Here is a 72,089-nt window from a genome sequence, read left to right as displayed (position 1 = left end):
TCAGAGTTGAGGTAAGAATCTTAGGTGCCCCTAACATCAAGTCAAGTTTGTAAAAATGCTCTCCTTCATGTACGGAATAATAACATTTTTGTACTAAATATTAGAGATTTAGTAAATAAGTTCCTAAAAACTTTTACATCAAACGCAGCAACAATTTCATATTTTTTCCAGAGGCGACAGGAATATTTTAAATGCGATAAAAAATTGATATTCATAAATCTTTTCCTTATCTACACAAAATTTCAACATTAGAAGCAATTCATCATCAGTATTGCCCTTTAAAAAATACGAATCAATTGAAAATTCAAATAAATTACTCTCCCTCATTATACGAGGGTCATCCGGAAAGTAGTACCCGTTCGTGCCGCATGAAGTGCTGACGACGCGAGTAGCCGCTGGACGAGGTCAGATAGCTTCAGTGGCTTGTCTGCCTTCTCTGAGCCAAGTTGCGTGACGCTAGCATTGCCTGTGTTGTTTCTGTGATTGTTTACAATGTTTAAAAAAATTGAGAACGCCGCCAGTTGTGAAGTGAGGGCAGTGATTAAATTCCTCAATGCAAGAAACGTTCGCCCATGTGATATTCATCGCCAATTAAAGGAGGTGTATGGAGACAATGTAATGGACGAGTCGTCTGTTCGGCGGTGGTGTCGCAACTTCAATATGGGGAGGGGGAACACACACGACGATGAGCGTTCGGGGAGACCGTCTGTCATTACAGACCAACTGGTGAGCTCAGTTGACGAATTCGTGAGGAACGATCGGCGCGTCACAATTGATGACATCTGTGAGCATTTTCCCAATGTTTCTCGAACAATTGTTCATGAAATTGTTAAACACCATCTGCATTATGCAAAAATTTGTGCAAGATGGGTCCCTCGCGTATCTCAATGAGCTGGCGGCGAAGGACTATGCAGCAGGAATACAGAAACTTGTCACACGTTATGACAAATTCCTTAATTTGCTTGGAGATTATGTTGAGAAGTAGTTTAAAGTATCCTCTTTCAAATAAAATTTTTTATGTTTGTTAATATTTACTTTTGTGTCTTTATTTCACGAACGGGTACTACTTTCCGGATGACCCTCATATTAACTTCAAATGTCAGCGACTGATCCACTTTCCAAGCGTCAGGGGTTCTAATTATGTTGAACGATGAAATTTTGAAAAAGAATATCATTTATCTTTAATTTATGATACACACTTTAAATGAAAAATATATTTTAGGGCATTTTTTTATCGACCCAAATGGGTTGAAATTTCACCCTGTTTCGACCACACGCCGAAAATTTTGATGCTTGAATTGTGAAATTTCGCCGTTTATTGTGTTACAATGGCAACATTGACGATTTGTTATCCTATTCTTACCGAATGAAAGCACCATCTCAATTTGAACTATTTGAAATGGATCATAAAAAAAGCGTATTCTTTTACTCATTTCATGCCGTTTTCTAATCATATTCAATCTACATCTACATCTACATAATACCCCGCAAGCTGACCCAAGGGCGTGTGGCGGGGGGGGGGGTGTTAGGTCACCAACCGTAAAAAGGAACATTATCACATTCAATGATCTCTTTCGTTTATATCTCAGTCCAATTCACATACGATATGAGCCGTTTATTCCACAATGCATGTTTAAAACATATTCGATGGAGTCATAAGATAGTGATTTGACAAATGTCCAAGCAATTATAATTAATGTTGCAAATTGATCCTTTTTGATTCTAAAATTTCAATAATAAGGTACCTAATTTTGGGAAGGGGGAACACCAATGAATTATAAAAACTATAACACGTATATTTTATGATAAACCTTTTAATTCAAAACCACATTCTAAAACTGTTGCCACCGAGTTCTTTAAAAATTGTTGATACACTCCTTTGCGTCATTTAGTCGTTTCCCCGATTGATACTTACAGGTGCATGGCCCAAACGTTGCAATATTTTAGCTATTACGTGTAGTTTGAAGAAAGTTTTTCAAAATAAATAAATAAAAAAAATTACAACTTCTTCATATACATATGTTCGTATTCCAACGCAGTAACATCAAAATTCATTGCAAATTTCATATAGTGAAAAAGTAAAACCCTTAGTTGTTTATTTATAATCAATAGCCACAAATTAGAGCCAGCCACTTTATCCGAGAAGTTATATTAGAATCATTTGTTTTGACGATTGTTGTGCCAAGTTATACATGCATACTCTACAACATGTCTACATTTGTTCAAACTAGTACACGCTTTCCTGATGACAATTTTTCCACAAGACTAAAATTTATACGTATATTTTGCATAATTCCTTCGTAATTTGGTGCCATCATAATTCACCCCGGGTTGCAAGAAAACTCAGGAGTCATGTATCTCTCTAGTGTCCTGTACTTCCCTTCTATGTCTTGACCACTCTTTTCGTGAATCAAGAGAACCCTAACCTAATTCCGCCAATATACCCATTACACTGTCTCTTCTCGTAGCGATTTATAATATACACGTATAAGTGGATTTTCTCTGAATCTTCTACCACGTACTCCAAAGGTGGCATGAATAAAGCGTAGTAGTACCTCTCCTTCAATTATTTAATACATTTTCCTAAAACCCGTCTCATGAAGACCAGCTTCTTTACGGCTGACTGTCATGTGCTTCGGATATGAGTACACCACGAAACACAAACGAAGGTGTCCTTATTTCTCGGTATTTCACTCAGTCGTCCGCAAATAACCTAAAAATGCTCCTAACTACTTATGGAGCTTCGAATCAAAAAGAGTAGGAGCCATATAACACACCTGTGGTATTCCCTTCGTTATGTCTGCCTCTAGTGATCTCAGCCCATCGACGACATTTTGTTTACGGTTGGATATGAAGTTCCTGATTCGGTTGGTCACTTTCTTTCTTATTAATGGCATAACACCCATCTTCGAACTTAGCACCCTAACACATTCACTCCATTTCAATGCTTACCCAAAAGCTCTTTCGTTATTTTCCGTAAAGTAATCATTTCATATTTTCACCTTCTACTCCACGTACTATCTCGTACTCCACTCCCTTTTTTGTATTGCTATCTTTCGAGCAATTGGGATTTGGTTCAGCAGAGGTTTTCAAATGTTGTTTAGAGGCTAAAGTAATTCTAGCACACAGCATAAATTACATTCAATGTACACAGTGTAGTTGGTAGACCCACCGTATACAGCAATTTTGTCTGTCATAACGTTGGTATTTTTTACTAGTGGTTAACATGCATAATCCGAAGAAAGAATAGACGTAACTTATACTCTGATCTTGAAGTCATCTTCGTCAGTGCACTATCTATAGTATTAAATGAGTTAATTTGAAAAACTGTCGTAAATGAACTGAGAGAATTTAGTATGAAGCTAGTATAGAATAATATTCATAGTATTCACATTCATTCTATTATAAAAATATGGTCATATTTTTTCACGAATAAATATACTATTTCAAAAGAGAATAGATGAAATTAGCGTTGGCTCTCTAAACTAATACTAGATGACGGTAAATTAAACGAATCGTTCCAAACAGGATAAAATGTTTCAAATCTTGTGTATCAACACAAGTAATTCGATGTTCTAATTCACCTGTCAACAAGTTGTAATTCGATGTCAATACAAGTGTTTCGATGAAGTAATTCATCGAAAATGATAGACGCGAACCCATCAAAATACATTCGCACGTAATGACTAAAACCTATTTTATAATAACCAGAAATATGCAGACACATTTCATTATACCTCCTCCTAATAACTTTGGACATTAATCATTTGTATAATAATTTTCTCGTGAATTACCGCTGTTCTTACAATTTTTATGCTAAATTCTTTCGACAAAATGGGGGTAAAAGCCTTAATAAATTCACAAGCTAGCCATACCACGAATGTAGTACCATAGCCCTAAGATATTTCAGAACACCCATCAGAGGTGCGAGTATTCAGTAGTGTTGGACAGCTCATTCAGACAGTCTCTCATTCAGAGTCTACGGCCTTGCTACTACTAAAGCATACAACTATGAAAATTATCAGAACAGCTTACCTTATTACATTGACAACAATTGGCTACTAGATATTGGTAAAAAATGCCAAGGGCAACTGATCAATCATAGTACAGGCACGAGTTAACTCATCAAGAAATGTACACTCGAGGTTTTCACAAACGCAAACCACATTGATGATCTATGGAATCTTACAAACGCTGACTACAAACTTCAACTGCGGTCCCTCGAGACCCTGAAGAGGCATATTGCTTATAACAAAGCTTCCTCTTCAGTTGTATTGTTATCTTAAAAAAATTGCAATTTTTATACTTGTTACTGTTAAACTCTGTACAACTACTCGGATAAATAAACACCTTTCAGACTGAGAGGGAGATATAAATCAGTAATATCAGTTCTTTTAATGGAAATTTCAGCAGAACATTAAATACCAGGCAAATTCTAGATTAATACATAATACACAAGTAAGTAAGACGTTTAAGAAATTTGAAGAAATAATGGTACTAAAAATAAAAACGAATAAGGTATCTTTTGTAAAATAATGTCTAATGATTACGATTCACAATATCACATGAAAATCGTAGTCTCATTGTAATTTATATTATTTTATTTCCTTTACTTTAACCTGCATATTTTTATTATTATTATTATTAGGCAATCTACCGGTTAAGGTAGGTTTTTGGATGGACATAATTACTAATTAAATAATTTGTGGCCGCTAGAAAATCACAACCTCCTCCTCTACATCAGGTCCCTCTTCAGCTCTGAGTACTTTCTTCCTCCCTTCATCCCGTCCAACATCCCTATCCTGTTCCTTCCCTTTCCTCGTTTGCCTAACATTCTCCCTTCAATTACAGTCTTCAACATCCCGCTGCCGGTCAATACCCCCTTCATCCACTTTTCCTGCCTCCTGCGAACCTAACTGATTTTACGAATTTTCCGCCCACTTTCATTCCTACCTACAGTTCTTCCCATGCCTCTTTGATCATTTCCTCTGCATACAGGTTGAACAGCAACGGTGATAATAAGCAACCCTGCCTTAAACCTCTTCCTAACACTGCCCAACCACTCCCTCCAATCTATTCCTATTTTCTGCAGAATACTCATTAGTTTTTCCCAATTCATTCTATCAAACGCTTTTTCGAAATCTACGATACAGGCAAATACCTCCTGGTTGTGTTCTATATTCCTCTCGATTAATAATCTCATTACTGCAATGGCATCACGCGTACCTCTCCCCTTCCTAAACCCAAACTGATCATCCCCTAAGTAATCATTTGCCCTACTCTCTATCCTTTTGTTTATGATCCTGAGAACAACTTTAGCTGCGCGGGATACCAAAGTCTATTTTTATACAGATGGTTGTTGCAATATTTGAGTTAAAGGCCTTAAAAAAGTTTGAAATATACCTTCAAAGTTCGGGGTAAATATGCTCGTGGAAAAAGAAGTGGAAAATCATTGCTATGACTTTAATTTTCACATAATGGCATCCAAATGTTTAAACCTCAATTTAGGATTCCTTTGAAAATCAACTTACCAAGCATGGAGGACGCAACAAAAACATATAGCAGACAATATTAACGAATTCTAAATACCAAGTTAAATGAAAAATAATTAAGTCAGTTAAGAGAAGTATTCTCTTAACTAACCATTGACTAAGTTTAACTATTCACAAACAATAAAATGTTCAGCGATGAACAGTATATTTCTGTATTACAGAGAAGTTATACGCATTAATGCCAAAGTAGGGGGTTTAAAATTATACCTCCACAAGAAACACATAAGGAATAACTTAATATACTTATTCATTCACTAAAAAAGGATCAGCAACCGAAAATTCTTATGAAAAGTGCCTAACATTACAATAAAGATTTGAAAATATTGGACGTTATTATTAGTTAAGCCTTAGGGCTGATTGAAAGTAGAGGTATATGCTTCTCTAATCAATTAAATTGTACAACAAAAGTTATCAACGGTGGTTTTGTTATACCCCTGTTATATTTTCAACACCACTGCATCTGTTTTTCCCTCCCAATGGACTATGACCTTACCGTGACGAAAGGGGCTACGCGTACCGATGACCCTTGAGCCATACTGGCAGGGGAAATGGTAATTGCTCCTCCTAGGGCCACCCATGTCAGATAAGTCGAACACCTAATAGCGATCGTGGAATGGAACGCGGTTGTAGGCGAAGGGAGAAACGGGAGGGGAGAGAACACAGTTTTGTAATTGGGAATGGCAGCGGAACCAAAGCAATCAGGTTTTGTAGGTGAAAAAGTTTAATATTAACTAACAATTTCTTCAAACAATATAACAGACACCTGGTACAAATGGAAAATGGCGAGCGGAGAGAAAGAGTGCAGTTAGAATACGTCACGGATATGGAGAACAAGACCGTATTTTTGGCTGTTATGAAATGAAATTTCAAATTCAAAAGGGTATGAAAGGAGAGTTGAAGGCGAAAGTGGAAATTTGAAGTTTTAGCAGGAAGCTCACAAGCAAGGAATACTCTGTGGCCCTGAGCAACACTAGGGGCTGCAATTGAAAAAACCATCATGATATTAAAGAACCCTCATAAAAATCTAATCGAGTAAAAGAAGAGGGAAACTGTTGAGGAAGTACAAAACCATATTCCATGTCAAATTTTTGAAGAGCCTTTTCCTATTATCCTTACTCAACATCCCTGTCATCAATTCCCCCTTCCTCATGAAAGTTTCCTTGCTTGAAGGAATTCCACGTTTTAGGTTTGGACTATTTTGACCATTTTGGTCTAGAATATTTCCGAACTAGTTAAACTGTTCCGATGGCTCTAGTTGATGACCTCCCATTATAATATTTAATTCGGTCATTATCATTCTCGAAAACCACATAAGATTTGTTTTGCTTACATTTACATGCAACAGCACAGCAAGCCCTCTTCATCTGCGAATAATTCCTCCCTTCCTTCATCACGTCCACCATCCCTATCCTGTTCCTGCCCTTTTCTGGTTTGCCTAACATTCTCCCCTCTCTTAAAGTCTTCAACATCTCACTACCGATCAATACACCCTTCATCCATTTTACCTGCCTCCATAGGATTTCTCCCAACAAACCCGTCTCTTCGCCCACCATACCAAGTACTTCCTCATTTGTTTTCTTCTCTGTCCATTTCACCTTCTCCATTCTTCTCCACACCCACATTTCAAAAGCCTCCAATCTACGTCTATCCTCCTGCTTCAATGCCCACGTTTCCGCGCCGTACAAAGCTACGCTCCATATCAAATTTTTACGAGTCTTTTCTTAATATCCTTACTCAACGTCCCTGTCATCAACTCCCTTTTCCTTGTGAAAGCCTCTTTGCCTAGCGCAATTCTTCTCCTTACGTCCCTACTACTTTGACCGTGTGGGTCCAAAACACTTCCGAGATACGTAAATTGTTCTACCTACTCTAGTTTTTGCCTTCCTATTTTAATGTTTAGCTTAGCCTTTTTATTTCTGGAAAATTACATAACCTTAGTTTTATTAATATTGATTCTCATCCCACATCTATTGCACTGAGTTTCCAGTTCACTCAGCAATCTTGCAACCCCTTGGCTGACTGACAAACTAGAGCTTGGTCATCAGCAAACCTAACTGATTTTACGAATTCCCCTCCTACTTTCATTCCCACCTCCAGTTCTACCCATGCTTCTTTAATCATTTTCTCCTCATATACGCTGAACAGCACGGGTGATAATGGGCAACCCTGCCTCACACCTCTTGCTAACACTGCCCATTCATACTCTCCGTTCCCCTTCAAGGAGAGAAATAAATATGACAATTATGTTGTAATACTTCTTGTCGAATCTAAATTTTTCGTGACAGTGCTCATCGCATTGTAATACGAATGTTGCACACACATTAAATATTTGAAAGTTTCGGCGATAGCTTCGAGAGTTATTTTCTCCGCAGGGTTTTGTTTCGAAAATGTCCCCAATGTAAGGGAAGACCAATAGAAATATCTAAGAAAGGATTTATCCTAGTGTGTCATAACTCATAGTGGTGGGAAGGGGCTTGGGAAACAGTAAACTGGCTGTCAAGGCAGTCGTTTTGGAAGGGATACTAGACTGTCAAGGATAGTGAAAGCTATCCTTCTAAATCTACATCTACTTAATACCCCGGAAGCCGCCGCAAGGGCATGTGGCGGGGGGTGTTAGGATACCACCCGTAATTTAGAAAAGAAGAAAAGAAAAATCGCATGCAAAAGCCACAAATTCATACAGCCACAAAAAAAACATGGCATACATTCACGCAAGAACACTTACACCCTCCACACACGCAAACACAAACTACCAACTAACATACACCTGCACCTGAAAGTATATCTAACATCTTTGCAATGTTTAATTTTGTTCCGAGTCGTAAATTCAATGTTTTTAATATTTATAAAGTGACTTTGGTTTCTTACTATTATAATTTCTGATTCTTTGGGGGAAAAAAATGAGTATTTGTACCTATCTCTACTGGAATCTATCTCCCTTATTTTATCTTTGTGGTCTGATCTACCTAAGTAGTGTGGGGCCATTATAATTCCTTCAGTGTCATAGTTAAACTCGTTTGTTCTGAGCCTTTCTAAAAGTGTAAGCCTGGCTTGTTCTCTCCGCACTTCAAGTGGTTCCTAACCTAAATCCCCTAAGAGACCCGTCACACTTGTGTTCTAATCATAACAATTTTTAACGAATCTAGTGGATTTTCTCTGGACTTTATCGAATTCCTTTTGTCAAAATTTCTCCCAAGGATCCCAAATACTTGCGGCATATTCCAAATGAGGTCTAACTAGAGCAAAATAACACCTCTCTTTAACTTTGTCATTACATTTCCCCCCCACCCGTTTTATGAAGCCAAGTTTCTTTAAAGCTGATGCGCATATTGTCCTGAACCTTACTAGGGTTCACTTTCGTTGAAAGCATACTGGCATACATAATGTGGACCTTGTATGGAACCTGACTGGTAGAGTAGCCTAATCGTTTACAGGCAAAGTTGTTCGTACTTAAGATAAGTAATTCAAAGGATCGTACCTTTTAATTAACATTTAACGGAATGTTATACCATACTTTTTAATTCACATTAAAAGTCAAAACGCCTCGAACGACCGAAGTCAACAGTCGTGTAAGTCGTTTGCAATATACAGACTGGTCCGTCGAGAAACTGAAATGGTGTGATAACAAACTACTATTTTTTGAATTTCAATAAATTTTGAAAATATAAGAAGTACCTGACAAGTATTTCCATCCACCAAAAAGCTTTAAGACACTTTCTTGCAGTAAATATAATACTATTCATCATCTTTCACCATTCCATTATCTTTCAGTTCCTCTACTCCTATTTACTTAGAAATAAATCGTGTTCATCGAATTCATATTTCTCTATTTCTTACTAATTTCATCATTTTTCTCTAAACCCATCCATACTACTCGCCACCATTCCCATGTGGTGAGTTAAAAGTAACGGGCATTTTTTCTTACTATTTTCTTCGATTTCAATGGCGTAGTGCACCATGAGTTCTTGTCGGAAAGTCAAACGATGAATAAAGAATACTACTAACAAGTTCAACGCCGTTTGCGGGATGCAATATGAAAAAAAACGCCCGTATTTAAGGCGATAAAATTCGGGCTTTCGAGCCATGATAATGTACCTCATCACATTTCACTGTTTGTTCGTGAATTTTTGGCCAAAAAAGCACTGTAATGGCATCCCAGCCTTCATATTCGCCAGAAATGGTCCGATATGACTTTTTTCTGTTCCCAAAAACAAAGATATACTTAAAAGGCCGTCGTTTTACAAGCGTTAATTTAATTATTTAGATTATATTGCAATTAAAAACGCATCGCTGGAAGAACTCTAAGCTATACCAAAGATCGGGTTCCAGAAGTGTTTCAAGGATTGGACAAAGCGCTGGCATAAGTGTATAAAATCGAATTGAGACTATTTTGTAGGAGATAAGATTGATACTGACGAATAAATACATTTAAAAAAATCTACTTTCCGTTATTTATTGAACACACCTCGTATCTCAAAAACCTCTAAAAAGTAACTAGTATGAGGATTAACGAAATTTACCGTTTTAGAGGATAATCGAGTTAAACTATATGGAAGAATTATGAAAAACAATATTTATAGTATACGTATAGTGAGGGAGAAAGATGCTCAGAGAATGAGCAGCCATGAGTTACAAAAAGGAAGAGATATAACAAGAGAGTCCACGGAAGTATGATGGAATGTAGTTACCAGGTAATGCACCTTCCGTACAAGAATCCCAATGATAAAATTTGGGATTCTTGAGTCTTTCTCCGCGTTCTCCTACATTCAATGAAATATTAAAATATTCCTCTGTAATAAGTTCACGAAAATAACTTATAAAATAGCAGGTTCAACATCCCAGAAATGAGTTGGGCAGAAAAATCGACGACAAATAAGGTTTCAGAAGAAAGAAGCTGCAGAGGAAATTTTCGGACCAGAGCTCTTCGGAATAATATAAAAAATACCATTCCATTCTACCGCATAACCCTAGCTTCTCTATCCCTCTCGACATACAACACACTCCCGAAACAAGTACAATTTGCGGAGCGTGTGACCAACTTCGCATTACACGTTTAAACACTTCAGTGTTCATTCTCTGACCTTATTAGACTATATTTTATGTATTTTCAGCAATATGTTTGAACTATATGGACATAAACTGGATTTCTCATGAGAAAGGAGTATGTATGGTCAATAGAAAGTATAATAATGATAATTGAGTCAATGTATGATCAATAGAAATGAAGGGCTACGTGTGCTGTCATAGGTGTAATGAAATCAATGATAGAAAGAGCAAATTATAACCAGGATATATTTATTGGTGTCATAAATTACGAGTAGGCATTCAGCAAAGTAAATTGAGGATAATTAGTGAACATATATAAAGACTGCAGGTATAAACTGAAGGAAAAAGCCTGATTCAAAATCTGAACGGACAGTGCATAGAAAATGCAGAATCAGGATGGGCAGGAACGTAGGACAGGATTTTCCTTATTACCTGAGCTTTTCAACATATGCACACAGGAAATGGTTAGATAGGTATGTGAAGAACTGGAGAGAGAAATTGAATTAAGTAGGGAACTCATCAAGTCAATTACAATTGCCGATGATCAAGCTTTAAATTATCTAGTCAGCCAAGGGAATGCAATAATTACTGAGCGTGTAAAATAACCTGGGCGATTTAGGTAGGAGAAAATTCATTCAAATACTCGAGAAATATTAAGGCCAATTCAATCATTAAATTCATAGGACATGCAAAACTTAGGGCATATTTGTAAAACAGATCACATATGGAATAATTCACCAATATAGGAAACGTTTTAGATGAATATAAGCAAGGTAATATAACATCAGAAGAAGGATCGGTTAGGTTTCGAAATTTTTGACAAAGAGGAGGCAGTTCATGATAAAGACCCCAAGAAAAAATACAGAGACAAAAATCAGTGACAACTTTGATATGGAGCGTAATATTGTAAGTTGAGAAGTCTAGGTTGAAATAGCAGATTGGAACATTTTGAGCTGTCTGGATTAAGGCGTGAAAACGATTGAAAAGGCTTAAATTGACAGAAAGAAAAACAAACGAAGAAGTTGCAGGCGTGGCGGTGGAAGTGTGAATATAGTTATAGTGGGGAATATATCGCGTTCGAGATGTAAGGGAGAAATATATTGCAAATATGGGACGGAGATGAGGAAGGCAGAGTGTATGTGGAATTAGTGAATGGTTTATTGTAGTGTATGGTGTTGGCGCTCAGTGTCGTGTATGTCGGGACTTATACGTTTCATAAAAAACCAACTTTGACTGGCAGACCACTCATAACATTAAAAAAGTGGAATCTATAGGTATTCAAGTATTGAATGCCATGATGCTCGAAATTCGTGTAAAAATTTATTGTTGTAATATTCTTTCCTCTCTTAGCCTTTGTCAATTTAAATATAATTTAACATCACCTATAAGCTCATTTTAAGAGACGCGTTCATAGATTTAAAAACTTAGTACCTAATTGCTTATCAAGGTACCACGTTATGGAACGAAATACCAAACTTTGAGAAGATTGAAAGCTAAATTACCTAAATTTGGAGATTCATCAGGTTAATGTGTACCGTGCCATACCACATCTTTTCGTTTTATTTAGACCAATGCTAAAATATATCACCAGTGACGGTCGTCTATTTCGAAATGGCTCTACGGAACTGTCTACTTAGATCTCTAATTAACTAGCTTTTTCGTCTTCAACTATCTCTGTTTTACTGCTAGAAATCAATATCTTAGATACCCTACTTCTACAGCCTCATTTTAAATGCATTTTGAGGGCAGGTACAGCCGCAGGCACTGAGAGTAGAAATACTATATATTAAATTACATAACCACATCAATATCTTAAAATGCTGTATAAATAAAAAATGAGCATTTATTCTACCTTATTACTTTCAATCGTTCCAGAGGCATTCATGGTGACATTGTGAAAGATCTGATGCAGGGAGTAAGGTGTTTATGCAATGTGCGAAAATTATTCCCAAACTTGAAATCATATCTCCGGGTTGACGGACATCGATTGCATTCGCTGAACTGATAAAAGAAAAGAGTACAAGTGCAAATTATTCTCATGGCATATTTGTACATTCTCAAACTCATTGTTACAAATTTCTAAAATTAGGCTCATGAGAACCAAAATTAAGTCCGGATGTACGAGCTGTCTTATTCTTGTCAAAATATGTTGAATTTGTTCAAAGGATGGCAAATGTCACTCATTTCTTAGTCGAATTTGACAAATTAACGGTTAGAATTATTATTGTTATTATTAGGATTATATTATTATTAGGATTATATTATTATTAGGATTATATTATTTTTGGATTATATTATTATTAAGATTATATTATTATTAGGATTGTATTATTATCATGATTACATTATTATTAGGATTATATTATTATTAGGATTGTATTATTATTAGGGTTACATTGTTATTTTGATTATATTATCATTAGGATTATATTATTTTTTCTATGAATTCAACGGCATGATACTGAAATACCTATGGTTATTTGCTACATAAGAGTCATGGAAAATTTAGAAAAGTACAATGAAATATATGCTATCACTAATATTCACATGAAATTTTATGCAGGCACCTGAGTTTTGCGGATTCGGTTATTAGATTACAGCTGCCAATCATTTTATTCCAAACGAAATAGGCTCCATCGTTTACGAAAGCGATTTAAATGGTAATTCACGCGAAGAAAACAAAAAATTCTTTGACTAACTTTTCGCGCAAGAATTATCAAGTTAGAAATCATTCAACAAACACAACAATCTTTTACTGCTTTATGTGTTTCCGACCAAAATGCCTCTACGAGTACACCACTCCGAATGACGCTTTCCAACTACGAATCTCACTGCAACCAAAGAGCTCGTTAATAAAACTCTTGGAGAGATATATTAATCCTAGGAAAAATACCATGGATTACCAAAAATATTAAACATTAAATATTACTCGATTAACAATTAACAAAAAACGCTGGTAAATGCATTTCTAACCGTTACAGCCAGTAACTGAATTCATCTACTCTGTTATATCATGTAGACGTTATACGTATATACGTAGCGATAACATTTATACGTTACTTTATAATGGCCTCCATTATTACTTTCATTTTAAGAAAAACAGTTTCTCACTTCTATCATAGATATTTTAAAATTACGTTGTCGCAAAAATTTTTATCGTTATTATTGTATTCTTGATTCTAATAGTAATTTGTTTTTCCTACTCTAAAAACTCCTACATTCGTTTAGCTAAAATATATCATAAATTCTTATTTTTTAACAATGTTGTTTCCACCTTTCGGCCCAAATTACTGGTTTCATGAAAGGTTAAGATAATTGTGTATTTTCCCCTTAAGCAAAGGTTTACTCCGATTTCGATTCTTTAGCAGATATTCGTAAAAATCGTTTTTTGATTCTTGACATGGTGTAGTAAGTCGAATGGTACTATAAGTAACATTTGCTATTGGCAATTTTAAAAGAGATTGATTTTTCTTTGGGACCAGAAGCTTCATATTACTTCACTTTATTTTAAACGAAACACGTCCTTTATGTAGGATATATATGGCGTGAATAAATATTATTGAGGATATCATTTATTAATATGCATGATCACTGAAAAATTAAATAGAATTTAGGTATAAAAAGGGCGTGACTTGAAACGACGGTAGAAACAAATCCTATTGCTTTGTGTTGGTTTTCGTAAAAGTCTACGGGAGGATTCTCTCTTCTCCCGTAAACTACTAACGAGCAGTTATTGGTAATTATTACATTAATAATAAAGCCCCTCCGGTCATATGGCTGGACTGAGGCCTTCCTATTTCATGTTTTTAATTCACATCAGGATGTTCACTGAAACCCGCCAAACGTACATGTATATCCTTTGGTCTCCAATGTGAGTCGAATTTCAGCCACGTGTCCTCAGCGAGCGCTCAAACGACAATTGTCACTTTCAATTCCTTTCACCAAATGCAGTGACGCGATGGCAGGTAAGACGTACCCATTAAGGTATTCAAGATCGATTAATGCGATTGAATACATTTGCCACAGGGGAGACAAGTGCGGACAAGATCACGGTGCCGGGTGAATGCCAAGGGAGGAGGAGGCACTGAATAAATGGGACACTTTGCAGGGGACGATCGCTCACTTGCAGGTGAAGCGCAGCGGCTGCATTCATTTGTCCGGCCCCATTACCATCTTCCCAGACGATAATTAAATCGACCGCGTAGACGTCGCTCATTTTCAAGGTTGCCCACTGAGGGTGTGAACATGGAGATGGGGGTGGGGGGGGGGCTGCGGCGGGAGAAGAACATGAAAAAAGAGGGAATGATTAATAAATGAAAAGACAAATCCTGTAAGTGCAAGACTCTTCTTCACCATTACACTAAACCTCCCTTTTGGAAATAAGGATTCCCCCCACAATTACGACTTCTTCACCTACACATAATGACAAGGATTTCTCATCCCTTGGTCTTCCACTGAATCAAAATTTACAACAAAGACAAACGAACTTTTGAAGCGTCCAAAAAAATATTTAATGGGTGTCATGAAATGTTTCCATTCTAACAAAGGCTTTAACACCCTAGTTCAATATAACTACAGACCAATGCCATAAAATACTATATAACAAATTTATCGCATAACTCTTGACAGATAAACTCCCTTCAACTTCAGGATGGTGTACATTCTTCAAATAATTTCTAGCCGAAAGTAGCGTAAAACTTTCATTTAAAAGAGAAACTGTCTTTAAATCTGCCGATAGCTTAATTTAGAGACCAATTAGACTTTACTTACGGTCCAGCCGGTAGCAACGATTTCTTACGTCAATCTGCGTGGGAGTCGTAATTGGAACAATCCCATTCCTAAGAAAATAACAATAATTATCCCACCATGCAACCAATAAATTCAGCTAGATAGGTATTTCAATTTTTGTTAAAAAAATTAGACGTATAATTTTTAGTCAATCATATAAATGTTTTAAGGGTATTATAAAAACCATTCATAGTTAAAAATAAAAATCCGCGGTTGCAAAAACAACAATCGATTAATATTTCCAAAGAAATGACTTCCCAGCATCGATATCGCCCCAAAGATACGAAGCGTGAGTGGTGCTATGAAAATGTTGGGCATTAAGTATGCCTTTAGGAGGGCTTGTTGGGGGTTGGAAGGAATTGGCAAGACTCCGTGGGCCTCTCGCTCTTACTCCTGGTACCGAGACAAGTATTACTACGATACGTTCAAACCCAAGATTCACCTGCCCACATCCAACTCCTTGTACCCACGATCCCACCCTCCTCCTCGATAAACTCATCCCTTCACCACTTCCTCCTCACGCCTACCCCTTTCGATTCTTATTCGACCAATTCAAACCAGTCCTCGCACACCCCACTTCCCGCGGAGAGCAAGCTTGCATCCGGAACAATCGAGCAATGCCTCTGAATCGCACACACACACATAGGCGGGAACGAAAAAAGAGAGCGCGGGAAGGAAGCCCGTCGGAATCCCTAAACTCCCCCCCATGCTTGCGCTGTCGAAAGCCCGCGGTCGTATGTGCCCACGCAGGTGAAGCACATACCGGGGGGGAGTGTGGTAGCTGGGGGTGGGGTAGGGAGGGACGAGATGACGCGCGAGAGAGAGGGCGAGAAAAAAATCGCGAATGTCCACAAATCATCCTGCCACGGAAAACACTTCCATCTCACGGTACCACCCCCAAATCCCGCGCCTACATCCCATCCCCCGACCCGACGACCCCCCTGAACTCACCAGAACACCGCGCCCTCGTGGCAAGGGGTTTCCCGCCGCCACCGCATGCCAACAGTGGGTGGGTGCAGGGAAGAATGGGGGGAGGTGTGGGAAGCGGGAAAAGGGAGGGAGGAGAGCGTAGCGCACCACCCCGCAATGCCTTCCCACCCCACACTTGCACGTACAGGGCCGGCGGGTAAGGAGAGGGGGGTAATGTTTATTCCGTAGGCACGTCATTTCGAATCGGATATTGGCCGGGAGGTATGGGGCGAATTACAGAAGCCGGTGAGAGGGTGGGTAGTGTGTGAGGTGAGGTACTGGCACGGACGAAAACGGACGGACGTCTGTTTGTAACCATTGGGTGGGGGGGGGTAGAGAGAAGGTGGATATTTTCAAAGACCAGATGCACATGCGCCCCCCACCCTCCCCACAAGCCATCCTCCCACCCTCACTTGACAAGCTCCAAAATCTCCACCCATGACGCCTCCAGCCCCACCCCACCCCACACACCGCATCCAGTTTGGCTCGGACGGTGTTTTTCAATTGCTCTCGCTTTGCACCCGGGCACTTTCGACGACCCTGATCCCCACCCTACGCACACCAAGTGTCCATGCCTTGAAATCTCATTACCATCCGCACTTCAAAGAGACTCCTTAAAAAGGAGAATAAATGAAGAGTGGATCAAGATCAAGCGGACTTGAGTGCTTCCTTTTTGCATTGTGTTTGGATGCGGGACAAGGCGAAAGTGAAGTGTGATTTACAGACATTGCTGCTGCTGCTGCATGTCGACGAAGGTGGGGGAGGTGACGGGATCGTTGGGGGAGGGGAATGGGTATGGTGGCTGCATCCGTTGGAAAGGAAGCCCTCCTGTCTCTCTATCTCTTTCAGTCAAGGATATATGCATGTATGTCGCCTGCTTGGTTTGAACGATTGCATCCTCATCAGGGACGTCAGTGTCGGAAGGACCAAGTGTCCTTTTATGAAGGCCCGCGGAAATTCATCGTGACGACGGTTACTGTGATCAGTCTCGCACGAAGTGCGAGGAGACGCATATTCTGGAGTAAATCATAAAATATTTCGAAAGCATATTCCTTTAACAGGTATAATATAAAATTGAAAAATAATTGTGGGGGGGGGGACATGGAAAGCGGCAGAAAAATAGCACACAGTTTTGTAACATTTTATGAAATCCGAACAGTGAATTCAAATTTTATATCGTTATGAAAATAGATTATTTATTATGCCGTTATTTTTTAGAAATGCAAAAACATATTTTGCACTCGTATAAACTATACCTAATGACCTTCAACAAAAAATAAATTAGTCAAAAGAATTCAAACACTAACTAATACTTCGTACGGCCAGGTAAAAAGGTACACCAAACCACGCGCGTAGGCTCTAAAGCATCAATTACATGACTGAAAACACACAATACTCTACATTAGTCCTGTAATAAACTGTTAAGGGATTCTGGAGCCGAACGGAGATGCTGACATGAAAATGCGAAGATTGATGAAGCTAGCAAAAACGTTTTGATGATGTTCAAATTAATCTTAAGCAGTTAATGTCAAGAAATGCCACGATTTTTTTTAAATTTGTGCATTGCCTCGATAGATTGTTTTGCAAATATCGTCTTGAAGTCAAACGCACTAAAAATGATAAAAGGGTTTCTGAAAACATTAATCATAAAAAACACATAAAATTGGCGGACGAACATAATTGAAATGTAAATTGCTAATCGCAACTTTCAGGAAGAATATTTTTAAAATTTTTAAATGAAGAATATTTGTTTTTTTTAACTGGCGGCAAAGTTTACATTTATTACTTGAACGAAAGAAAAGTGGCTTAGTAATATTTTTGCCTTGAGTTGCATTTCTACCCGAATTACTTGCCAATTAAATGAACGAGACGCAGGACAAACGTAATTATCAAAACTTAAACAAGATTGGTTCTCAGAAAAAATAACGCAAATTAACACTCTGCAGCCTCAAAATTCTCCTAGAAGATTTAAACCTTACATATTTAACATAACGTTATTTTAAAGAGAGACGCGCATTACTCGAAGCATTCACAGCGATTAAACGAGAAGCTCTTCTAATAACGACAGACAACCAAGAAATCAGTAGAGGTATCCAAATAATTCATTAAAAACTTATCTACTACGACTCCTTCGACAAAGTACATTTTGTTCTGTTGGCACTTAATTGGATTACCTGCTGTTCCAACGACATCTTATGTGGAGACTATGATATTGTCTTTTCCCTTATCCACTGGCCCCGTTTGACGTTATCTAGCTCTAGAAACCGATTACAGCTCTCCATATGCGGAATCCAATCTGAGGCGTGATAGGTTCATAACAAATTATCAATCTCCCTCATGTTTGTTTTCCGAAGCATAAACAGTTGGCGGGGTGCTCGCAAGCACGAGCCCTCATGCGCGCCTTCCATCACATTGACAATCCTCGCGGCACTTGAGGGAGAGGACAAAGAGCGCTCGCTCATGGGAGTAAAGAAGGGTAGATTGAAGAGGCAACTCAGTAGGTACACGTTGTCCGATCAATTGGTGAGCAGGGTAGCGGGCGAACATTTGTTGAGCGGTTCAACGATACTGGTCTTATTGCGCGTCTTTTAAAGGACCTCTGGACACGTCATTCTGTACCCGGCAGCGACCGAGAGCAAACGTGGGCAAAAAGCAGAGAGGAAGACAAATATCCCGGGAATTTAATTAAAAATCGTGAATGGAATTGAACGGAGGAACCAGTCATGTGTCGGGATTTTTTGTACTGATGCTATTGAAATTCAAGATTAAATACCTCAAATTAGGAAATATATATATATATATATGTTTCTTTGTGTGTGCACATACATAAATATATAAATGTATATATATTTATATTTTTTAGGAGAGAAAAGGGAAAAAATATTTGGTTGTTGGGCCCAACCAAAGCCTACCTTATCCGCTACAATATCTATCTACCTATACATAGATATATACATATAGGTTAGAACATCGACCCGGCAAGTCGAAAGATCCGGTGTTCACGTCCCGGGAAATATTTTTGCTCTTGTGATCTGCTCGATTCCGCCTTACCAACCTGTCCTGTGTTGGCCCTTAGTATGTATCGCTTTTCCTTATTTCTATGTGAATTAATATTTTTTTCCATATGGGTTTTCACAGAGCTATGAAGAAGAAAGTACAAATAGTTAAATGATAAACTGAGACGGGGAACAAATAAAACAAAATAGGCATGGTGGAAGATGCAGGGCAAGGATATGCAAAGTTTGCAGAAGAAGGGTGAAATTGGTGCGTTATACGCACAGCAAGGTTTAATCACTATCGGGAAGTAAGAAGGGAAGATCTGTGCTAACAGAGATAAGTCGGTTAAGACAATATTTGAAAACGAAAAGATCCAATAGAGATGGAAGGACTATATAGAACTGTATGGTAAAGAACTTGGGCCAACAAGGTTAGACATAGAAAGAAAACATAAAGTAGAGGAAGATACGAGAGGTCCAGACATACTCGACGATGAGATGGAACAGCATTAAGGGAGATGAAATCAAATAAGGCCGTGGGGGTGGACAACATTCCTGCGGAACTAGTAAAAGGTTAAAGAAAATGTGGTAGGAAGAGACTATGAGGACTGATTCGTAGCATCTAGGAAAGGAATCTAGACGGAAGACTTTGTGAGATCTGTGTTAGTTCCTATTCCGAAAATGTTAAGGCTACATCATGTGAAGACTACAGAACAATAAGTTTGATACCCCACGCAGCTAAAGTGATTCTCAGGATCATCAGCAAAAGGATAGAGAGTAGGGCAAATGATTACTTAGGGTATGATCAGTTTGGGTTTAGGAAGGGGAGAGGCACGCGCGATGCCATTGCAGTAATGAGATCACTAATCGAGAGGAATATACAATCAGGACGTATTTGCCTGTTTCGCAGATTTCTAAAAGGCGTTTTATATGGTCAATTGGAAAAAAACAATGAGTATACTGCAGAAAATAGAAATAGATTGAAGGAACAGGAGGCTAATCCGCAACCTGTACATATCTCAGACTGCTCAGGTGCGGGTGGGAAACGGGGAGTCCGGATAGGCAGTGTTAAGAAGAGGTGTAAGGCAGGTTTGCCCATTATCACCGTTGCTGTTCAACCTGTATACAGAGGAAATGATCAAAGAGGCATGGAAAGAACTGGAGGTAGGAATGAAAGTGGGCGGGGAATTCGTAAAATCAGTTAGGTTTGCTGATGACCAAGCTTTAGTTTGTCAGTCAGCCAAGGGGCTGCAAGCTGCTGAGTGAATTGGAAATTCAGTGCGACAGGTATGGGATGAAAGTAAATATTAATAAAACAAAGGTTATGTGATTTTATAGAAAGAAAAAGGCTAAGCTAAACATTAAAATAGGAAGGCAAAAACTAGAGCAGGTAGAACAATTTACGTATCTCGGAAGTGTTTTGGACCCACACGGTCAAAGTAGTAGGGACGGAAGGAGAAGAATTCCATTAGGCAAAGAGGCTTTCACAAAGAAAAGGGAGTTGATGACAGGGACATTGAGGAAAGATATTAAGAAAAGATTCGTAAAAACTTTGATATGGAGGGTAGCTTTGTACGGCGCGGAAACGTGGTCACTGAAGCAGGAGGATGGACGTAGATTGGAGGCTTTTGAAATGAGGGTGTGGAGAAGAATGGAGAAGGTGAAATGGGCCGAAAGGAAAACAAATGAGGATGTACATGTACAAGTATTTTAACAATAAAATTTATAAAATAGGAGCTAAATAAAGCTTAGAAACCACACCCAATGTAACATGAATTCTTGCATCCTAAGTAAATCCAACTATGTAGATTTATCACCTTAAACGCTTTTACTAAACAGTATCACCTATTCGCAGGTGAATTGGCTTAATCAAAGTGTATTCACGTACAAAATTCGAGATACAATGCATGAAACAGATCACAATATTATGTCAAAAATTGCTAGCGCAAAGCCTCCTTTGCCTCGAGCTAACAGGCTAAATTCCAACCTAGTTAACATAAATTCACATTTCGAAGATTAACTTCATTGAAATAATGCATATGAAAGCTGAATGTTTTATAGAGAACAACTGTTCACAAATACACACTCATTTTCTAAAAATATTATTTAAGGGACACTCTACCCACACGTTAATTTTAGCATTGACTCTAAATTAGTGGAAATGTTAACGAATGGCCAAATGGGCTAATTACGCGTTCATTAATAATGCTATAATTCTAATTAAATTATAGGTCTGTTCCCCAAGGGTGGTACTGATTAAAATGTTATCAAATCAAGAACGCAAAATTGTAACACACTAATTCCAAATCCCATAATGTGAACTGCGAAGTGAAACGAAAATCGCAGTCATTTATTACAACCCTCGCAGAAAAATCTTCAAATGAATGATGCATTTACGGATAGCATATCCGAGGCAAAACAAAGATTGCAAACTAAGTAATTAAGAATGAAATTACGCAGTAATATTTTAACTTCAACATTTCAAAAACCCCTTGCTTAAAATACCATTTTTTTTAGAAAGGGGACGTAAAACGCTAACCCTGTAATTTCATATTCGCGAGCCACCAGTAATTTAGAGTTCACCACTCCGTTACTGAAAGAGCATTTGCACTGCATGCAGTGATTATTACGCGAAAATCACCGGCAAAAAACATCCCATCCCTAGAGTGACGAACGTGGTAAAATAATGGAACATCGTGATTCAAAGGATTGAACCGAATGTAAATTAATAGTTTCAGGGAACATATTGATTAAAATGAGTCAGTATTATTTATATTATATCTAAAAGTCTTAATATCTAATTACCTAATGATGCATTTCAATAAAGTCGCATCGAGGAATAATATTTTGAATAATTCAAAACATTTATACGTATATAATCACATATAAGTTGCCATCAAATTCAAATGCATTAGGAGCATCCCTCGTCATTGGTATGGGATGGCGACAGATCAAGAGTTTGTGCCTGTGCAGTTTCACTTCTTTCTAATGTGTCCCCGTCTAACACAACACGTACAAAGGTAGGCTCAATTCAGTGAAAGCACGCAGCTTGTTCCGGGACGCAAATGTCATTCAAGTCACTATTGTGTCTGCACCTATCTAGAAGTATGTTTGATTTCAGAACTATAAATGCAGAAAAAATGTTTATTTGTAAAATTTATGACAAAGCTAATAGTTTTACATGGGAGGGCTGGGTTGAAAATAATTCACAAGTCGAAGACTTGGTTAGACTAAATTAGAGAGTAAATCTCTCTGTAATTTAGAAGCAATTACCCACCCTATCGTCACGTTGAAAACATATCATAAGCCTATTGCACTACGTGAGGAGTTAGTTTCATGATGTTAATATCAAAGAAAACATATGACATATCATGAATACAAATTTAAATTAATTTTTTATAATAAGCCACTTGAGAGGAAATTCTTTAGACCGAGTAGCATAAATTGTACCATTATTCCACAGACCTATTATAAGATTGTAATTAGTATGACTAGGTTCCTCAGTTTTTAGCTACATGCAATGCAAACAGTATATACCTGATATGGAATTACACACAACAGCATTGAGGCTTGCAGGTTTCCACATGGAGTATACTGGTCTTCATTACACATATCAAACACTCCGTGTTGCACCCAGTCAAATTAATTTTTTTATGAACTTATCAAAACGTCAAAGTCCCTCACTAACCAATGGGAAAAATAGACCTATTAATAGATTTTACGTTTTTATCAAAGGCTCAGCACGCCTTTGATAAAAACGTAAAACAGAATGAAGAAAGGCTTGTGGTAACTTCCAGATCGCTTCAACCCTAAGCTAACCGATTTATTCTCTCACCAGGAACATTTTAACAACCTACTTCATGCATCACGCTCAAGCTTTTCTCCTGTACTACATTCATTTTATATATTACGGAATAAAAGTTGGTATTTAAACTTAAAATAAAAGCCTAAATCCTGCTGCCAATCCAGGAATTAATGGATGTTATAATAATATTCATATTATATTTATTTAAAAAAATGGTACAACAATTTTAAATGACGTCAATATAAATATTACTTTATAAAATACAAGTTCTTAAATGCGATGATGACCGTCACAAAAGAACTTATCCAATGAGTAAAGTGGGTGAGCAAGTAACCAGGTATATACCCTATTCTTGAAACTCTGGATACAGTCCCATTTCAACTGAGTAGGCAGATAGTTATACAGTCGTATGTTCATATTATGAAATGTGTTGCAAGCTGATGACAATCTACAATAAGTAGTATTTAGATTTGATTTACCTCTTGTGGTGTAGTTATGGATGCCAGATCTTAATTGGTAAGTTTCTAGATTAACTTCCACATGAATCAGAGCCTTAAAGATATATAAACTGAATACAGTCATGATTCCATACCTCATAAAAAAGGTTTTCAGGGTGCGGCGACATAATTTCGTACTTTAAAGGGGTTCAGCTTTATAAAAAGGAAGTTCTGTTACCGCATACAGTATAAAAGGGTTTCCGAGTCCTGCTGGCTCGTTGATTGACTCCGCAGATCTATCCTCTCGTTGCCAAGCGCTTAAGTGGATACACATCTCGCCCAAAGAATGGCGCGAATCTTATCAAACCTTCTCGTCACAAACTTTTAACAGAAGTTTACTTTTGCTCGGTCAAAAAACTGTAATTCATTCTCGGCTTTAGAGAAAGCAAAAGTTTAAATATTGCCTTTTTCGTTCAATATTTTAATTTAGGCCTATTTTGAAAAATGTCAGCATTGGGTAAAAATTGAGTCCGGCTAAATGCACCCTGTTTACAACTTCATCAATCTTCAGACTTCCAAGCATTTCTCCGTGGTGCCCACAACAAAACAGGAATCCGTTGGTAATCTTTCCTTTGCTGGAGCATTATGAGCGTAGTGATCTCAACGTCAAGTATGCACCATTCATGACCTATGTATTATTAAATCACGGCGAAATTATAGCAACTAATTCCCACCGATTAAAATCAAACACGCCGTCAAATCCTTGGATCTACCTTTGCATGTTACCTCCGTTTTTCAATGTCCAACTTCTTCTTTAAAAAAATAAACCTTCTGCCCTCCGCTCCTAAAACACAAACGCAGAAGGTAATGGAGATCATCTTATCGTCAACCGTAACCCGAGGAAGCGACCACACGCAGGGTTGCCTGTCCAGGGTTTACAGGGTCACTAAAAATTATTTTTAGCCGTTTTTATGATTTCGTATACTATTTCAAGGAAAATCGTGAAAAACAAACTAGCAACGGCTAACGAAAACGAATGGATAAAACACGAGAGGCATAAAACTCAACCCTGAGGTGGTTCTTTTTTCCCAAGGTTTAGGAAAGACCAGTGTGTGAGCGGGAATGGGTAAATTCTTGTTTTTAAAAGATATTCCGAAATCGGAAGTTAAAATTCTAAGAGTTAACAGTGGAAACGTGAGGGGAGATAAGAACACCCTCTCTGTGGTTAAGGGTTAAAGTTCATATTTCGTGGGAGTGGCTTATAACAGAAGTTGGGCTGTTTCTGGTAACTTTAAATCTCGCTGCGTCACAAGTCATCATTGTAAAGTGAACCCCTCCTAAAATATTGTTGCGAAATAATAATTCCGCTGGAAATATTAGCTTAACTTCCATGTTCGCCGCGTCCGCGGTCGACATGGCGACCGCTGAACAAGACAGTTGTGACTCCGTTGATCGCTGAAAACGAGTTAAAAATTGATAATATTCTCGATGAGCAAAAGCGGCAACGTGTTTCAGCCAGTCGAATTTTTTTATTTTTGCCTACTGCGCAATAGGATCTTCAACGTCAGGGCAAATAGCTAAAATAGAACATTTTTTCCCCTGGTACATTGAGCAATTGGACAATGTTCAACGACTGGCCGCAAGATTTGTGACGGGAAATTTTATTAGGAAGGCTAGCGTTACTGAAATGTTTAAAAGCCGCCTTTGGGCCGGGAGAGTCAGGAAATCAAAGAGGAAGAAAGCACGCCTAAAGTACTGTCAAGCTCGCCGATCTTACGCGTATATTGGAGATGAAAGATATTTCAGAAAGGTTGAAAAAGCCCTATCGTCTGCAGAGGAAAGCCCATCGTTTTAAGAAAGAGCCGCAAAGCCTTTATTTATCACCAGGAAAAAATTCCTTTTCTAATCCTGGGGTAGAAAATTTGCATACTCTACCCAAAATTATGCTACAGCCCTTCCCAAATAACGTTGGAACTTTTTATGATTAAGTTGAGAAAAAATTGATTTATTTTTTACGAGAGTATGTTATTTTGGTATATATACTCGGTTAATTTCGCGTCCCGCTAGGGGGTAATCGTGATCCGTGAAACTACGAATGTGACGACTTATAACGAGAAAGTTGGCTCTCTCTAGTCATTTGATTTCACATTGAAATACATATAAAATAGTACTGTTCTATTTATGAATATTTGTACGACGCATTTCACTATGCTACGGCATCTTAGAGTAGAGGAGGCTGAGCTTGTAGTTCAGGTACATGCACACAGAGGGTCAAAATTACGTCTAAGCCATGTGAAAACCTACACCCTCCATTTTATTTATATTTACTCAAGATTTATGTCCAGTTTTTGTAGCTGAAGATGCTGTAAATACGGTGAAATGCGTCGTTCGTATAAAAAGGTCGTGAAAAATACTATTGTGTCTCTTTTGATATGAATATTCTAAACTTTCACGAAAATGGTTTGAACTGTTGAGTTTTTTTATTCAATTTCCATTTAACCTTGGCTAAGGCAACGATAGCTACTTTTAAAATCTACTACGGGTACATATGAAATAAATGAATCAATTAAACCTGCAATTCCGGTCAAAAAATACGGTTTTTCGCCTTAGAAATTAGCTAGAAATTCACACACTATGAAATTAAGAAAACGTCCCTTATACTCCCTCTCCCTTGGACCTGTGAACATAGTGCTCCCTTGTATTGTATTTTAATTGATGTTGCCTCACGGTAACGAAACCATTGCCGTATATGCATTGTGTATGTGGATCTGAAGTGCTATTTCACTTCCCTTTCTCCCGATGGAAAAATACCACCAAGTGAAGCCAGTATCTATGTCTATAATGTCCCTTGAACTAAACTCTTTGCCATGCAAACAAATCAACACATGTAAGTATACGAGTGAGTCAGTGAGATTCACACAGGTCATCACACCCGAGTGATTGAGTGTTTACGTAAGTTCTTTTATGTTTCGTTATATCCGTTTTAAAATTTTGCATTCATCTGTATGATTGACGGGTCACCGGCATAGGAGGAATCCTTGCAAACCCTGAACGAGTGAGTCAGTGCAATTTACAAAGGTCTAATACACCCGAGTGATTGCGAAGGGGAACTTGGGTCTTTTCTTTTTAATTTTTATTGTTTTTATTCCTGTGTGAGTACAACGGGTCCCTGGAATAGGAGATACAGGCACCTGAATACTAGCAAACCCTGAGTGTGTATGTGAATGCGATTCACGAGAGATATTCCTTAACACACCCTAGTGATCGAGCGGCTGTGTTTTTTAATTAATTTTTGTTTGAATCATTAATTTTGCCTTTTTGTGTGTGATTGAGGTAGACGTGGGTCACTGTTTCCCAAACACATCCAAGTGATCTGGTGTGTATTCCCTATCTTTCCCCATACTTGTCACTTTGTTTTACCCCTCCCCCTTTACAAACCGAGTGCAATCAAGTTTACGGTCTGGGCTATCTCGTTTTCAAATCAACAGATTTTTACTTCAATGACGTATCCAATATTAATACCTTTGAAGTAAATGCTCAAAACCTTTCGCCAATATTATTTAATAGAAGATCACCAAATTACCCAAGTACTTTTTCGGAAGCGCTCATTCTAACACCAACGAAACAATTCATGTTTCCTAGAGTTATTAGCCTTTCGCCAAGGTCACACTCATTCAAAAAGGCTCTCAATATTTTATAGAACTGATCCGAGGTCGCATTGACCACCACTATGAGGTGCACAACAGGGTGTAATCACAACTTCTTTAATCCCAACATTTATACGAACCCATAGCAATCGCGGTTCCTTCAGTTAGGTAAGTAAGTGCAAGAGTCCTGGGGTTTTGCTATTTCCTCATATACTTCTCAGACCAGTCATTTGAAATAAAACATACACCATGACGACCGTGTACAATAGTGTCCGAATCCTGCCAGTAGTGTTGAACCATTCCGTCAATTTCAGCATCACCACCCATGGACTTTGCTACAAACATAAAAGACATTCATTCCTGCAGCAATCATTCCGGTGATTAACCCTTTGCCCTTCTCATGGACTACTGTCACATTCCGGGTATCAATAGTCATCAATTTTACATTAACATTTTTCCTTCTGGATGAATCATTCTTATTTGGTTCACGCCGTTCATCGGGGTTTCTGCTGCTTGATATCCGATACGCAAAGTTTATGCAGTACAAACGTAACGTGCAGCATTCCCCTCTAACGGTTGTGGTACTCTATCGTTTTGGCACATTTTTTCCAGCATGGTACAATCGAAACCAAATAACATTGATCCCGCATTCACTAATCTCAACGAGCTGGTGACGCTTATGAAAGGAATCACATTGATAGTTAGTATACCATTACCCGCGTCCCACCCAAGGGAGGTATAAACCATATTAATGACAAATTACAGGACCCACCAGGAAACTCAATTTAATTCAATAATTTTATGTATTCTTCGTACATGATCACATCTAAAAAGATATACTAGATAAAAATTTCAGCGAGTATTAAATTGTGGAATACTATTGTGTAAGAGAATACGTGCACACACCGAGCGTTCCTTTCCGTCTTGGTGGGCGTTGATCGTAAGAAGACCCTTCAGTGAAGTACAGGAGAGGCAGAGATAGCCGAAAAATTAAGTAGGAAGGAGGGCTCTTGTTTTTATTCCACGAGGGGCAAAAATGAAAGATGTGACGGCCAAATTACGCAATGGAGTGCATTTCTGCACGGCGGGAGAAAAACCTCCCCTCGCTATCACCGCTGACTAATTAAAGCTTTAAAAGGCAAGAGGAGGAAGTGGATGAAGCCGAGCAGTAAAAATAAAAGGAATGATGGGAAGAGTTTGGAGGGATTTCTCGGTGGGTTGGGGAACCTAATGGAGAGGGTTACGCCAGGGAAAAACGCTTTTTAAAAGTGCGAGGAAGAAAAGTGAAATTCCGTGGAGATGATGATACTTTTCTTTCCTTCCGAGATAGGGGAGGGATGAGTGTATTTGAGACTAGGATTTGGCTACGTAATTATGAATTCCGAAAGTAAAAGAAAAGGCACGGGGCCGGAAAGTTCTATGAAAGCTGACAAAGTAGCAAATAGAAAGGTGTAAGTGCACGACTCAAATGTCTGAGCTCAGGGAAGGAAACATGACGGGCAAGCAAGTATGTAAATGATATTATAATATCCTCCATATAAATCTGCAAAACTATGTCTGGATTAATTGAACTATCTGCTCGAATCAGTTGCGTGTCAAAAATATTTCGTACGCACACGGTTATTTGTATTTGAGATTATTAAAAAAATATGTTCATTGCTATTGGTTGACGCTTTTGACAAAGACGTCTGGCCGAAGAAAAAAAATTGACATTCGTTGTTTTTTACGTTTTTCCACGGCAGGGGAAAATATTTAATACAAAATAATGCCATATTCTATAACTTCTCACAGTCACTTCAGTTAAATTTATTCCCTTTCCCCACATACCTGTTTATTTGCCATAACATCGATAAGAATATTAAACATAGCCTATTCTTTCAAGAATTAAATCGTGAAAGAGCGCATTAGCACTATATAAACGGAATTATATTAAAACAAAAGATATTATGCAGTTTAAATAACAACTTCCGCCTCGATATAGATATTAAATGCATAAAGGTATTATAGAATTATGATTTGCGTAACCAACTCTCTCTTCAATCGTCGTCAACTTCGATATTTAATGGAGAAGTCTTTCAGAAGGGCTGCTTATAGATGCGTCAAATTACACATTTAATACAGGCAGTAAAGATCTATAAAGAGGCAATGAGTCCCCAAATTTAACTGAATTATTGAAATGCTATATCAGACAGAAAAAATATACCAGACTAAGAGATACAGTTGATTAATTCAATCCTAAGCTCATGATTTAGCAGTTAGTTGATTGCTGCGTCCAATGAGCGGCATCTAGGTAAATTGTGCATTCTTCCCTACTCAATTCAAGCGACAAAAATGCTGCCCTATTGTCTAGTTATACTTTTATCTGTAATAAATAGGGAATAACTTATCAAAACAAAAACAATGATGGTTCGAGAACAAAACCCAAACTTGCTTTTGCACTCAACAGCAGAACTCACCTCACCACTTTCGTGTAAGTTTAACTAGTACCCAGACTCCTGCAAACGGTGTTGTCTGCGCCATTGGATAATGCTATCACTTAAAAGGTAATCACAGTTGAAGCTTACAGAAAAAAACGTTGCATGGGAAAAGAGTCGCAATGTACTTCTCAAAATCAAGAACGAAGGAAATGCTTTCTGGAGTACTTTCAATGAGCATTAATTTACATCTATATTTTGAGAGGTTTTTCCTTTTCCATATACCTTGAAGTAGATCCTATCTACCTATGTCCAAATATTTTAGGAAATTACGTTTGAACAATGACACATTTGCTGTCTGAGTAGGAGGTGGGTTCTCTTCTCTGGGTGGCCGGCAATTAAGGCGTTTCTGATGTTGAGTTTCCGAGGATATGCATTCGTCGGCCAAGGTTTGGAGCTATCCTTTTACTCTCTTGTATCCTCGACGTAATTCAATGGACACTGCTAAATACACTCACGGGTATTTCGCCGTTTTATTCTGTAACGTAGAAATTTGTCTGACACATTTGCTGTCTGAGTAGGAGGTGGGTTCCCTTCTCTGGGTGGCCGGCAATTAAGGCGTTTCTGATGTTGAGTTTCCGAGGATATGCATTCGTTGGCCAAGGTTTTGAGTTATCCTTTTACTCTCTTGTATCCTCGATGTAATTCAATGGACACTGCTAAATACACGCACGGGTATTTAGCCGTTTTATTCTGTAACGTAGAAATTTGTCAGCAGATGGCGAATTAATAAAATACATTGTAAACATTTTACGGCTCACCTATTAACATTCCCACTAACTGTAGAGATAACAATGCTTCGATTTTTGGAGTATTACATCAGCGTTTTTGACTTTTTCGAGTATCCAGATCATTTAAATGAATATTAACTAATTAATGGCACCTTTTAATGCAGGTACTTAGACCTTTTATTGCAAGAATTCAAGAATTACAAATCGTAAACAGATAATAATAAGGGATAATATCAGCAGGTACCTAATGTTCGTGAACATAAATCATTCCTACCATGGTGCATTTATCTACCATTGTATTGAATTTCAAAGAACTAAGTACCTAACGAATACAACTCAACTATAGATAATCGGTAAGCAACCATTTGTTTCGTAGTACGACATCCAGCTTCATTAACTGCACAAATGTACCTTCAATATACACAGATGCGATGTAAAATTCTTCACCTTCTTGAAAAATAGATATCGTAGTGAAGTTTGCTAGTTTAGTCATTCATATTAAAGTCAAATATTTAAGTTTTCTTTCTAATGCTCACTATCTATTTTCTAGTAAAATAAGATTAATTCTCCAAACTTTTAGGCTTTACTGCCTAAATCCAGGATTTCGAAGGATTTTTTTCGAGATTGTTCTATCCCCAGTTTTCAAGAATGACTGGCTACCCTTCTTCCAAAAACTATCCTTATGGTTCTGGAAGGTAACAAATAAAATCATCCTATATCAGACCATTTACAAGTATATTAGACCGTGGTGTCATCAGCCGCATCCAGCGCAATGTGAAAATCAGCAGAGAATTCTGCTCAGCAGGCTTCGATTTCACTTTTCACCTGGAGCCCTTTGGAATGCTCGCAATTTTTGGTCTCGATTTTGCCCTAACAGAGGATTTAAATTGCAAAATTTAAATCTTGACTCAAGATAAATTCATTGCCTCACTGAGTGACCATTCTATTCATTTCTTTTTTTTGAGTAAAGAGTTCTACTCTTTTCTATCCTTTCCCATTCTCAGTCGTCAATAAAGTAAAAATAACTAACTTACAAATAACCTTTTCAATCGTTAATTCTTTTCAAACACTTGGTTTCATGTTCCATATTATGTTCTGAACTCATTCTTCCTTTACTTTAGGCTGAATTATCTTTTACCATGTAAAGTCTGCAAAAAATATCCTTTCACATATAATAGTGAGCAGTTGATTGGTGTCGTTCACCTTGAATCTCGATTTATATACACATTTATACACCCATTATCCGACAAAAAAGAAAGTGGCATGAGGCGTTTGGGCTCAAGTCTTCTTCCTTCCGCTGAAAACCCTGCAACAGGCAGAAAGAGGAAGACTTAAACATGACATGACCACATAACTATGGCGACTGATTCGCATTGGACTTCGGTTCAGTCGATTATGTTACCACCGGTACATAGACACAGTCGCATTTCATACAATCGGCGAAACAAATTAAACGGTTTAGGTTAGTCAATAATCGAACCAACTGGTCTACCGTTAACTACTTTTACCTGGTGTTCCTAATGATACGTCTTATATTCGCTAACTGGGCGAAATGATTCCTGTGCCAGTCTCATTTGAATATTCTGTACGATTTTATAATAATTAAAATCAAACAGTTACAGACTCAGTAGACATTTCGCTGATGATGGAAAAGAAGTGCCCAACTTCAATCCAACAAATGTCTGCATTAAATTTGACGAAAAAAAATTAAATAAAAATTAATACCTACGTTGTCAATGAAGAAAATGATTGATTATGCCGAAGTCAAGACATGAAAATTATTCAAGGGGCGATTTCCAACGCCAATCGTGAGAAGATTCATGGTGAAGTCGTAACAAATTGATTCTTATCTTAAGATTTTAGTTCACGAACTGCGTTTCAATTCACACTTTTATGAGGTGAATACTACAAAGGAGAACTTTATAATTTTTGAATGGGCTGGACATCTCAATTGATAGAATGGGGGCGAGGTTGCAGATGGACAGATGAGCGCCAATACCTACGCTCAAAATACCCCCCTTGACCTCACCTGCCTCTTACATGCGACACCCTACTTCCTACTTGAAAAGGGACAGCATTAAATTCCAATATGTATGTGTTATACGTCTGATGGCGTTGCAAAACACCAAAATCTAGGTGGAAATCAGAGTTTATGTAAAAATCCACGCGATTCAAAATTATTTCGATTGATCAAAAATATACGTAGTTAGCATAAAAACGTAGTGTGAAGTTAATCATTGATTTCAAGAGCATCCGATAAAATTTCACATTCTGAGAGTGTTGCCTTGCTTGGGATCTCCTGGATCACTGAGAATGTGACACGAATTTCTCAAAATGGGTGGTTACTGATGAGAAGACATGGGTTTTTTAGCACAACCCAAGTGTAACCCCTTTGAGTACCATTTTGGGCTGCTGGATTGTGTCAAAGAGGCCATGACGAGGTGCCTGATCGAAGGTCCTGTTGATACCTTACAGGAAGCATACCACAACTGAGTGAGGCACTGGCATTAGTAAGTCGATGCATAAGGGTGCTTTTATGAAGAATTTTAGCAATTAGTGAGTACTTTGATCTACAGTACATTTTTTCCCCCAGATTTATTTTACTTATTCGTACAGATCTTGTATTCGGGACGAATCTTGTACAAATTGAAGAGGGTGTGAAGACAGCGATTCGCATTTCGTAAATATCAAAACGTTGGAAAAATGAATAGTTAACAAATTACTCCTTAGATGGTGAGGAAGAGGGCGGAGCGTTTCAAATCCTAGACAGGTGTAGAAAATCCCGTTGAGGGAGTGGACCAACTATTTTCCCTCTGAATATGAACGCATTTGCATCTATTTCGATCCATCTATGAACTCTGTTGCCTCTTTGTGCTCGTGGTTTTTATTCAAATTTTTCATCTCTTTTGTTCTAGAGTGAAATTAACAAGGGGCCCTATCACTCCTCCCACCTTGAATATATTTAACCTTGGCATTGCGAATACATGCCGGGAGGGAGGAAGGAAGATGTAGTGAGGCCAGAGTTAAAGGGTTTCCTGAGGAAGGGGGAGGATGAGGGAATGAAGAGTTAGGAGATGTAGTTAGGAAAGGAAAGGTGGGGGCGACGGAGGGGAGGGATAGTGGGAGGGGGCGGTGGTTTTGAGAGGGAAGGAAAGAGGAGGAAAACTGAGGGAAGAAGCAAAGTGATTCTAAATGAGGGAGTGAGGGCGTTAATTAGGCCGGGAAGAAACTGTAATGGGAGGAGGGCGTGGAGGAGGATCAGCGGAGGGAGGAGAGGGCGTGGGAGAGGCGCGAGGAAGGTGCTGCGGCGGCGGGAGGGAGAAAGGGTTGAAGGCGGGCATGAGTGAAATTGAAATTTAAAATCTTGGGACATCTCCGGGGGAGGCAGAGAAAGAGAGAGGGGGATAGTTGTGGAGGTTTGCGCTAAAAAGCTGAAATGCGAAATTATGAAAGGGGATTACACAAAAATTTGAGGGGAAAGTGAAATTAAAGAGAGCCCCAATTACGACTTCGCTTCGCGGATATCCGCTTTCATCTTCAGGTGACCAATTAAAACATGTTTTCGCTAAAGAAATTGTGCTTTATGATCAGGCCGATTCATGAGGATATCTTATGGAGGTGAACTGCTAGTAATCCCGAGAGGGAATATTCCAGAATCACCTCTGAACGGAATACTGTCGAGCCTTCATTAGAAAATGCGTTAGTAAAAATGCACTGGCATGGAAAAATTATATTTATGCATGTCCTATGGTGAACATTTCCCATTTTAATAATGTTAATATAAAAAATAAATTTCTCTATGGAATATAGCCAAAGGTCTGTGGAATAAATTTCACCTAAAGTCACCAAGAGTGGCTTTAAGATCAGCATATTTGAAGGATACTTAGGCCAAAAATTCCTCTAGCTGCTCACTATTTGAACCCCTCAAGGAAGAGCAAGTAAAATAAATGTACCCTCCCAAATTAATGGATGTGATAGGGTAGAAAAACTCTCAGATTATGCAAGATTTTATAAATAACTATGACGTACTAAAACGCGACACATTTATTTATCCAGACTGAAAATATGATAATCCTATGGAAGAAATCTACAAGAAGAAGACGAAAACTAATGGGATACATTGTGATGCCAAATAACACACTTAATACCAAAATCGAAGGAATAATAAATTGGAAGAATTACAGAAGATGAACGATGAACTACGATATGCTACTAGAGAAACATAAGGCAAATGAAAATGTCAGTTCAAGGAGCTTTGAGGGAGGGAAGAGATCGGCAGGGGGTAGAATAGTTTCGAGGACTGCTCCAAACCAATCTTTGGACGGATTAACCGTGATGATGAATTGAAGCATATTTTAGGAGAATGGGTGACTTTGGTAATCAAAAGAAAAACACCGCCAATGACCTTTTTTTTCCAGAGATTCTGCTTGAATTTCAAATAATCTAATATAAGATTTCGTACCCAGCGTATCTATTTACAAAATATATCAATGTACTGGATTGGTGTTCACGACTTGATTATAGTACGTGCCCCCTGGATTAACTGCAATAATAGGACTCATGGAGTTACTCTAATAAAAGGAACGTTGGTGTAATGATAATGCGATGCCTTCATGACGGCGGGGTATATCCATACCGTCAACAATCTACAGAACTGGGAAGATAAAATCAAATTCGGGATTGATAGCTGGTTTTAGATGAACCAAGACCACCTATATTTCAAAATTAGAACGATTATTATTCCAGTATCTATGAAACCAAACATTGTAAATATGAAAATTAAAATAAACTCATTGATTTCCATATTATTAACTCACCCAACGTCCAAATGTGTTTTCCGTATGCAATTAAGTACATTTTAATTCAACATTTCATGAAGTTTCCGTCTTATAGAGACGGAAGTGCGTCTCCCACGGAGTTGCCATTTCTATTGGGTTGACATGTACCTCTCTAAGAAAAACCCGAGCATGGTGGGTGTGCTTAGCGAATGCTAATGCATTCCTGAAAGCGTTGAAGATTTTCGCACCAGGGTATGAATATAAATACACCGACCTGCCAAGGAATGATTTAAAAGTAAATGAAACACTGCTAACCGATCAATCACCACCTTCATATATCTAGAGTATAATTCCGGTTCATTTTCATTAAAATAACTCTTCATTTCAACTTAATGTTGAAATAAATTAGGTGTAATAGAAAATTCATAATTACGCTTTTTTATTTATTTTGCACCATTTAGAGTTTCCACCTTGAGCCAAAAATGACTTCAGCTCTTAGATACGCAGGGGAGATAGATACTCAACCATTCAACGAACGAATCAGATGAGAAATTGTATGTCAAATATGGCTGTAGAAAAATGTTTTGCATCAAATCGAGGTAACGGTTTAATTTCACTCAACATCTAATTAGAGGCTAACTCATTTAAGAAATTTTTCAAAGATGGGATCAAGGTGCATTAAAGTATAAAATTAGACTACTGACTTACTCCAATGCGTCCTAAAATACCAGCAACATTTTTCACTCAGCATTGTCTCAACGACATAAAAATTACTATAAGGTTGACATCAGGGCGGGATACTTGTTTCTGATAAATTACTGGTCATCCGAATAAAGTGATTAAAATTAAACAAGGAGTGCTCATACTTTACACAAAATGCTCAATCCTCATTACTTATTTCACTACCGATGCTCGGAGATTCATCTAATTGAAAAATCCAAGGAAGACGTCAGCCTATCAATAACCCTTGTAACTGGAATAAAGTTAAATCACAAAATAATATTCATATTTCTACGGGGGTTTGCAGATAACTAATGAAATGGAGCTTGAGTTAGTACTTAGTGGAGACATAATACAGGGAATAACATTGGGGATTGAAATAATGTTTTGATTAATTCAGTAAAAAAACTGATATTTCTGCAAAATTGAATATCTCTGGACGGCCCAATTCCACTCACGCCTATTTCCGATCAAACGTATTTTCTCAATAGGCTGCCCTTATTAATTAGGTTTTAAGGGAGAGAATACAGTCTCAATTATTTCTCCAATGAATAAAGCAGGGCATAATATTTATTGGTAATTTGATGAATCATTTCATCACGATAGAATTCTTTCAACACAACCAAATATACCTACAATTAAAAAGTGCAACATTCCTGAAAATCATGTTGGTACTTGACAGTAAGAGAAATTTGACCGAACACAGATATGTAGGTACCTACCAAAAACGGTTCATATGCAAATCTGATCAAACATTTTTCATCATGGTGTTCCGAAATTGCGGAAAAATGCAGACTTCCGACCGGGGCCAGTTTTTCCTCAGGGCAGAGAGAGGGCACATTTTTACCGATTAAAACTCAAAACACCACAGCAAGTGTAGGATGAGGGGAAACAGGGGCATTAAAATATATTTCTGCAAAAAATAACGGAATAAAAAGGACAGAAATGCACGTGGAGTTGTTTAGGGGGGTTGTGAGAGGTGAAGGAGAGTGGTGGGAGGGCGATGGAAGGGTGCGAAGATGAAAAGGGGGGCCTATATCGGGGGGGGGGGTTAGGGGGCCGGGACAGAGGGGGTCGCCGTGGGGACGGAAAGGGGTTGAGGACGGAGGGCTGGCAGAAATGATGGCGTTATAATGGAAACAGGGAAATGTGCCATCACTTTCGTGCTCCGTCGTTCCCCGTCGCTGTTTTGTTTTTCACCCTTTTCATTCTTCGTTTTTTTTCCAACCAGACTACCGTCCGTACGAGAGCACACATGAGGCTCTTGTTTTTCGTTGTTCTTTTGTCTCGCGGAGCCAGAGGTAGGGGTGGAATGCAGGCAGGCTAACATAGTCGAAAGCAGAAAAGGAACACATTGTAGGCCTGCGCTTCGAATTCAAACAAAAAAAATTATTTATTTCATGATTTATAGGCGAAGCGCAAGATTATAATATCAATGGATTAGGGGAAGGGGGGGGGGGGAGAGAGCAGTGCGATGTTGATGGGGAAATAAATAACCGGGAATTGTTTTATGTTGTTAGCGGTTTCGCCGCACGGTTTTGCGACCAAAATTACAGACTTTCGCGCCGGTTCGTCAAAAACGTACCTTGGAAACAGATCAAATTAGATACGTATCAAAATTTAATCCCCCGTTGCCGCAAATCTCATTTGTCTGGCTTGGAACACAGCATCAACTGATGATAAAATGCCTGTTTATCGCCAGTTGCTCACATGTTATTCAAGCGCAACCTACAATGTAATTCACGAGAAAGATTATCAGTTAAAACCCGAATTTGGAGCAGTCAGAGGCTAAAAGCTAGGAAATTTGGTCTCGATATTTACAAATAAACGCTGAAAATTTGACTTGGTTGATTCAGAAATCCACGTTTTTTTTAGGTATATTGCGGTTTACGTCGTTACATTATATAAAAATGCAATGAATACCTTTAGAAAGATCTCGGAAAAAAGTATGAGCATTGCACTACGACTAAGACAAATAGTCGCGTAAGGTTCATCAAATTAAACTCCAATTAAATTCCTTCAAATCTATATCGTAATTCAAGAATCATGGGGAAACGCAGCGGATGAAATCGAAAAAAAATAATAATTCAAAACTCCCTCCACGCCAAAAACTTCTAAAAGTTGTGTTTTTTCCCCCACAGAAATGGGAGAGATCATTATTTTGCCAAAGGGCTATTTAATAATACACACCTTATCTAGACGAGCGAATTTATTGCAAAAGTATGACAGAGATCTCGCGCGAACGGAATTTCTGCGCGACTAAGTTCTCGAAGATCAAGAGTCATGGACATGGTGTAGGGAGAATAACCAAGAGGGCATTGGAAGGGGAATAGGGTGAGGCTGGCAAAACTCTAGACTAAAAAAATTCCTCGACAGGCTAAGGAAGGGTGTCTGCGCGAATGAGAGAGAGAGAGAGAGAGAGAGAGTTGAGAGAGTTGAGATAGGGAAAGATGAGTGACTGATGGTGATAAATACGAAACATGAACCTGGGACGCAAGGGGTTAAAACAAAAGGTGGAGGGGACGTCGCGCGTTGGCGAAGCGATAAAAATAGTACGTCCCAAAATAAAAAAAAGGAAGGCGCGGAGGAGAGAATCTATATGATTCAGTCGCCGCTAACCCTCGCGAGCCATGATTCCGACTATCGTCACATCGCGCTTGGGGTGGAGGGAGAAGAAGGTGTTGGGGGTGGGGAGCGGAGGGAGGTAGAGTGGGAATGGGGATGGAAAACGAGAAACAAAGGTGGAATGAAAAATACACACACCAAACAACCTATCAAAGTGGGCCAGGAGGGAGGTGGTGGAGGGGTGGGGGGGGGTGGTGTGTGGAGAGAGAAAGGGGGAGGAGGGGGAGGGAAATTCAAAAACAAACGAGTGAGATGAAGCTGGCCGGGCCAAAATTCTGGACCGGAATACTGATGCGGCGGGAGAGAGCTTGCGGAGGGTAAATAATTTATGAGGCTTTAATTGCGTTTGGACGAAATTTTAACGCGTAGTAATTTTACGGGAAGAGGATATGTGTTTCGGAGGGAAGCGCGGTCGGTTTAGTTTAATTACTTCGCAATCCGCCGGCAAAAAAAAAAATAAAAACAAGAAAACAGTCCGCGAAAGAGTTTTTACCGACTTGCCCCCATGCGGCGCGCATTTCGTTCCGTTGATTTTTGACTTTGTCGATCGCTTTTGAAAAATAATCCGCTTTCATTTTCCTGCGTGTATATGTGCGTGTGAAGGAGAGAGAGAGAGAGATCGAGAGGGAGAGAAAGAGAGCGTTCTGCGTGAGCGAGGGGGGGATAGACCGGAGAATGCCCCCCCCTCGGACAAAATCCAACGAAACCTTGCACGGTATGCGCTGAATTAAACTTATCCCGTGAGTGTTCGCAAAATTAATTCCGCTGCCCAGGAAAATGTATTTGATTTGCCCGGAATGCGGGATGAGTAATTTTAAAGCTGCTGGCGTCTCTGATTTTTAATAAAGTGAAGACAAGGGCAAACAAGCTACGTGCATTATATCAAAGTGTCATGAATCAATGATGCAATTACGTGGCACATTGTGTCTCTCCCCAGACTAAGAAATGCAATAATAGGGTCGCAAGGTACCGAGAAGAAAGTTGGCGAGTAAAGGAATTACAAGCGTGTACAATTGAACTGTAGGTAAATGATTTGAAGAAGTACATCTGTTAATTAAAACTTTGGAAAACTGAGAAATAATGTACACAATGTTCCTTTCAAATCGAACACGCAAAATATGAATATGTAGCGGTTATCATAAAAAGTAGCTGTAAATCTGAATTAAATCAGTGTAAATTCTTGCATGCATAACAAGAACCGCAGGTAATTCAAATATTAATGTATTCGAGCGCTTTCACCCTGTTCTCAATCTTCTTCTTGTAATTCTGTCTCCTTAGCAGGAAGGCATCTGCTGTGGAAAGCTTCCTGATATAGAATCGAAACGTCATTGTCTTGAAAGATTTATAACACGGCGATAACGCCCAAAGAAATTTTATTACCAGAGAAAAGTCGTGAAGGCCTTCCTGATAAGTTCAAATAGTCATTAACGAGTCTTGGTAATGAAAATGCATTTCTCATATATAGGTTCACTTGACATGTTTATATCATATGTTCACTTTATTAATTACAAAAGGAGCTTGCAGTTAAAAGATTGATTTAGTCTAGCCTTGAAAACTTATAACTTACTGGATAATCAACAAAAGTCTTACATAGTGCTCTTTCCATACTTTTCTTCATTATCTATTAAATACATTACCACGCTAGCACCTTTTTAAATACCGTGTTTTCCCCACAAGATTGACTTACACAAGATCATCAACAAGAAAACAATGATTCTATTTAATATGTGGTTTCCAAAGAATTATATTACCAACGTTGCCTCGCATATTAATGAGAGTAAGCCATATTATAAAATTTTCAAATACAGATGATTTTTTCCAACAAAGATTGAGAAAGGGACGATGTCCATTGCACCTGCAATGGGAAACTCGTAAAAGGACAGCGTAGCGTCGCCATCTCATTTCCAAGGTTGAGGTTAGTAAATAAACTCCATAACTGTCCAAATCGTTTAGAATTTCCAGATTGGTAAATCACCCAAACCCCCCCATCCCTTACCCTTTCCTCCTGGTGCTGCACCCCCTGCCACACACCTTTTTGGTGGCTCGCAGGGTATTGATGTAGATGTAGATAGGAGATACAATAAATGGAAACTATATTTCGTATCAACTAGTATTACACGTCTGGCGAGTGCCACCACAAAAAAACTGAAAGCATGCCACATGACTTCTCTTGTAATCTTAAGAATTATATAAGAAGGCATGAAAAATAGTCTGCCCAAGATCGACCTTAGATTTTGTCCGTGCAGCGGGCTATCTCTCATGGATAGCGTGGATACTGCGTTTCCCAACCTTCCTAATTATCCATGTGTTCCAACGAAATAATAAATGGTGGTTGCATCTAATGGCACCGACAGTATTCTCACGGAAAACGTTCCTGCAAAGGGTCAGAAAAGAGCTCCTGGTCTTCACGGACGCCACGCTCCACATGGGTGGCGTGGCCATTCCAATTTGGAACATCCAACAGCCCTTCTTCATTCCTACTCCATCTTCAATTAATGCGACTGCCTTCGGTTCGTCACTGAACTTTTGGACTAATTTGGCTAACAAAATGTCCATTTAAAATGAATGTTGATTCATCTACCGCTTTGATGTCCCTCTCCAAAGGGCGAGATATAGGTTTTCAAACTAACTCAATTATAATACCTATGGATCTCAAAATATTAATGAAAGATCATCAGTCACATTCAGTGACCTGGCACTTGATCCCTTCCGATGACAACCCGGCCGACGAGCCCTCACGGGCCGTCGCCTCACGAGCCCTAACGGGCCGTACCCTAATCATATGCACCGCGGCCATGTTGCCAATCTGTCTATATACAAGATTGTATGTAAGGCTTGTATGTAAGATCGTGAGTGCGGGCGGTGATTGGAGCTCGACATAAGATCAAATTCAGACTGGGTTGTTCCTCAGACGAATCCATGGCCGAAGTACTTGATATAACACATCCAGATCCAATTGTTTTGCCTGGCTGCCATAAATTCCAAGTAATTGATGTTCCTCTTTCCCTGTCCTTCGCAATATGGTGGTTTGAGACAAAAGTGTTGCATTAGAAATGATGTCTGAGAGAATTATTTTTAACATTGCAGCGGGTTACGAATACTTTTTTTAAATCTTTATATCCGGATACGTATCATGTGAATCGGTTTTTAATGGTGAGAATTAAACACTTTTTTGGGATGTTTATTTTCGGATACTTAATTAAACGTCCTTTCCTCTTTCCTAATCAGCTAGTGCGTATACACGTGTGTATGCTTTGCATAGTTTAACGTCAATCCAACAAAACCTCGGGTGTTTCAAATCGGGTGATGCAAATTCAGAACCATGTCTAGTCCAAATCATTCTCTCCTACTGTCTGATACTTCGCCGCTTCTCACAAGTTCCATTTCCGCTCTCCTTCATGTGATCACATTATTTGCCTGTATCTTTTATGACACTTACGGACGAAATGAAGCAACGAAAATTTTCGTTGCCCTCGATACTGGCGTAAGCTCTACTCTCTAATCCATCTCTTTACGACCTTAAATTCGGCCCCTCACTCTTGGCTAGTTTTACAAGAAATTCTGACTCTTATTTGACTATATTACGTCGTTCTCGGTTCACTTAAACGGCATGACGATTCGTCTTCAAAGCATCGACACACTCTCTTTAATAAACCCTGCTCTTTCTCTATAATAGGTATTAGGACAGGCAATGGTGCTCTTATAGATTTTCTCTTTAGGATTGTTTTAAAACGCTAGCGTCCACAATATTTGTTAAATAAAAAAACGCTCAAGTGCTTGAGAACAGCCAAAATATATGCATTGTCCCTAAGGTCCTCGCTATTTGCCGAAAATTTTTCTTAATCGGTAACACTAAAAATTATGTCCTACAATGCACTAAGGACCAATGATGATGATCATAGACATTTCAACAAGTTGTATATTGTAAATTTTCTGCCTTTTAATTCATAAAATCCGTGTCAAATAATTGTGAACTAATTTTGTTTAATTAGCTACCTTAAATCCTACAAAACTCACGGAGATGAGACGGGGGATAAAACAACTTCATAGATTATTTATGAGGCTTGCTTCATTATTTTATTTTTTGAGCTCCACGAATCGGCAAACTCTATATCATTGAGATTCAAAATCTGAACATAATATAACCCATTTTTTTATAATCCCACAGCTATGTTTAATATTCACATTATGCATAATTAAAATACTTAAATTAGCACGGCCAAGCTACTATATTAACACCTGGTCAACGCCTCGGAAAGGATTAGGGATTGCCCATATTTTATTCAAATCTATGACATTTCGTGATTAAGAGAAATAATTAAAATCAAGAAAAAGCAAAATATCTTCATGATTTCATCACATATCTGTTAATGAGGTTTCTATTCCAAATTCGGTTCGGACATAACGTACGAACATTTTACTTTAGCCCAAAATATTTATATCCGAGTAGGTACATCCATTGATTATGGACTTCCTCCCTAGTTGTATTCATTGTATGCATTTTGGCGACAGCACAGACAAATTTTATCGGATCCCAGAGACAGAAGAGTAAAATGATTAAATTTAGGAAGACACGTATAGTTCGACATTACACTTGGCCATTGATTAACTTTTAGCCTGTATACTATATGCAGGTTAATTCCAGCACGCATTTATTTTAAATTAATAATCCAAACTTTTTCTTAAATGGAGATAAGGTTTTGCGAAATTAAATATGACGCAGTCACCAGTAATAATGAATTTAACTAGGTGGTGTGGGGGATTGATAGCTTTACTGCAACATTTATATGCTCGAATTTTTTCATTCGAACAGTGGAAGCAATTTCACGGAGTTTCAAAGAATGTGTTCAAAAAGGCATAAAAATATTCAGAATCTCCCGCAAATTACCCGAAATCTAAATTGACCATCACCACAGGGTAGGAGCGTGCGGGGCAATTAATCCGACGATTCCTTAATAATCACGCGAGAGTGATGCCGGGCGATCATAGTCCACACACGGGAGTGTAGCATTAAATTCCCGAAACGCACGCTTCCCCGTCAATGACCCACACATAACCTGGACGGAAAAACGCTAATTTACACTACATTCGTGCATATTAAATACACGGGCAACATACAACACGTTCGACCACCCTTTTCAACGTAGGTGGGGCAAAAAATAAAGAGGAGAGAGCGTAGTACGTACAAAAAAAAATCACCTTTCGCGAAGGATAGGTGGAAAGGGAGAGGGAACCAATCAAAATTTTTTGGGGGAGCAATGGGAGGGGATGAGAAAGAGAGAGAAAAAAATAAATAAAATGCGGAACAGAAATAACAGCGGAATGATTCGAATTTGTAAATGCGCCGGCGACGAGGGAAACCACCCTTGCCTCCTCCCACCCCCGAAGCCCTCCACCAACCCACCCCCACGCCCCCCCCCCCCATCACCACGGTTATTCGAAGGCGGCAGCGGCATATGGTCTCGCAACGAGTGTGAGCACGGTATTAGTCACACGCAGTCACACACACATGCACACACACACACGAACAGACGGCTACAGACGGACACCGCTTCCTCCTCCTTCTTTTCCAGGTCTCCAACGCGTAACCTACCCCGCGCCCCTCTCCTACAGGCGGAGGGCGCGGGGTAGAGCAAGAGTAAAAAAAATAGAGGGAGAGAGAGGGAAGTATAATTCTTTTTCCCCCCTCCATCCGACAACCCCTCTACCAACATATGTATTTGAAAAGAAGGTGGAGTGTGAGTAAGAGGGGGAGGATGTTGCGGGGGATGAAGAGGGTGTGGGTGGGTGGGTGAGAGCGGGTGGAGAAGGATTGCTGTGTGAGAGTCGGAACGGGGGCGTTAGGTGAGGGAGACACGAGGGAGGTGGTAGAGCGGGGGTGGGTTTTTTTGGGGGGTGGGGAAAGGGGTTTTGCCGTAATGGCCCGCTTACCACGGCGGACGGCGAAGCGTAGCTGCGCGGACAGTGCACGAAATGAAAAATTTAAAGCTTGCAGGAATGGAATTTATTCGTTTTTCGGCCGGCGAGGGCGTAGCAGGCGGGGAGGCGTCGACGGGTGAGAGAGCGGGGGGTGGTGTGGGGCGGACAGGACGCTTCGCGGGTGCGAGGAGAGGAGGAGGCGTGGGAGGGAGGCGGGGGGGGGGGGGGTGCGGTTGGTGGGAGTATTTTTCGGGGCGAGGTTGGAAAGAAGAAAGGGGACTCCGCCGCTACGCGGTGGCGCTTTTGCGTGGAAGCGGTCGGCGGAGCGAATGAATAAGAGAGGAGGGTGCTGAGTGAAAATAAGGACCCTTAATGAAAAAGAGCGTTTAATGCGAGCGCGACCGAGGGCGATGGGGGTCCGTGTTTCCGCCGGGACGACTCTTTGACGCACTCTCCTTGTCCTTTGGAGAGACTTACTTGATCGTGGTCGTGCACGCCATTTGGGGCGTGGAGGCATTTCCCTCGGAGTGCCTCAAAAACAAAAACTGCCCCTTCATGGCCACATTAATGTTTCCCATTCATTCAATGCTTACCTCTAAGCACGGGTGGTGCACCTCTATCAAAGAATAGGTTCGAAAATATTCTGGAGTGTTGCCACTGAGTGGAATGAAATTTTTCCGCACGGAAAGTAACACTCTCTCCCAATCGCCAGAGCCCTAATGCGTGACATTTACCCCTCGTCATAAAGCACCACATTCAGTGCATTATGACTTGGAGACACTGGGAATAAGCTGTACCCTCCCTCACTTAAAGTTTATTGAGAATTCAGAAGAGATTGAAAAGAACTCAAGAACTTTGTTAATTGCACGGAAATAAATTTAATCCCGCGACCCCGGTTTCGTGGCTGTGCAACAAATTATTTGATTTTTTAAAATCGTGAAGCAGTTCCATGAAGTCACGCCTGAAACAGTGTCCTATATTTTAGCCAGAAATGTTTTAACCACACGTACTTGAATATTAATATGAGTAAATACTAATTTATTTTCTTAAACACAAAGCTAAATATATATTTCGGTACGAGAATGATAAGATGTCGACTATTGGAAAATTCATCAAAAATTTGGCTTATGTTTTAGTTTATTCAGTGTTTAGTGTAATAATAATTGCTTTTGCAGGAATTGATGGTCATTACTTCAAAGATCGTCTCAAGACTGTGGTTTTATTTTTTCCCTCATCTTTATTGCTTTTAAAACTGAAGGTAAAAGTCCTCATTATGAATACAATCTTTCTCTGATATACTTACTCTACATTTATGGTGACTAAGATTTTAATAGAGATTGATGAGACGCTGTTACCTGAGAGGATATCGTTCTGGGTGAGAGATCGTGTGAGAAACCCTTTATATCGAATCTCCTTTCGAATAATATTTACTATATGACAAGCCTTGTCAAAGCTTGAAACATAGGAAAGACCCTTCATGCATATGCGTTTATCACAACATGAATGTAATGTATTGAAAATGGATAGGAATTCTGGCCTCATAAAATTTTGCTTAGCATGATATCACACAGAGATAAGATTATTTAATTCAAAATTCTTCCATTAAGAGAAGGCCTCTTAAAGGGTGGAACAATGATTTCTGTTTTCATGCGATTTTGGTTTCAAGGGTGTAGCATGGCCTTTGAAACTTACAGTTTGAGGTGCAAATATAATAATTTGGAATTGAAACATGCACTCGATTTTTACAATCAATATATAATAGATGTCATACTTCCAATATACTCGTTTGAGTATGTGAGATAGATTCTGGACAAAAGTAAAATTTTGTCGAAGACTTTTTGCTAATTATAGTTACCATTACCGTAAAAGGTAGCCATTTTACTATGAAGACAGTTACGATTCCCATAAAAAGTGACCTTTTATTTTTAAGTTGAAAAGAGTTGACTTCCGATGACCAGTTTTTAATTATTTCAAAGAGTCAAATCAAAAACGCCCTATATTAAAAAATGACTATCTGTGCTTCCATTTTAGAGGAATTCAACGAATCTTGATTTCTCAAATTAATTATATTAATTACATTTTGCAAAGTACCGCAAATTTATAAAATATCTTTGCGAATTGAAGACTCGTATTACTCCGGCATTGCATTATGTGAAGGATTGAGTGAGTTATTCATTTTATATTTATAAAAGGGAATATGGCATCGAATTTCCATTGTATAAAATTATCTTTAGAGATGGAAAGTCACGCATTTTCTGAAAACTAAAACAAAGGACGAATAAGAAAATGTTCAGTAAGTGGCCAGGACGACGGCAAAGAACATTCAGAAACTGATGTCATGTTTAAATTTAGTGAAATATTGAATTGAAAACATTTTTTTTAGATAATTTCTTATAAAATTAAACAATATTTTTAGAACATATCCAATTTTGTGACACTAACAATCCTTGGAGAAGTTCCTGACCACATAGAAATATAGCATTGTTGAAATTTATCATTCCTTAAAAAAAATGTTGACGCCTACTATTGCAATGTCTAGCCAAATTAATGAACACATTCACTTCCTTCTGAATTTACCCAGCACAAAATATTTTTTTTGTAAAAGTTCTACGAACGCATTATTCTATGGAAAAGCAGCCTCTTTTGAAAAATGGCCTAATAAATTAATGCACGAAATAAAAAAATGAATAATATTTTAAAAATATTACTGTATATATATTAAATATTATAAAAATATTCGAAGGCTAGCATTAAATGTTAAATCTGAAATAAAAAAGTTTTTCTGCGACATATTTTATTTTAAATTTAGTCTTTTGTTGAATAAATTATCCCAAAGAAATATGCTTAAAAAATAGCGGCTATCAATCTTTAGAAAATATTATTCTATTGTGTCATTGATTAATAAAATAAAATGTACTATGATTCAATCCACAAATTAAAATTGAAATAAGCATCACCACCGAAATCAACCTGATAGATGAGGGCGAAAATCGCTTGAGACTGATCTCCCGTGTGGCTAGTGGAATTCACGAATTCCGAGCCTAGCAAATCAGTTCCTTTCCCGGCGCCGCCTCAGTCTTCCCGCAAGTTTCCGCAACTATTTATGATTATTTGGTTGAAGCGTCGGATGTTCAGAGGGATAACTAGCAGCCAATCACTCTACCCACCAAATGACGAGGTCACCCCTGATTAAATCAACAATTTCGAATGGTAATGCACTATTATTTTGGCTTCGAGTGATATAATGGTGTGGCCTGCGCTGATTTTGATAAAATGTCTATCGGCTAGACCGAATAATTTTTTCATGTGCAACGTTTTACTAAGACTTTAATTTATCTCATTTATCCCGGAAGCTTTTACAGACGCCTTTTTCCATCGGTGATCTACCTACATGGTTCCTCAGCGACGCACCTCCACAATTACCGATACACAGCTATTTAAACATAGCAGTTTCAGGCTTAACTTTATGGAATTCCTTCATGATGTGAGTAGAGAAAGAAACTTTGCACTTCCGCATGAAGATTTATCACTTCACACGACCATGGTTTCGATGCTGCGCATCATCATTAGGTGACATGTATGAAAAATATTTTATCATGCATTTCATGCACTATGCATGCATGTATAAATCACGTTTGTCACCTGATGATGAAAATATTTTTCATGTATGTCACATTATGATGATGTGCAGCATCGAAACCATGGTCGTGTGAAGTAATAAATCTTTATGTGGAAGTACAAAGTTTCTTTCTCTACCCTCAACACAGTTATCTAATTTTCTCTCGTACTTTCTCAAAATTGGATTATCCTTTGAAAAAAGCTTCATTGGGAAGGCTTCCAGCAAAAAAAGGAAATAGTAAACCAAGATCAGGACATAGGTGTATGATCATTATTGAAGTCTGGGAAATCCGGATTCTTTACGATTTCTGGTAGAGCTAAGAGCTCATTATTGTCATTACGCTTTGCAGCAAAGCATTCACAAGTTGAAGATTGAATACAAGAAAAACTAATTTGAGAAGTACTTATCAAATTAAAATAAGAAATCTACCAAAGACTAGGGAATCAATAAGTGCTTAAGTATCAATAATCAAAGAAGCAACGAGCAAACGTAATGCACTCACACATTTCCATTAGTACGGTAAGTCGCAAATTATTTTACTGTTTCAGGGGTCGACGATTAGACTCCAATCTTCACGAAGGGTAAACATGTGACACTTCATCCTTGGTAATTGTGAAAGACTATGCCAACGGTAGACATTGCCTCCGTCTGGTAGGAAACTGTTGATGGAACCTTAAATGATGACATTCAACTGAAGTTCCATCCACCTTAATATTCGAAGAAATGAATCCGAGGGCAATACAAGGTTAAAAGAGAGAAACCTCAACGTGCCTCTACAAATTTCGTGCATGCACCTTCATGGACCCCAGATAAAAGAGAACCACGGTACGGAAAATGAGAAGCACGTCGCTTAATCCTCACAAGGCATCCGCGCTAATGAAAGCGAGAGCGCTTTGCACGAGGAGGTCGAGCGCGGTGGGGATGACGAGGGGTACAGATGGAAAAAAAGAGAATAATAACAGGACCGCCCAAAAGCAAAATCGAGGGGTGGGCATCTTGTTGACAACGGTATTAGGGGGTTGCGTCAGGTGCGGGGCGGCGTTGAAAGAGGTCTCAAGCGCTGAAGGCGGGCGGACGGGGACGTCCGACGGCGCGCGCCTGATCCTCCGTGGAAAAGTGAAGGCTTTATGGAAGAGGCCGAGGGGAGGTTGGGAAGGGGGGGAAGAGCGCTTTTGACCACTTTACCCTCCTAATTCCTACCCACTCCGAGCGAGGAGGATGAAGAGTGATAGGGCAAGCAAATGAGTTGACACTTGATAGACGTGCGTAGGGTTTTAGAGCCTCGCCGTGCTCACTTGCACGGAGGAGCGGTAATTGAGAGGGCGGTGAGCGGGGCCGGACCTACGAGTCATGTTTTTTTTTTAATTTATTTATTTTGTTTTAAAGGTGGAATAAAGGCTTCGTAGAGAAACTAAAGGATGGTTGCAAGGCATCAGAATTTTAATAAATGCTTGGCAGAAATGTTTGATGGACGCGATGACTTAGCGAAGTGTTCTGCCACTTCACGACAAGGGGACGGTCAAAGCTGCGAGCATAAGGTGGACGCATAAAATTTAGCGAATGTTTCGCTTTGATGAGTCACTTTGCGATGGATGTGCCAGTTCTGTCCCTCTCTCCAAAAAATTCTCAGAAAGGTTCAGTTCAGCCCCGCAGTAAAAGACCTAAAGTTCCGGTGATTATATAAAATTAAAACACTTGAAACAGTTCTTGAAACCAGCGAATAATGGTCAAAATTAAATCACCCGCTAATAATCAGATGACTGAACGCTGGATACATGATATTTAAATCAAATATTATAATGAAAGAGAAATTAAACTTTTATGAGACTAGATGTTACGTATACGGTTGCGGGGTGATTTCATTTGGTCATCGCAAAAAAATCAAACCCACCGACACATTATTACGGAAAAAATTGAAAATTATACATTTATTTTATGGGTTGATAAATTGCACATCTAATTCCGTGATTGCGAGCCGCAAAGGCCTTGATGGTCGGAAACGCAAAAGAACGATGGTAGCCAAATCTAACCCCAAGATTTTAAGGAACGCACCAACTGATCCAGTTCAAAATTCCCAGAATACAGAATGATCGAGGTCGTGAAACTCAAGAAAATGAACAAAAGTTGTCAAAATTAACCTCTAATCCAGACAGTTCATATAGAAATTGTTCCTACAAATTCGAGAAGTCATTTCTTGAAGACTTAGTTGTTAAGTTTCATCGTGCGTGTTTCACCATAGAATTCAATAAGCAACCTATCAGCGTGTTGGTCCCCGAAAAAGCGTACCCAACCTCTCTGCGGATACATTTGGATAATGTTTAGTGGCGCACGAAAATGGTATCCAAAACTAATTGAAAACGCCCGCATGCGCAATTGTGTGAATGCTACCAGCATGAAGAGTTTTTGATGAAATATAAATTCAAAAAATTGAAATATTTTCACATTAAAAGTGATTAATAAATGTTGAATTTGAAAATTAATGAAGTCCACTTATGGAGTTTCCTATCATGCCCACTCTTTAAGAATTATATTAAACCATTGCGACGGTCGTTCATGAAACTATCGCGTCTCTAAAGACTAAAACAAAAGACATCTTCATGATTATGTGGTTAACTACGCCTTAAAGTGAAATGTGGTCCTTAAAAACTTATTATGTATAATTTGAACGATTTTCTCGAGATTACTTTCGATTTCCCTTACACATTTACCTCTAGAGTTTATTTTTACGTTCTGACCATATTCTTTCGCAAGATATAAGTTAAAGGAATGTCGTATCGTAATTAGAAGCTGGCTGAAAAAACGAAGAGGAGGCAAAAAAGAAGGTAATAAGATAAGGCTTTTATTAGTAAGTATATCTCTCAGCCCATGAACTTGAGGATGCTTATAGCGTATGAGAGGTTAAGGTAGAGCTCTCAGCTCCTGATTTAATCAATTCCAGGCGAATCGATCATCCTCAACGACTTCCAAGCTGTGTACATTTTCGGCAACTAAATCTATCTTAGAAAAAAATTACGTAATAGAAAAAGGAGCTGTCTGTCATACTCTGTCTGATACTTGAATTTCCCACGCACTAGATCTTAGTTCGAGGTGAGCTTTACACTCATTTTAAATACCAAATCACAGCGTGATTACTCCGTGTTTGGTATCATGTATGTATCTAGTAATAATTACTACTCAAGTAGACATCTAATACACAGCTGGTCTGATATAATTTTAGGCTGGCCAATAGCCTCCTACGTGATTATTAAAATTAAGCCTACTACGCCTAATGCCCTAACCCAGGCGCCTAACGCCTGAGTGAATTGGAAATTCAGTGTGACAGATTTGGGATGAGAATCAATATTAATAAAACAAAGGTTATGCGATTTCCCAGAGAGATAAAGGCTAAGCTAAACATTAAAATAGTAGGGCAAAAACTAGAGCAGGTAGAACAGTTTACGTATCTCGGAAGTGCTTTAGACCAACAATGGCAAAGAAGTAATGATGTAAGTAGCGAAATTGCGCTAGGCAAAGAGGCTTTCACAAGGAGGGAGCTGATGACAGGGACGTTGAGTAAGGATATTAAGAAAAGACTCGTAAAAACTTTGATATGGAGCGTACGACGCGGAAACGTGGTCATTGAGGCAGGAGGATAGACGTAGATTAGGATAGGGATGTTGGACGGGATGAAGGGAGGAAGAAAGTACTCAGAGCTGAAGAGGGACCTGATGTAGAGTAGGATGTTGTGTTTTGCTAGGGGCCACAAATTATTTAATTAGTAATTATGTCCAACCAAAAACCTACCTTAACCGGTAGACTACCTAATAATAATAATTATTATATAAGTATAAACATTTATATATGTGTATATAGAAATGTCCATATATGTATAAAGTCCAACGAGGATTGATAAAAATTTTCGGTAGCATAATCACCTTGGTAAATGGAAGGAAGGAGACGAATTAAAAATATAAGTTGAAGCTGTTTATTCAGGTTGACAGATTAGTATTTTTATAATTGTGTGTACATATATATAATATATATATATTATATATATATATATATATACACACAATTATAAACATCCAAACTGTCAACAGCTTCAACTTCAGTTTTAATTCTTCTCCTTCCTTCCACTTACCAAGGTGATTATTGCAACGAAAATTTTAATCAATCCTCGTTTGCATGCTATCTTTTTTGTGTGCTCTATTTTTTTGTGGTCGTGTGATGTTAAGGGCATCATATCTTCCTGGGAACGGACAGGCAGAACAAGAAAATGAATCTGTTCTCCTAACCTCTTAACCTGATCACAGGCCGTAGGGCTTGGGTTAGGTCTATCTTCACCTATCAAGCCAACCTTCTGGTTGATAACTGAGTATGACTTTCACGTCTTAGTCATACAAACGTCTATTATGTATATATATATATATATATATATATATATATATATATATAAATTTATATACTTAAAAAAGATCCGATAACTTTAATGAAATTTTGACAAATCTAGTCATTTTTAGGTTCGGAGTAACATACATAAGCATTTTATGTATCACAAATATAACTTCATGTGCCTTCAAATTTTATCTGAAGGTTTATAAGTGGAACGTGCGTAACTCATCGTGATGACCTGCATATGAAGCGAGCCCAAAGAGAACCACACCCCCCCGCACCAGATATACCCTGGAGGGAAGAAAAAATAAGGACCCACACGCATATACAACATTCTCCACATGCATCTCGGCCTTGGGCAACTTAAAAATGTGAATCAATTTATTATTCTCCATTGCCCACCACGCTATCGCATGATTCCTGGGCGACTCGTCGGCCCCCAACCATTCATTAACTCCCCAGAATGCCCTAATGAATGATCCCCCTTTGCGCCTCGTGGGATGCGGAGAGAAGAGGGAGGGGACGCCTCGGATTATTATTATTATTATTTTATTCTTCTTTTTTACACCCCTTCTCTCGGTTGTGGCGTCGCGGAGGGGGTGGGAGGGTGGTGGTCCGGCGAGAGAGGGTGAGGATGGGATAGGGTGCGGGGAAAGGGGGTTCGTTTCCGGAGGAGGGGTCAGGCGACGAGGGGGAGGCACTGGAAATGACTGCGTCCGAAAGGAATTACAGGCCGCGGGTGGACGGTGATGATAGGTTGCGGGGTTTTGCGTGTCGCGGGCGTGGACCGTCAAAGGGCTTCCTTACAAAAGGACGGTGGGAGAGGGAAAGAGATAGCGAGAGAGAGGGAAAGAATATGACGGGAACGTGACGTCGAGATTTAAAAATAAAAAGAAATAAAGAATGGAATCTAAACGTGGGTGCTCTATCTTAAAGGCCTTAGGAGAGGGATCAGGAATTGCCTCCTCACGCTGAAATAAGAGTCGACGTTCTTAAACCCCTTTAGAAGATGGCTAGATTGCGCTCTTCAATTATGGAATGGTTCTCGTAATATGTTTCAATTAATTTATCATCGTATTATTCCACTCGACGGGGTGAACGTGGAATTCAATATTTCCTTGGCGTCCTTCCAGACGATATCACAGCGCCGTACATGGAGACCTTTCATGTTTTCCGGTAAACTGAGAGGGTCGGATAAATAGTTCACTCAACTTAGAAGCATTTAAATTATATTTCCAACTGTTTATTTTATATTATCACTATTCGTGCATTTCATTTCTTTAACATACGAGCGTGTAAATATCTTATACATCGATTCACACGAAGTTCAAATCTAAATAAAGATGTCAAATGTTATAATTTATATGATATCGTTCACCATTTGGATGGATTTAGGTACAATTTTGGAAAAGCACTCAATTGGTTCACCAATAAATGAATGAGCATTCAAATATAACATATTCAGTACACTAGGTTTATTAAAACGAAGGAAGAGAAAATTCATTATTACTGATGATCACACCAAACAAATCGGAAGCAAGTATGATTGTATGAAGTCAATATAGCAGATTCATAATTGCATTCATTTGTTTGCAATGATAAAGTGGAATTCAATTTCGTTCCTTGGGGTAAGAATAAAAAATAAATATGAGACAGTCAGGATAAGAGTAGATAGTAGTGTTTCAGAACCATAATCGATCGTTAAAAAGAATTTAGGTGCAATTGAACCGTCATCCAAAGACCCGCTAAGGTGATGTAGAATTGATCGCCAGAGGGGGGTGTCCGCCGAAGGCAGAAGCAGCAATTTGGTATGAAGTGAGAAAGTTATTTTCTCATACAAAATTAGGAATGGCAATATGTTAAAACAAGCACATACAATGTACTTATTTTCTTGTTTTCATTTTTAAAAGTTGTACAATTTTATCCACATGACAAACATTTTATTTCTTCAACCGACCTTCACTTCTCTCAATAATTTTAGGTTGTGAGCGACCACAAAACCACCAGCGTTTTCACGGAGTGGCCCATTAGAACTCGGCCCTTACCGTATTCTTCAGTCCTTTCACACTATCGCCTTATTTCCGAAATCTTAAAATACAGGGTCGCACCCAAAAGTGGTAGAACTGATTTTTTTACAAGAATTTTATTGACGATTTACTTACATCGACTTAATAATCTCCAAAGTATGCTCCTTGAGCTGCTACACACTTAGTATAACGTTGCTCTCATTCCCCGTACGCCCGCTGGAAATTTTCTCTGGGGATGCCGTTGATGACCCTCGTCGAAGCCTCTTGAACGGCCTTTATCGAGTCAAAACGTCGTCCCTTGAGCTGTCTTTTCATCAGGGGGAAGAAGAAGAAGTCCGGTGGTGCCAGATCGGGAGAATAGGGTGGGTGCGGCAACGTGGCAACGCCGTATTTGGCCAGGAGCTGTCTGACGACGAGCGCGTCATGGCACCGCGCGTTGTCATGATGAAGCACCCAGCAGTTTGCGATGGCCGGCCGGTTGGATCCTTTTCACGCGTTGGACGTTGGATGCAGACAGACCAAACTGGTCTGCAATTTCTTCACTGGTTAAGCGTCGGTCCGTGTTCAGCAGTGTCCTCACTCTGTCAACATTCGTGTCGGTTCTTGCCGTCGACGGCCGTCCGGAGCGATGGTCGTCTTCAACGAGCTCCCTACCCTCTTTAAACAACTTGAGCCACTAAAATACTGTGGAACGGGTTAAGGCAGTGTCCCCATAAGCCTGCTTGATCATATCGAGGGTCTCAGTTGCCGTCTTCCCGAGTTTCGCACAAAACTTCACGGAATAACGTTGCTCTAAATTAGGATTCATTTTGTTTTTCGACGCGGACAAAAAACTTGCTTCACTAAAAACAGGGTCCTCAGTCAACGATAGCCCGCAGGCGACTGAGGTTGGTATCAGTCTGTTGCTAAGAGCCCCCTTCACCTTACCCTGCCAGGCAGACCCCCCTCCACCACTCCGTTCGCGCCAGAGAAAATCAGTCATACCACTTTTGGGTGCGACCCTGTACTTATCCTATTGCGCCATCACCCTTGGCCTCCATGGCCTAAAATGAGAGATAATGGTGGTTTGGAAAAGGGGAACTGATAGACCGTGGCCTCTGTTACTCTGCGAAGTTAGCCAGATGTCCACGTACAAATGTTATAAAGTATTCCGCTGAATTTAATTATTGCACAAACTGGGGCTGTGGCCATACGTTTTACCGGCTTCAAGTTGTCTCCTAAGTAATCAAGTAATCATTCTACCGATGTACATCCAGATAGCTAGATAAAAATATTATAGTTCAAGATCATCTTCCATTACCTCCCTTCTCTTTTTCACGTGGTGTAGGTTAATGAATACGCGTAGGCATTGACAACTCATCATGTGAGTTTCCACAGCGCACTAGGACTTTTACTTTCCTACAAAGGATAGGTTTAGACCTCATCTACCGCACTCAATACCATACTGAAAGTAAATATTCACACCTTTCATGAAAATTAAGATGTCAGAATACAATTACTCGTCAAACTCTCAGCTCAAGGCGTATGCAGCTTTTCATTGAAGTCTAATAATACTTGACGAAGGAAAAATAAGATGAAAAATGACACGATTAGGGCTCTTATATTTAGTAAATCTATCATCCTCTGCCACAAACTTCATATAAGCAAGCACTAAGGGTGTATGAAAAATAGTTTTCCGGTAAAATTTTTAAGAATCAAACTTCGAGATGCTAAAATTAACTTATTTAGGAATGTTGAGTGAATAAAGTCTCCTGATATTTTTTGTTAGGTCTATAACAATTAGTGGAACATGAATGAAATATCATAACAAAATATATAACATTTAACTATGAGAATTTTAACATTGCTTTTATCATTCCGATAAATTTAACACTTTTTTGTCTCGTTTAAAATAGATAAAACAAGTATTTCGTTCCAAGTAAGTGTGTTCTCTGAAGGCAATTCACTTATATTTCTCAATCATCATTAACAATGACTCTTGATTTCTCAAAATATATTTTCAAAAACTATAAGAATTTGTTTAAACAAGAATAATTTTAAACTTATCTTGAACTTCCAAAATGAAATTCCGATACCATGATTTGAAAGATTACATTATATTCCTGGTAAATATTTGGTTTAAACAGGTGGTTTATAAAATACTGTTTGACTTAAAGAAGATGCGAAATGAAAGAAACTGAAAATTTTTATTCCTTTTTTGTTAAAAAAGATAAAAATTTCCGGAAGTTGTGTTCAATTTGAGATCTACATCGCCATAGACCTGAGAGCCTGACAGTTATGATAAAATTAAGAACAATCAAACTCTATCAGAAACATACATGTAAGTACATAAATATGTTATGCATGACTTAAAAATAGTAATGCGAAGATTTATTTACGCCCAGAAAATGACTTTTCATTAGTAGAAATATAACAAAAATATCACCTTTGGGAAAAGCGGAAATCATTCTCAGTATTCTAAACTTTATATAAGTCAAAGTTTTTCATAACAAGGACATAGCAATTAAACGTGTTATCCTTTAGCTTCACCAACATTGTTTAGTGAGCACTTCATTAAACATTTTTTGAATTAGATTAGTTAATCTTCCGGACAGTAAATTTCCCTAGAATATGCCAAATTAAGATAATTCTAAAAATCGTTGAAATCTCCTATACGAGGCATGTACATGACCACCACGGTAAGGGTGATTAGTATTACGTTAAGACTAGTTGAAGCAATTGGTTGCATCTAATGATGAAATGTGATGAAACAAAAAACAATGCGAGATGAATTCAAATAAATTAGCAATGAATTAACGTGACATATATGAGAAATGATCGCTTATGTATCCCTCTCCGCTTTTTCGACTTGCATTAATTTCTTCTTATTACGGCCGAACGAGAAATCATGACAGCCGGGGTCTTATTTTTCTCGCTGTATGACCGAAAATATTCCTAGTACGTAAAGAATAAAAGATAAGTCACATTATGGCAATCATTCTCCAAATAAAAGGAATAAATATTCACCCATGTTAGCACGACTGTGTTTGACGAAAAGATTGTCTTCTACACATCCTAAGTATTTGGCGTCGGAAATTGAGCCAATAAATGGCATACTGGACTCCGTTATCGGCTACAAAGTTTGTCGTCGGAGCAAAATTCTCACATTTAGGAAGCTTTGGCAATGTTCAGTCTCGTATGATGTAGAGAGAGAAATGTAAAGTAAACAATGGATGTGAATACAAGTCGGAATGAGATGAGCTACTGATTTTTTTTCCTGTTCTCTTCAGTCGCGAACTAATGGATTAGCAAACAGCAATCCTTGCAGACACCTTATGTTCAGCGTATGGTGCGTGTGATAAGGGAAACCAAATGTTCACCTAGAGTAAGGGCGAAATTGGAGCGAGTCGCGTCGATTTAATGACACACGGCGAGAGGAAACACCACTTTCAGAGACTTGATGAGGAAATGAGCGCGACCAACCGCTGGCAAAATACTGAGGAAATATTTTTACTAATAATGGTTGGCCTAGTATAAACTATAATGCAAATTCCCGGAAAAAGGATAAATTAATGAAATCAGACCTGATGATCAAGCCCAAAATTGCATTAAAATACCGACGCATCATGAATCAAGTAAACCAAATAATCCAATCAGTTAATAAAGACTATTTTCCATTCATAAAAATCTACTCGCATTCCAAGCAATTCGTGTCAACGGAAGAGACATTTTACGGAAACCTATTCAAATTTAAGAAATGAATTCATAATTATCTCCTACAAGCGGCGTTTGCGTATTATTTCTCGTGCCGAAGGGTTTTGACTCTTCAAAAAAAAAAAGAGATAGTTCAAACGCACGGTTTCAACGTTTTCACGGAGTGGCCCATTAGAACTCGGCCCTTTCCGTATTCTTCAGTCCTTTCACACTGTCGCCTAATTTCCGAAATCTTAAAATACTTATCCCATTGCGCCATCACCCTTTGCCTCCGACCTCCGGCCTAAAATGAGAGATAATGGTCGTTGGGAAAAGGGGAACTGATAGACCGTGGCCTCTATTACTCTGCGACGTTAGCTAAATGTCCATGTACAAATGTTATAAAGTATTCCGCTGTATTTAATTATTGCATATACTCGGGCTGTGGCCATCACGACCCGAACGTTTAAATCATGGATTTTTTTTGAAATGCTCAAAATATCCAATCCCAGATATAAGAGTAGGTGTAATAATTCAATGACTCCTTTTCTCGAATTCAACGCAGAGAAATTATTTCTGACAGGTAAATAAGTCATCATCATTTTTACTCCCGATATTGAATGCATTCTTGAAAAGACAATTCCAAATAGTTTCAGCAAAATTAATTTCAGGAATTAGGAGTAGTTCCAAAAATGAATCTAAAGTTGCAAATTAATTATCAACTGCGGATATTGTGAAAGATTATCAATTCGAGAGCAGGTTTGTATCGACTTACCGATGCATCGTATCACCTGCCAAACTTTTCATTCGCTCGTAGTTGCCTGCGCTGAAATATTCCATCACCTGCTTCTCATAATTCATCCTTGGTCTTCTTCTGTCATTCGCACCATATATGGTGATTTCCATTCTTCACTCCTATGAAAAATTATACCCACAATATTTGTGAGTGTTTGAGGACATTTTAACTTGCAAGCCGCTCTTTGGCATTCAACAAACAATTCTTGGTTTCACCCTATCGAATTTGAGTTATCCTGTCCTCTCTTCTTTCCATTCGCGAAATTAATTAAACGCTCCAAACTCTCATTTTAATTTGCAATTTTGCTCTGATACGCATTGGTATATCACAGCAAAGAGGAATCATGATATCATTCGGCAGACGATATTGACAAGAATAAATAACACGATAAGCAATTGAAAGACACTACGCAAGATTACATTATCTTTAGAATTAAAAAAATACCATGAATATAATGTTTTCATAGCCATCACTCATCTCTACATGCACAATCCATGAAATATAAAAGTCTCCCGGACGAGAAAATACCTATCGTGCCTGGCGAAACTCACATGACTTGGAAGAATCTTAAGTGAAGGGAAAAGAGCCAAATAATGAATTCTTGGGATTCTTGCCGATATCGACACCTCAGATGTCATTTATCAATAACATGGGTACTAATCACTTCAGAGAAACAAAAATGTGACATTTTCAGCGTCAAATAGCTGAAGATGTCCGTTGATCATATAAATAACCACCGGCTTCATGGCGAGGCCACACGGAAATAGCATATAGTAAACACATTAAGCTCAAAATAATTTTTTTCGAGAAAATACCAAATACATTTTACTTAACGTATTACGCCAATCAACTAAGATATTTTTAAAAAATTTAACAACGTTTACATATTTACAGTTATCATTGACGATAGTACAATAGAACGATCCAGTTTCTAAACGTCCTACACCAGAATAATATACTTATCCTAAAATTTTCATTTGAACGTATATTGAAATGACGAAGTTTGTAATACATAAAAATGAAATAAACAAAGTGGGAATAAAAATGCTACTCCATATTATCATGGGAGTAGTCAAGAAAAAGTGATATTGGTTCACTATTTCTCTATTTAAACCATCGCTGCGAAATCATATCATTTGGTCTGTCGTTGATGAATGGTATTATCTCCTTCATCGCAACCGCTATTTTAGTCAGACGCAAGACTTTTCGACGTACTTTCAAAAATTGAATTACAATAATTTTTAAGCCTGATATTTAATTGGAATCCATTTTCTCAAACTTTTGCCTCCAATTAATTATAAGTTATTTTTCATATCTCAACCTTACACCTAAACCACTTATTCCTCCTCAATAATCTGCACTTATTGCACGAGTTATTGGCCGCTCAAGATGGTGAAATTAGTATTAATTGCAAAAGAATTAAGAGTAGTAGTTTGATAAGATATTAGGAAAATAACTCCTAGTATTTTAGTCGTTTTATTTCGGCTGACCTTTTATTCTTGTCATTATTTTCGTTGATCAAATTGATCGAAAAGTATTCTTTTAAGCGCATAAAATTAACTGCCATCTTCTTTAACAGAAGCCGTGCTGAGTAGCTGTAACTACAGTTATGATAGGGGATCTCTAAAGTGCTTAAGTTAAGCACGTTTATTTAGCATTTTTTAATTTACAGCACTTGTTAAATAGAATATTATCTCCTCTACTGAAATATTTGTTAAACTGTAGAATTTGTTGAACTCAGTAAGCCCCATGAAACTTATATAATAACATCATTATTTATAAATTTCTATATTTTCAAAGCTATTCAGCTGTACAAATCAGTACGTATATACTGCAATAGAAATACAGACCTTTAACTGAATGCTGAATTAAGGTTGTCCAGTTTTTAACCGTGTTAATCCTCAAATGAACATAATAAATGAAGCCTTCGAGATCATAGCGCATCAGGGAGGGAACAATTCTTTAATGAATCGTCTTTACTTAATGATTCAATAAACATTTTTAAAGCTGATTAGGCTTTATGCGCATGAAATCCAGCCGTGCGTTTGTTGGTATTTTCAGAAATTATCTATGACCGCTGAAAAACTCAGAAAAATGTTGATTCATGCGTAAAATAAATACGTATTGCATTTCCTTAAATTTTCTCCACTTGACATTTTCCTTGTTTGGCTTAATTTGATAAAACTATAAGACGGATAACTAATTTTCCATGGTTATCTTTCAAATTACAAAAAAATATGAAAACAATCAAACTTCAACCGCGAGCCTGAAAATTTTGAAACATTGAATTTTGAAATCCGTTGAATACGATTTCTTGCGTCTAAAGGGAAGTATGCCGGGCGAACACATTTCGGTAAAGTATAAGGTGAGTTCTAAAATATTAATTGTATTTCATATTTTACAACAGAACAACCAGTCAATTTCAAAGGTCTATGTAGAGCCAACCAAGTACACGTATACCGTATTAACAGTGTTAATTCAGTTTAAGAGGTCCAGTGACACCAAGAGAGATCCACATATTAATAATAGCTTTACCGGAGAAAGACGGCTGTTTCCCCCAAGCGCTATTCACGAACCGATCGTCCTCATGCGCGAAAATAGGTATACATCAGCACTCCAAATCTCCTTTCAGAAAGGGCGCTAATAAGGGAAGCCACGAGGAGAGTAAGCCGATGCAAGAGGTCGGAAATTTATCCTAAATGCCTCATCCTCGCCCCAACTCTCCACCACCAACCACGTAAATGGCCTGCACACCCCTGCCAGACGTGGGGGAACCTAGAGAATAAAAGGGAAGAATGGGAATGGGAGGAGAGAGAGAGAGAGAAAGACCTTCAGGAGTCAACCCGGCCGCCGCCGCCGAGGCAGGTGGGTGAGAGAGAGAGAGACCGCGCTCAAAAGGTCCTCCCTTTCAAACGTCGAGGAATTCCGGTCCGTCCCGTGACAACATAACCTCCCCTCTCCCTTTGGAAGGACGAAAAAAAATATAAAAACACCTTCGGACCAACCCCTCCCACGGAGAGTGGGGAGGGTGAGCCACGGGAAAAGAAACCTTTAAGACTCCGAACCTCTCTCTCTACACACACACACATTCTATCCTTTCAATCCACAGCCTATTATACCCCTTCGCAAGACTTCCGAAAAGCTTCGGGGTCCAGAGAAGAAGGAAAAGGGGAAGACAAAAAAAAAGGGAACGACTCCAGTCCGGTTTTCCCGAGACGGGGAGTCGGAACGGCGGAGGGGAGGGATGAGGAGGGAACGATGGGATTTCGGAGGGAGGGGGGAGGAGGAGACGGAGAGAAAGAGAGAGAGAGTGAGTTTTGGAAGGGGAGGGAGCGAGGAAAGAGGCGAAGGAGGTAAGAGGAAGGGGGATGTGGGCGGAGAGGGGAGGGAGAGAAAGATATATAGGCTCCGCCCCTATCGCAATATGGCCTCACGTCTCATTGGCTGAGCGGGTGGCGGGAAACGTCTCCGCCCACTCGTGTTACCCCGTCTACTAGGCGTTGTCTGCAGGAGAGTGAAGGATGAGTGGCATTAGGCCCGCCCACCGCAACATTTTTACCCCCTCCCACAAAACCACCTCTTTCCAACGGGGTGAGAACGCTCTCCTCAAGCTATATTCACTTTTCTCCTTCCCTCAAATGGATGTCCATGCATGCATGCATGCACTATTCACCCCTGCCACTCCCGAGTATTTCATTTCGGTTAAAGGACGGACGTAACGAGGGATATATCCTCCCTCCAATGTGTTAAGAATATTTCTGGAGCGGGAAGGTGGCGGTACTACGGAGGGAAAAGGGGGTGTAACATTTGAATGGTGGACGCGTGATGACTATACTTGGCCCTCTAGATCAAGTTGTATCAACAGCTCTTTGTTTCCAGCACGCGGAGACACGACATGAGATTCCGCATTTCCGCCAATTTTTAATTAACGGAGTACTACCTCCAGAATTAAAATAAAATAAAAATTGTAGTTTTGTCAGAGAGCTGCGAGTGTCGCTGTGGGTGGCGTTGAAGAGGCGAATAACTAAAGGTTCAGACGACATAGCCCAACATCGAGTTCAGCTGCGTTAGATAAAGGTGCTTACGTGTTTTAGATACATTCTTCCAGCGATGTTTGCAATAGAAAATATATACTGAGTACTAAATACAAACCAAAACAATAAATACAATATCATGGAAGTAAACATTGCCTGTGTGATATTTTTAAACATGGGTATGGAAACACTTTTAGTGGAAAACTCAAAGTACCCGTTGTCGTAATGAAATGGAATACTCGTAATCTAATGAAAACAATGAAATACAGTATACGAGAGCTCTCTACATGCACCTTATTCTAAACTTAATAGTGCTCTTCCAATGGCGGACCCCTTCTTTGCTTTACCTGTAAGCAAATAGTCATTTTGTGCATTGTAATCGATATGGTTATTACTTAGAATATAATGTCCTGGAATAACACATATCACCGTATGTGTAATGGTAGCAGCATTCCCGGATTTAAGGATCTCCAACTGCTGATTACATTTCCTCCTAGTTATCTGATGTCATTGAGAACAATTAAGAGTGAGCCATTCTGCAGTGGATTGTGCAGTAATTAATTACATCTTAGATTTATAGGGTGAAGGCGCAACTTACAGGTCTAACTCGCATAACGGTGTGAGCGTGGTAAATTATCTCTCCTTATCGCTATGTCAAAAATACAGGAAACGTATCTACATCAGTCAGAAAAAGGATAAAAAATAACGAAATGATTCAAGTAATACTATCACACCAAGTGATGCCAGCTCATCTACATAGACAAAATGTAACTACAATAATTACTACATCCTACAAGGTCATAAACATGACAAAATTTGGATTGGTATGATAATTGCCTATGGAAAGGATAAATCTTTGGATGCGATATATTTTTCGCTGTAGTTTATATCGTGTCAAGTTAAAGTAGACTTCATCCAAATCACTTACGAAAGAAAATGTGGAAGGAGATAACGTGAATGTATATTCAAAGGAAAAGAAATCTAATTTCTCTTTATGCCGAAACGTGAGTTGAACGGTGACTACGATGAAAGATCATTACCATTAATTCAAATGTTCTTCATTAATGTCGAAAAGAGATTGAATTGAAATTGTGCCGTGATTACGATTTCATTAAACGGTACACAAAATGTCTCATTTATGAGGGTCTTCTAATCTGGGTACAATGGAAAATTCATCAACTTATGCTTACGTTATATATATTTGAGTTTCCAGTGAAAAATTAATAAACAATAAAAGATTTATATAAATTTTAATGCCACCATTTGATGATATTTTAGGATATTTCGTTGAATGCAGATATGAAATTATTTTTCACTTATTTTATCATACTTAGTAGTTATCCTCATTGAATTAATGGGACATTTTTTGAGTGATAAAAATTGCAGGTACCTGCAGCTCGCGGAAAAGCCTGATCATTTTAGGCATTCACTTAAAATTAGAATTCTAAATTACTTAACCAGTAGAAACGTAGGAAAGACCAATTTTCAATAAACAGCACAGGATACGTGTAACATTTTACCGAATTAAATTTTTATTTCTACATAATTAGCATCAATTAAAAGAATGTATTCTCTAAATTCCATCAAGGGTAAAGCAATTTAAATTAATATAAGGTACATTAAGTTTGGTTTATTGTTAAGCATCCCTCCTCGTTAAATCTACATCTACATCTAAATACCATGATTTGCCGCTGAAGTATTTCTTCCGACGGGGAGAAAGAGAAAAAAGCGATACATATAACAATGAGCAACGCAATAAGTGCGAAGATGGATTGATTTGATAGTTTCACCCATGAATTAATGGATTCATCTATGGTGAATGAAACTGTTTCAATCGTCGTGGAGGTTTCAACATAAAATTATCACATTCTTCATTTTGTACCAAATTAAACTGAGTTTTCCATACTACGTAGGTACAGTTAGGGTAGAAGGTGCAACGTAGGACGGCTAAGGCTTACCATACGATCAGGGATGAAATTGAATAATTATTAATTTATAAATAATTTTTCTCAAAAATAAAAATTTCCAGGATGACAAAGCTGTAACAAATCAAATCAGCCAATAGAGTGGACCTATTTTGTTTCTTTAAATGCCTTCAATTACGAATACGTTGAGAAAATTCTTTCGCCAATGAAATAATTCGACAATTAATGAAAGCTCGTTCAGCCCTCAATAGAATCAGAAACACAAAATTTAATCCATCCTCTAATGAAAAGAATGCCTACAACAATTATTATCTCTTTACCCATGACCTGCACATACCTCATCGGTTCTTAGAAAAAAAAGGTTGCTTCATTACCAGCGCCTACTTGAAAGGGCAATTTTCATGAACTCGATGGGTGTATAACAGTAATGAGCGTGACATTTTTTTCCCATGCCTCCGCAAGGTGCAATGCAAATCTTATCCGCGACTCCCCTGCAACCTTTCCCAGTGTCCCAAATTGCGTACGGCAGAAGGTTAAATTACCATGAATCTTTTTAATCCTCGACAGATATAGGTCTTAAGGCAGAGAGAGAAAGAGGGGAGAGAGAGAGACTCGGGCAACGCACAGCTGAGCGTAACGAAGGTCCCAAGTGCCGAGGGAGACGGCGGGGAGAAACCAAAAGACACACAGACACACACAAGGATCACATCCAAAACCCACCCCGACCCAAACCTCCCTCCCTCCCTCGGCCAAAGTCTTAGGTCACGTCTTCCCATCATTCCTAGCGGCCCTTTTCTCCCCCTCAGGGCCCACCAGAGCAGAACTGGATGAAGAATTGCCACTGTCCGGGAGTGCGGGGGGGAGGGGTGGGCCTTGCGTCCTGGGCGAGGATGGGGAAATGAGGGGCCGGGGGGTGGGGAGGGAGGGAGGCGTGCGGGGTGGAGGGGAATCTATTTCGGCGCCCCTCCCTCTCCGCCGGGGTGTGAAACGAAAGGAGAAGAATGGGAGAGAAGGACGAATGCGTCCAAAAGGACCAAGGTGAGGTCGGAAATGGAATGGAGGTTCGCGGTGAAACGGAGATGGGGGCGGGGGAACGGAGTGTGGGATAAAAACGAAAAAGAAGGGCGTAAGAAAAGCGATAGGTTCATCTACCTGCAATTATACGAAGTACCCTATTTGTGCAGACTTTAAAAGAGTATCGCCACTTTAATTCCAGTGCTCTTTAACCACTTTTTAAGACGAGCGACGCCACATTATGGAATGCTAAAGCCACGCGGCAAGAACCAATATGATTGATAATTACGCCCAACTGGTTTATTAATTGCAAAATTCAGAATATTTTTGCGTGTATCACGGTAATTCTACACGGTTAATCTACTTACAAGCGTCTTTCAACGACCTGTGTTGACAATGAAAATAGGTTTTACTTACACTTCCATAATTAATGGCCATATTTCAATTTTAAAACGAAATGGAAACAAACAATTGAGCAGTCAAACGTTTGAAACGTTATGGATTCCTGTACTCGTTATCTCAATTAGATTTTCTGTGATTTCCGTATAGCTGACTTTAAATGTCAAGAGGAAAAATGTCAATTAAATAATTTATCTCTTTCACACCTCTAGAAGGGGAATTAATGGATTGAAAAAAGAGAATTTGTTACCCTAATGTGAATTTTGTAATAAAAAACTAAGTAGGATAGCCTTCGAGAATAAGAAGTAACATAAACGTAGTCTTAGGCATAAATTGTTGATCGATATCTCTAATACCAATACATTTTGAATAAATATATTCTTGAAAATGGAAGCCCATGCACCCAAAACACCTTTTCACTGTTTTATTAACATTTTAGTAAGTGATCATAATGAGTTTACCGTGCACATATTTGTAAGCTGAAAATATTATTAAAATTTACGTGGAAAATAAAGCTCTTTGTCATATACTTCACAACGTGAATGAAATTTCTTCAGTGCATTCAAGCAAAATTTAGAGGATACCCCAATGATGTGGAGTGAAGGATGAAAAATGAAATGATGAAGAAAGAAATTGAAGGAATCCTATGCCGACAATCTAGAAGAAGTGCAAGAAATCGTGGATCAAATCGCTTCCTCTGTTTAATAAACTAGCATGTAAATAATCAATATTAGGAGTTGAAAAGTTAAAAATAAATTAGTTTTCATACAGCCCAAGAGCTCCGAAAAAGAAAACTACGGCCCAAGAGCCCGGATACAGGCTGCCCCGTTCTTTACCCGAACACGTTAGGTGAAGTGAAATTTTCCATCTGGCAAATAAATCACCTTCCTCAAAGTACTTCATTTCCGCTTGCTATCTGGCCCGCCTGCTAAGATACATGCATTCACCTCTCGTGCCAAAAGGTTTCCCTATTCCTGCGATACTTCCTCTCCATATCATTTTATGCTATTGCCAGACAGACAATCCACCATGAGATGCTATTTTGGAGTTGTTAATTCTAACTTCCGAGTATGATACAATTGTTTAGAAGCATCCAGAAAAGTAGTACCCTCTTTTTATTTCAAGAATATACATCAACAGTTGTTTCCATTTCATGACGAATTGATAAACTAATTTCACTTTGCAAGGATTTTCTTATTATTTTAATTTTTCAATGCTCGGCCAACTGCTGGCAAATTTCAGAGGATTAGTTAAAATATAATGTCGCAGCCTATTGCCATCCCAAACTGCTCAGCTTCAATTTCTGGTTGTGTACAGTTGTTACATATCTACCAATCCAAAGTTTTGGGCATATTACGTATAACTTTTACAAAATATCTCTAAAACTTTTATGAGCATTAAAAATATTTGAATGAAGGGAATTAAATTTCAATCTCAGAGATAGATATAGCGAGCCTATCCACTGGTACGTAGAAGCTAATACATAATTGAGTAACTGTCTAAATAATAACTTTACGTCAATTACTTAAAATATTGAGTGCATGCGATGCTGCGGATTCTAAAGATAGGCGTGGTATTAATGGCTAGGGAGCAGGTAGAAGGATGAATAGAGGGAATACTGACATGCACCTATTCATCAAATTGATAATTATACATACTCAACGAGATATAGACGACTGCAGTAAGTCTAAATAAAAATATTTAGTAAGATTAATAACAAAACTTGAGAATTGAGACACACATCTAAAAAATTAGGCATAGTAGGTAATCCTGCTCCATCAACAAATAGACAGCCTAAACAATCACCAATCACCAATCGCCAATTCCATTTTCGCCAAAATTTTAAAGTTTTCAATTTTAATTTTCAAGCAAGAAATTTAGCCATCAACATAGTCAAACTGAATTCCGTTGAAAATTACATTCATGCCCGCGACTCACATCGGCAGCACGTACGAGGGGCGCGCAAGGAAAGAGATTGTAAAACATGCGAGTCGACCACACATGAAATTCCATACACGGTACCGAAATATTTTCATTCCACTTCAAAACTTTCGAATTATCGCGAAGGATATCGTCCTGAGAGCATCTACCCACGGAGTAAGAGAAAAAACGAACCAAGGAGAGGGACTGAGGGCCATATTCCCTTCTCCTGGCACGAGGTTTTGCGGGCACGATCAAAATCCATTTCATTACGTGCCGTCCGGCAGGGGCCCGACGCAAACACATCGGAGAAATTGCGAAAGGCCGTGTTGCCGCTCCCTCGCTTACAAAGGTAAACAAGTAGACGCTTAAAGTTAGACCCTCGGATACACGGTTCCGTGTGCATGTGTTACGCCGGACGCCGGTGGGTGAAGAGAAACAAACGCCCCGAGCTCGCAGCCGGACGAAGACAAAGAGCTCTAAAACAGTCGTCCCTTCATTCCACTCCCCTCACCCCCGCACCGGAGCGGCCGTGGGGGGGGGGGTATCGGTGTGTTGTTCATCGATCTCTTTTTGTTTCACGGGAGAGTGGAAGGAGGGGGAAGAAGGAAAAAAAAGAAGGGTTACGCCATTTCCGGAAGTAGACGCCGGCCGTCGGACGGGAAGACGACTCCATCCTTCGCAGTGGGCGCCGTCAGAAGTTCCGTGGGGGATATCGAATGGGGCTCTTTAAGCAGCTCAATTAGACGACCCGAGGGCTGCCGTGGGACTTGTCTGCCATCCAATCGCGCGAGAGACACCACTCCCCTCAACAATGGGGAGTCGTCGAAACTAGCGAGCTCGCCATTACTTGTTTTAATAGTCCCCTGCACCCTCTTTTGCTTTCGTCGACTTTTATTTTTGACATTCTTGGTCCCAATTTTAGCGCCTTGGTGAACTGCATCAATTTCACTCAATCGGACAAAAATACACCGTAAATCTGCATGCCGTGCTTCTTAGAGCTAACAGCTGTTCCGGAGATTCCTTCGTATTTTATTTTCAAATAGGGTGCATATTCAAAAGCAAATAGGGAAATGAATATGGTTTCAGATATAAATCTTGCATTTGAATAGCACCTGCCGTTCGATAAATCGTATGTAACAATAGCGCCACAAACACTGAGCTACTTCTTCTAAATACCCAGTGCAAGGAGCCGTTAATGTGACTAATTTTTAAAACCCGGATTAGTATTACCACCTCTTTAGCAATAATAAATATTATATTTGATAAACAATTAATATAACTTTGAAGTGTGGATTTTGAAACAGTCCATCTCTTCAGGATACACAAATTAGGGCAGTAGGAAAATTTGGTAAATGAGAGCATACTGACGATTGAAAATCAATTGTTTTCCTGGTAATATGTAATCATAGAGGATCAAATCGGGCTAAAATCATCTCAATTTTCTTTGAGTTTTTAGATGGTAGAAAACAAAAAAATGCTTTTTTCTGTTTTAAGCGTTCTTCCACTCACGAGTATATATTAAAACTCCAGATTTCGAAATATATACCAAATTTATGAAATCATGTACATAAATCTCTTTCTCGGCTCACACGTGTTAGTTACTAGGTGATATTTCTTCAAGGGTCTAACTTGCACCCACTTGGTATTCGTAGGCTTAGCCGATCACTTTTTCAAACCACTTTCGAGATTCCAGGTTTGTCGTTGCTAAAGATTATACCTTTCGGAAGGCGTAGAATATATTTCTCAAAAGTTAGCACCTTAAAATCGCAAAACTATTTACTCAAAATACCAAACTTCCTTCATATGAAAGCATTTGAATTCGCGACCTCTCCATGTCGCTTATCAATGTTCTAATTATAAATCCGAGTTAGAACGGTAAATCCCTCTTCAATATGTTGGATTCATATCTGTACGTTAGGGGAAAAACTCCATTGGAGTTTTTTTTTAAATATCATCATTATTCTTATCTGCATATCTTAAATCAATCATCATATCTTAAAGGGGTTATTACAGTACTCAATATTTGGTAGAAAACAAAAAATGCTTTTTTCTGTTTTATATAATAATACTATATAAATATAATAATAATAAAAATAATAATAATAAAAATAAAAATAATAATTTCTGTTTTATAAATACTAGGCAGGTTGAGGGGGAAAGCTAATGCACCTGCTAAACCTTCTTAAGTATGTCAAAGATTTTTTCCGTATTTTAAAATCATTTCTAAATTCTTCGGAAGCCGTAAGTAGAGCGCATTATGAATGTTGCATATGAGCAGCAACTAGATATCTGCTCTTACGATATATTCTAGAATTGTGGAAACTTCCAATAGGCATGAATCACGCAACTGATTTGAACTCTTTTGAATAAACTATTAATATAGGAAAGAATTTTTAATACTAAATTTTTTTCACAGAATCTGACGGCATACGATAGACTATTTTTTTGTTTTTCTACGATCAAAAGAAAAAGGCGCTAAAAATAACAATTAGGCAAGTGTAATTTTGATATAATTAAGAATGGCTAACTTTTTCCTTGCGACCTCCTATAAAGGAAAGAAGAATATCTCATCGACACATATTATAGTACGTCTGAATTGGACCAGAGCAAAATAATTTTATATTCTGTTCCCCGATTTACAATATCTAAAGGTTCCCTAGGTGAATTTGTCAGTCCGAAATTTACAGTAAAATATCGAAAAAACGAGAAACAGGATATAAATACGCAAACTAGGGTATAACTTTATGGGTTTTTGCTGGTTATTTCTGCTGAATCAGTCCGCAGCATTCCGTTCCATCTCAGTTTTATATGAATACATGTTTTTAGATACGAGCACATGAATGATCAGAAAAATACCTATGATTCAAAGAAATCACTATACTATTCCTACTTTTCTAATAATAGCTACTGTACCACCAGCTTCCCTTGAAAATATTATCGAATAATTTGATGAAAGAAGACACTTGGCTTTTCCACATAAAATAGTTTTAATACGACCTAGGTTTCGTTACAGGGTAACCTCTTCAGGTAACTCGTATTAAAGCTATTCTATGTGGAAAAACCAGGTGCCTCCTTTAATTATGGAGGGCCATGTTAAACCCGAAACTGTGTTATTTATTGACTATTTCATCATTTAATATCTATAATCACAGCAAATTCATATCAAACATTAACTACGATGTTAGCTGCCAAAGGAATGCATGGCAGAGTGAATTTAATTCCATCCATTACAGGACCACATTAAGAAAGAAAATTCATTTAAGGTCATCTACGGAAGGTTTCAAGTAAGGGCTATAGTTTGCATTGACCTAAAAATGTACATCAGGACGACCAAGTTTGACCAGAGTGGTTGTGGTCTACGATTAGCCATGTTATAGGCACTTTTAAGGCTTACGCTATTATCGAAATGTGATTTAAGGGAGAAATTAAGAATAAGACTTAATAATATCATACGTTCGAATATTTTAAAGGCTGTACATATTGTCTTCTACCCCTAAGTTTACAAATTCTTCTTGGAAAAAGGATTCTCTTTGAATAGCCTATATTTTATCGACGTAGCCTAAAACTATAGTACGGCTTCCACTTATTTCCCTGAGAGTAGAATACAATTTTGCACGGATTATATAATTCTGGTGGATTATAAATGTTGAATATTGCTTTGAACATTTATCATGCATAATGTTATGCTAACTAATTTTCGTATGGTGATTTATACTCGCTTATAACGATTTTACTGATTAAGTGGGTCACCTTATCTTTCTTGTTTGATTCAGAAATTATACATATCATACAAAGCTCGGCCCCAAATTTTGGGTCCAAGAA

The sequence above is a fragment of the Hetaerina americana genome, unplaced genomic scaffold, assembly GCF_022747635.1.
Source record: "Hetaerina americana unplaced genomic scaffold, ioHetAmer1.1.p SCAF_9, whole genome shotgun sequence".
NCBI lineage: Eukaryota > Metazoa > Arthropoda > Insecta > Odonata > Calopterygidae > Hetaerina > Hetaerina americana.
The sequence above is the reverse complement of the archived record's forward strand: the minus strand, read 5'-3'. Positions refer to the sequence as shown.